General features: G+C 44.5%; 1 protein-coding gene across 1 annotated transcript; it reads right to left on the bottom strand.

The window, feature by feature from the left end:
* Positions 1-38,901: 38,901 nt before the first annotated feature.
* On the bottom strand, positions 38,902-61,954 carry ADAMTS15 (ADAM metallopeptidase with thrombospondin type 1 motif 15). The gene is made up of 8 exons (XM_033098582.1): positions 60,998-61,954; positions 49,994-50,126; positions 49,322-49,489; positions 48,804-49,087; positions 43,938-44,115; positions 42,777-42,958; positions 42,495-42,670; positions 38,902-40,639 (listed from the first exon to the last, which is right to left on the bottom strand). The coding sequence occupies exons 1-8, from the start codon at positions 61,952-61,954 to the stop codon at positions 39,865-39,867; spliced, it is 2,853 nt and encodes a 950-aa protein (XP_032954473.1). The 3' UTR covers positions 38,902-39,864.
* Between the last annotated feature and the right edge of the window lie 10,135 nt (positions 61,955-72,089).

Here is a 72,089-nt window from a genome sequence, read left to right as displayed (position 1 = left end):
ATTCAGTACATAACTCATTTAACACTGTTGTTTCCTATGTGTGCAGAAACTCCTATCTATCCCACGTCATGAACAAATGCTTCATGGTGTAGCAGAAAGGAGAACAGGAGCCTTAAGCAAAGATATCACCTTTAGGTTGTATAACCTCATAGAAAGATATGAAATTCAAATGGGTATTAAATCCATGCTAGGTGCTTTTTCGTGGTGAAAAAGACATAAGCATTCCTCCTTTTTGCCAATAATAAGGCTTGTGACAACAGAAGTTTCATCTGTGTGCTTCTTGGTGCTTCCACAGGCCCTCTCCCCACTGTTGGGTTTTCCCAGAGCAGCTCCATCTGGGTTTGTTTTATATACAAATGTATAAGTCGACTTTAGTTTGAAGAAAGAATGCCATAGCTAAAAAGTAATGTTCATGCAGTTCCCACATCTCCAACTCTACTGAGTATCCACATGAGTACATGGGTTCAACCTAAAAGAAGGTTTAGCCCCACCTTTCCCCCGCCCCTTCCACCCTCTCCACACATGTGTTAGTGTGCACACACTCACACACATTTACAAATGCCACCCCTCTCAAGCTGAGGCTTGTAGTTCTTGGCTGAGAGAGGGCCACTTTTAGTTACCAGGCTTAAATGACAAAGAAGGCCAAGGCATCCACGACTCTTTGCTTTGGGACAATATTTTGTCTTGGAAGGATGTTTTTACTTCCAGCATCAGGCTCCTCACTTAGCTGAAATGCAGCATTCTGCAGCCTCCTCCATCCCTGGGGTCACTGCATTCTTTGGATTTCTGCAACCTCAGAACTCCACATTGGGAAATGAGGGTGGAGGGTAGGACACATGCAATCTTAAAGCTATTGTTGGGAAATAGAGGAATCTGTGGAGTAAACACTTTGCTGTTCTTAAGTTTGTCTTCCCACAAAGTGCTAGAGGGGAGGATACATCTGATATTCTCTAAGCTGTCGTTGGACACCACTGCAAGCCTGACCTAGCACTTTTACTAGGAGAGGATAAATAGGAAAGACTTCCTGTCTAGAAAGATCCGACCATTTGCTGGAGGGATAAGACCATGTCTGCCCTCAGGGAGGCCCAGATCAACCCAAAGCCACATGTAATCAATGCCGAGGGAGGGAGGTACCTCGGGGGAGAGACGGAGAACTCAGGAGTCTTCACGAAGAGCTGAGACTCCACTGGGATCTTAAATCACTAGGGCAGGGATAAAAGGTGGATAGAAAGCATTTCAGAGGACAAAAAGAAACCTAGAGAAGACTAGAGGGGAAATGAGCAGGAAGTTTCTAGAGGATGCTGAGTAGGGCAGTAGAGCTACATTTTGGTTATGGTTGAGAAAAAACACTAGCATCGTCAAGAGTGACTATGAGTGATTACTTAGTATCAGACACCTTGTTGATTGATTTATATAAATAATGTCTCACTATTTCTTTTTTTTTAATTGAAGTTTATTGGGGTGACAATGGTTAGTAAAGTTACATAGATTTTAGGTGTACAATTCTGTAATACCTCATCTATATATCACATTGTGTGTTTACCACCCAGAGTCACTATTTCTAATCATCCTGGGAGGTAGGTAGTGTTGTCTCAATTTTATAGAGGAGGAAGGTGAGCTCAGTGAGCTTAAGTCACTTGCCCAAGTCCCCATCCCTATTTCCTTTCCCCAACAAAGTCTGAACTTTCTCTTCTCCAATTACCATGTTATTTGGGCCCAACCTTCACAGTATCTACAACAGCTAGAGGAATATTTTCTCCTACTAGATCTGGAAAGCTAATGAGGGCAGATTTGATACTAAGATTCTCTTAATTGTTTCACCACAGCACATATCACCTTTAATGAAACTAGTGATTTCTTCATTCATTCCATTCATTCACTCACATAGCAAACATGTGACCTGAAGGAAATAGGTGTTAAAAGTCTTGAATTTCAATTAACTACTGACATAATAAAATTCTAGTTCTCCAAGAAAGTTTTAGGTGGAGCTATGCCAGGCTCAGTACAGGTCTGCTGAACTGAAACTGACTTAAGCAGCCTCGAGCCGCAAGGAGGAGACAGTGACTGAGCACCTTCCATGGGCAGGGCACAGTGCAGGGCATTCATTTAGTTTAATCCAAATACCACCCTGCAAGGTAATTACTGTTCTCCCCATTATATGAAGAAGAGCTCCTCTGGCTCAGAGAAGTTAAGTAATTGATCTAAAATCACACAGCTGGTGAAGGATGGAGCTCAGATGCAAACCTGTATCTGCCTAGTTTCAGAGCCTTGGTAGCTGCCACTATAGAATGTTGCATTTTGCATAAGACCTACATAGCTGAGCTGCCAAAGGAGGGGAAAAAAAGGAACTGTCCAGAGAGAGAAACCACTCTCAAAATTCATTCCTCTTCAGAGAAGCCACTGGCCATGCTCTGTCTTCTCAGGGGGACCACTCCAAAACGTCTGTCAGAGCAGATGGGACCCCTCTTGGAAGAAGGCTGTTCTGCTGCACTGCACGGGTTCTTAGAGATACCTTGCCCCCTCAGTTCCCACCCTCTCTGGTCATTCCCTTCCCCCACAGCAACGTACTCCAAAAATGGTCGAGGGACAGAAGTGCAGTGTCAGACCTTGGGCAGCATAGTCTGTGAGCATAAGGAAAAGCTGAGGGTGCTGGCAGGTACCAAACTGATCAAACTCCAAACCCATACACTGGGGACTGGGGAGGTATCGCAAGAGCAGGAATACATGGCAGGTATCTTCCATAAATTCCAGGGAAGCAGAAGGGCACTGGGACAGGAGAAGTCTAATCTGTTTTTCTGGCTACAAGTCTTGATGCTGCAGCCCAGTCACTTACCCCCATGGTAACCGTGGTGTGACTGAGAGGCAGGGCTAGGAGGTAGGGGCCACTAGGGAACTCGAGCAGCCCCAGCTCCCCCATCCCCTTACCTGCAATTGCAAGCTTAATGTTGCGCTCAAGGCCAAGTGACTGTAAAATTGGTCATCCAAACCAGTGTATTCTTGAGAATGCAGAGGAGCATCATTAATAATTATGATGGGACAACAGATGTAAATTGGAACTGGGACAAACTGGGGCATTTGGTCTCCTGGTTATAGGGCTCAGGGTAAAGTCTATTGGGGCGAGCCCTGAGGACTTTTCCTTTTAAGGACAATCAGTTGATTTTAATTACAGGCAGAAAAGTTCTCCAGAAGATTTTTTTGAAACCCCTAAGGGTATTGTCTCTTTCACCAGCAGACAGGAGGGAATTAAAGACACTACCTACTAACCTAAAAACTCAAAAATATATTGTGGCAATTGACAACTTGGTTACACTGGAGCCATTTCCCAGAGTCCCCTTCCCTGGATGGTTCTGGGTTATAGTTGGCCAAAAGTGGGACTTGGCGATAGCTTTGGAGGAAGAAGTGACACAGAGGCCATCACTCCATCAAGGCTGTCACAGAGGTGCCCTGTGGGTCCCAGCTCATCTTCCACTCCTTGTCCTCTTCTTCTGAACACCAGTCCTGCCCTCCAGCAGGCACTCCAAGCCATTACCAGAGATTTGTCCCACGTTGACTTCCCCACCAGCTCCCACTTTGTGGGGCCACGTTGGCAACTTGGCTGCTCAAATAGACCACGCCCTCCACTCTGCCCAGCACTTCCCACTCCGTATAATAATCCATTTCTATAAGAGATCTCTTCTCCCATAACTTATAGTGGATCTGCTTCCCTGATTAAACCCTGACTGACACGTATATAGAGAGCAGACTCTTTAAACATCTGGACAGGTATAGGCAAATTATATGCAAAGGCACCCTGGCCTCCTGTTATCCCTACACAAATTGGTGACTCTCAGGAGGGCCTCCGAGGAGAGCTCAGATGAGGAGGGCTGGGAGTAAAGAAAATGAGTCCAGGCTCAAGGACCACAGGTTCCTGGACCCAAATCCCAATTCTGCCTACTAATAGCTACCTTGGGAAAGCGGATAACTTTCCTGAGTCTCAATTTTCTTCTCCGTACCTTCTCAATACCCAGCTACACCAAAAGGCAAACATGGAACTGGACATTACTGCTCCCCTTCTCCTGACACACCACCCCCACAATTCTCCATGCTAGCCACAAACCCCACATCCGAGGGGCGGCAACCAGGAAGGAAGAATTACCACAGCCAAACAGGCAAGGGCTGAATGGGGAGAGGAAGCATTAGAAAGAGCCAGGAAAGAGGAGGGCAGAGGGAATGTTTAAGAGGAGATGGGTGGTTTCACGTGGCCTTCCCCAAGCTGCCTGGCTGGGAAGTTATCAAGGGATGGATTTTGGAGGAGAGTGTCATTTTTCAAGATGTCCATCTCCTGTAAGGCCAGGCTTTAGTGTCTGCCATTGTGGTTTCAGTGAGCTGATTCACTGTCTGCCACCCTCACCCTGGCCTGCCCCATTCCTTCAGCACTGTTGAAAGGTGAGTGGCCCAGTTTGCCCAGATGTCACCTCCCCCATCCACACAGGCACAGACTCTTCAGATGGCTGCGTCACTTCTGCAGCCTCAGCCTGAACAACAACCTGCACTTTGCTAGATGGGAACAAAGACCATGTGGCCCCCTTGGAGTGGGTGATCGGAACTGACACACATGCAGCAGAGACTCAGCTGCCTCATCAAGCCCTGAGGCCTGCTCCAGAGTGTGCACATCAGGTTCTGAGTGGGTGTTTGGTGAGGCAGTGAAGCAGCAGAGCCTCCACTCACTCTAGGAATGAGTGGGTAGGAGGTGGGGAGAAGGTGTCCAAAGGCAGATTCCCTGATGAGTGGAGTTGATGTTCAGGTTTCTCAGTCCTCCCAGAAGACAGTCCTTCCATCAGATGTTTCAGCCTCTGCAATGTGGACCCTTCCCACGATGCTCGTTGTGCAGACCACATTCATCAACAGACAGTCAAAGAGCAACAGCAGGGGTGGCCATCCATGTGCCTACAAGCTCAGCAAGCTCGCTACCTACATTCTAATATTAAAGCAATAAGTGCAATTTGCTTGAAGCCCTGTCTGAGCCTTGAGAGATTTACACTCCAGAACAACTTGGTATTTAAAAAACAGAGTCCCTACAATTTCCGCTTAGAACTCAGCATCTCAAAGTTTTCTCACCCAAGTCTTTCACTGTCCTAACCTAAAGCCGATCAACCCTCCATCTCAGCTCTAGTACCCCTCTAACCTTCCCAGCGAGGGGCCTCATTCCAGGCTTGGGCAGGACTAGTGGTTCTCAAAGTGGAGCTCCCAGACAAACTACATCAGCATCACCTAGGAATTTGTTAGAAATGCAAGTCATTGGCCCCCACCCCAGATCTGCTGAATCAGAAATTCTGGGAGTGGGCCCAGCAGTCTGTGTTTTCGTAAGCCCTTCAACTTTAAGAAGTGCTGATCTAGACTTAGGATCTCCTCTCCCTCCAACTGAGCCAGAATAGGAGAGGACGGCAGGGCAATGGCTGACGGTAAGGAGAAGGTCTGTTTGCTCTCGGATGAGTTCATAGGAAGGCTGGCTTTCCCCAGGCAGCAGAAGTCCAGGTGTCTGTCCCTCTGTAAACCTAATCTGTCCCCAGAAGAGTCTGACCATATGTCACTGCAAATATTACAGCTTGCTCTACCGCAGAGCAGATGTTCTGAGAGCTGAGCCATTTGAAGGAAGTTAATGGGCAGCCATAAATCATCAGCTGGAGCCACGCGGAGACCGCAGGGGGGATGAGGCCACTTGGCCTGCGCCCCAGCGTGAGAACGAGGTGTGTGCTCCCTCTGAGCCAGCATGCAGGGCATCAGCCAAACATGGGAAGGACAGGCAGGGTTCCTCCCTATGCCAGCTCAGAGCTCAGCGAGCAGCCAACCCTCACTACTGGAGAGATCCTGAGCACAGTCCTGGGGGATCGCCCCAGGGGGTGTTCGTGCCTCCCCGTTAACAACTGTCTCTTTGTTTGCAATAGTCCTATGGGACAAGTGAAAACAAGCCCCATTGGCTCTCTGAGCTAGGTGATTTGGGGGCCCATCCCTGGGGTGGCAGCTTCAATAGTGGGGGGCTAGACATGTAGTACAAACCCTTCACTCCACAGGGAGAAGGTGGGAGTCGGGGGTTGCTTCCCAATTGTAAAGCACTGGGCTGGAGGTGGAGTTTATGGTGAGTGTGTCTGTTCTTCTTACCCATTTCAATTCGGGCGTTTCCTCAATAGCCTGATGTGTAGGAGTCACTCAACTAGTTTCTGGATTTCTCTCAGAAGGAATCAATCCATGTGTAGTTGTATAGTCAGTGCATCCATGGGAGGAAGAGAAGTCATGACCTTCCTATATTACTATCTTGGTGACAACAGAGGTGGTTGCATGGAAATCAGTCCACTTTCCACAAAGTTTGTCAAGGCAAAGGATACATAGTGTCTGCCAAGTACCGAGATATTAGCCTGAGAGAAGCAGAGTGGGGCTATCTTGTAAATTCTGTCAAAGGATTTCACCTAAGTGGCAGAGGGGCCCCAGCCTCAAGAGGATAGAGGTCAATGCAGGACTGCTGTGGCCTGTAGGAGAGTTGTAAGCAGCCATCCACATGGGGCCATAATTCTGGAGATACAGGTGAATAGACATGGCAAATATTACATTACAGTACCTGACGTGTTCAGTGACATCACATGATATCTTCAATCGTTGTCTCTCGTTTGCAGTGCACTGTGCAAAAATTTAGTGAGTATGATTTTCTTAACACAGCATTTTCCATTTTTATCCATTAAGTCATATTTCGCCTGAAATTATTTGTGGTTTTGATTTTCACTGAATAAACCTGTACTTTCAGCATACCCCCAAAGAAACAATCAGGATTCAATCAATGTTGGGGTTTGTCTTGTTTTTTACATGAAATAATATTGTCCAGGTTTTCTTTTTTATGGTCTCTGTAGAGAAAAAGTACAGCTGGGTAAAGGGGTCTGCAGAAGGGAGTGTGTTGGGAATGACCGAAGAACTTACCAAAGTGCCTACAAGTAGAGAGTGCTCTATGCACCTAAAGCACAAAGCCACTTTAGGACATTTCCAGTCAGGAAGGACCTTTCCTATGTCCCCCCCAACCCAACCTCACCTCACTACACCCCTCCCCCTTCCCATCCATGAAGGGAACAGAAACCAACCAGGAGGTAAGAGAGGAAGATAAGAATAAAGGGCTGAAAAATAGTGATACCAAGCACATCCCCCACTTCCCTCCCACTGCTGGCTTCAGTGGGGGCCCACCTGAGGCTCACCTGAGCCCTAGGAGGGGAGGAAATTTAATATTAAATCTAGTTCAGAATTTTGATTATTATCTTCAGCTGGATATTGAAGTTTCTGAATTGAGGCTCTTAGATTTGTGTTGGGAAGATGTATCTGTTGAAGTTTCCTTCTAGGGCAAGGGAAGATTGCACCCACTGAATAGTTTTAAAAGGATGATGAACACACAAAACTGTTTTCTGCTTTTTGATCATATCATGAGTTGTGGATGCGTATAGAGTGCTTACTATATACCAGGGATTTTCCCTGTGTCATCTAATGTAATCCTCACAGAAGCAACTCTGGGAGTCAGGTGTTGTTATCCTCACTTCACAGCTCAGGCAGTTGAAGCTCAAAGAGGTTAAGAAACCTTTCTTATGACACACAAGTACAAGTACAGAAGTGGAGATTGAACTAACATGTCTCAGATTCCAAAGCCTTTACTCATCTCAAGTTCAACGTATTCTTTCTGCTTGTGGGTTCATTATAGTTCTAAAATGTAAAGTTGGGAATTGGGGTGCATTTCACACTTTGGGGGTTTTTTTGTTTTTGTATACGGCAAAATATCCTAGGAACCTATAAATTCTGAACTCTATCTCTTTGATACTCAGTCCTCACCTTCCCCACAGCCCAAGCTGCTTCCCCAGTAGAAGCAGGCCCCACACAGGCAACAGCGTTAAAAGTGGGCTTTCAGCTCCAGCCAGGGACAGAGATGTGAAGTATGAAGTGTGCTCCTTTTTTTTCTTCACCACATACTTTGGAGTCACAACTGCACTTTAAAGAGAATGTTAGATTGGTGGAGTTGGTTAAGGTCCAAAACAAATGTTAGATGTTTGTTTTTAAACCAGGCCTCCTGAGCTAAAAATCCAGCATGCTTATGACAGGGAAAAACCTCCTTTTACAGGCATTTGTGGGCACAGCGACAGGGCTCCTTAGACTGAAGAAAGTTTTCTTTTCTAGTTTAGAGACTCAGGGTACAAACAAAGTCAAGTACTAGTGCAAATAACCTGGTCAAACTTTTAAACAAATCCAATAGCCTGTGAGGCATGCAGATAGGACAGACCCTTTATAAAGGCAAGAACTTGTTTTGGTTTGGGACTAAAACAGAGGGAGAGATGGCCCTGAGATCCTGGGTCCAACTCTTGACTTTCTAAGAATTGTCCCCAAGTACCCTCTTGGGTCAGTGGGAGTCCTGAAATGCATCAATGACCATAGCAACGAAGATTGTAGCCAAACCACATAACTCCTTCAGTCAACAACCCATCAACAAGCCAGCAGCCTGCCAGGCCTCCAAGACAGAAGAACGCGGCAGTGAACCTCTCAGTAGAATATTTAAAATCGGGTGCAGGTTCAGAGCCCAGCCCCACACTGGCCATCTGTGCAACCCTACGTAAACCGCGTACCAGGCCCCAGTTTCTTAATCTGTAAATTAAGGGTAATAGCAATGTATATGCAAAGGGTGATTGTGAAGGTTAAATGAGAGAATATTTGCAAAACAGCTTGCACAGTTCCTGGTCATTAAATCTTAATATTAAGTGATAAATATATTTTCACTAATAAAGTATAAAAAATTAAATTAAAAATCGTAAAAGTTGCCTTTCCCAGGATCCCAGTCCCCAATTCATATCATTGTAATAACTTTTGTGAGGGTTCAAAGGAAGGGCTGAATTTTCATTTCCAGGAAGATGGAGTAGACATACTTTTCCCTGTTCCTCCAACCATGTACAACTAAAAGCTCTGGACAGAATATATAAAACAAATATAATAAGACAGAAAAGCAGAGAGAAGAAGGCTGACTATCTAGGGACTTCAGGACCCAAGGACAACACAGTGGTGAGTTCCCTGGGCTAATTTTTTTGTTACATATGTACCAGACTTGGAGCTGAAGAAGGTGGCACACAGACCAGAAGGCAGACAAATTCCCAGACAAAAGCCTTCTCTCTTTGACCAAAGAACCAGAAAAGGGGAGCCTAGCAAAACAGAAAACTTGTAGAAAATCACTGTTCCACAGACTACTATACCGCAGACAAAAAGCTGTGGCCCCAAAGGGCTGAGCGGGGAGCTACGCTTCAACACTCTTATCAGGCTGTTGATGCCCTCAATGTCCCTGCATGGTGCTGTCACTGGGGGTCAAAAAGGAAGCTGGGAGTTTTATCCCCACAGGGAGGTGATAAGTCGCCTTCCCTTGGGATATAGGTGATGACCAATAGGGACCTAGATGTCAAGTCCACATGGAAATAATGAGGTGCCCCCACCCCAGCAGAGTTTGTGCCAGAAAAGAACTAGTGGAAAGTCAGGACTTACTGTTACCTAGCAGTAATAAAACCACCACATACACCCCTCCCCTGGTGTCAGTGAAGGCCATGGTGGAAAGCAGGAACAAGGCACTCCTACCCCTGCCAACCAGGAAGTTTCAGTGGAGGCCGACTAAGGAGCCAGAAATCCCACACTAGCCCAGCAATAATGAGGACACCCCTCAGGTCATTGGAGGTCAAGTGGGGGCCCAGATTTCTACTCTCATCTGGCAGTAGCGAGCTGCCCTTTCCTTGCTAGAACAGTATTTTTAAATAATACCCAAAATAACATAATACCCAAGATGTCCAAGTTTGAGTTGAAAATCACTCAATATGCCAAGAACAAGGAAAACAATTTGAATGAAAAAGACAATCAGTAAATACCAACAGCAATACAATAGAGATTTTAGAATTATCTAACAAAGATTTTAAAGCACAAGATGTGCTTTAAATAGATGATGTATTACAAAATTGTACACTTGAAACCTATGTAACTTTACTAACCATTGTCACCCCGATACATTTTAATTAAAAAATTACAGTGTGTCCTCATCCACCTTATTCACCGGATCTGGCACCATGCGACTTCTGGCTCTTCCCCAAAGTCAAAATGGTCATGAAAGGTAAATGTTTTTAATCAATTCAGGATATCGAGGCAGCAATGACAGTGTAACTAAAGACACTCACAAAAGAGGACTTCCAGAACTGCTTCAGAAAGTGGCAAGAACAATGGGATAAATGTGTCCAAAGCAAGGGGGAGTATTTTGAGGGGGATTAATGGCCACGTGTCTTACTGTAATAATTTTTTTATTTAAAAAAAGTAAAGCAGTCATCATAAAAGTGTTTCTATGAGCAGATTGTAAGCACACTTGAGACTAATGAAAAAATAAAAATTCTTAGCAAAGAAATAAAAGATATAAAAAAAGAACCAAAGGAAATTTTAGAACTGAAAAATACAATAGCTCAAATGAAAACTTAATTGGTGAGTGCAACAGCAGAATAGAGGGGACAGAGGAGAAAGAAATTCACAGCAAGATAGGAAAATAAACAACAATTTCTAAATAATCCATATGTCAAGGAGGAAGTCTCAGAGGAAATCAAAAATAGACATTAAGTTGAATAAAAATGGTAATAAAACATGTCAAAATTTGTGGAAAACAGATAAAGCAGTGTTTTTAGAAAATTTTATAGAACTAAATAATATATTAGAAAACAGTATAAGTCTCAAATCTATGACCTACTGTGTTTCCCCGAAAATAAGACTGGGTCTTATACCATATTTCCCAAAAAAATAAGACCAGGTCTTATATTAATTTTTGCTCCAAAAGATGCATTAGGGCATATTTTCAGGTGATGTCTTACTTTTTCATGTACAACAATCTACATTTATTCAAATGCAGTCATGTCATCTTCTTCTGGAACGTCGTCATAATGTACTAAATGCGTCCATCCAGCTGATGATTTTAACTGGGGCTTATTTTGGGGTAGGTCTTATTTTCAGGGAAACACAGTAAACTCTCACCTCAATAACTTAGGGAGGGAAAAAAATAACATAATAAACCCAAAATAAGTGGAAGAATGGAAATAAAATAAAGAGAAAAGCAAAAATCAATGAAAGTGAAAAGCAATAGAAAAAAATCAATGAAACGAAACTAGTTCTTTGAAAAGAGCAATAAAACTGACAAACCTCTAAAAAGACTGACAAAGAAGCAAAAAGAGGAAAATTAATAATTAATAACATTAATAATACTAGGAATGAAATAGAGGATATCATTATAGACCTCATAGACATCATGAGGATAAGGGAATACTATGAACAACTCTATACATAAATTTAGTAACTTAACTCAAATAGATCAATTTCTTTAAAAACACAAACTATCAAAACTCACCCAGTATGAAATAGATAATTTGAATAGCCCTATAACTATTAAGAAATTTGAATTTGTAATTTTAAAAATCCCCATAAGAGAAATCTCTCTGCCCAAATGGTTTCACTGAAGAATTCTACCAAACATTTAAAGAAGAGTTAGCAAGAATTCTATACAAACTCTTCCAGAAAATAGAAGAGTAGGAAACACTTCTTAATTATTTTAGTAAATTTAGGAGTATCCTAAATACTAAAAACAGCACAAAAGAGGAAAACTGCACACCAGTGTCCCTCATGACTATAATACCCAAAGCCTTAACAAAATATTAAGAAAATAGAATTTAGCAATACATAAGAGAATTAGACTTGATTAAGTATACAATTTAAAAGGATTTCTTGCAGATATGCAAGGCTAATTCAATTCACAGTCAATGTCATCTATCATATTAACAGGCTAAAGAAAAAAGGTTCACGGTTATATCAGTCAATACAGAAAAAGCATTCTATAAAATTCAACACCTATTTATGATAAAAACTCTCAGAAAACTAGGAATAGAAGGATCTACCTCAATCTGATAATGAACATCTATAAAAACCTACAGCTAACATTATACTTAATGGTAAAACAATTGATGTAACTCTCTCCAAGTTTGGGAACAAGACAAAGATGTCTGCTGTCACTACTTTTATTCAACATAGTGCTGAATGTTCTAGCCAGTGAAATAAAGCCAAAAGGGGGGGTGGGGAGGAGAGGGAATAAAACGCATACAGATCTAAAATAAAGAAATAAAACTGTCCCTATTTGCAGAGGACATTATTATATGTGTAGAAAATTTCAAGTAATTTCTTTTTTAAAACTCCTAGAATTGAGTGAGTTCAGCAAGCTTACAGGATACAAGACAAACATTTTAAAAATTAATTATATTTCTATATACTAGCGATGAACACAGACACCAAAGTATAAATACCACTTACAGTAGCTGAAGAAAGTTAAACGCTTAAGTGTAAATCTAACAAAACATACAGAATTTTTATGCTAAGAATTACAAAATGCTGATAAAAAAAAAGAAAAACTAAATAACTGGAGAGAGATAACATGCTCATGGACTGGAAGACTCGATGTAGTAAAGATGACAATTATCTTCAAATTTATATATAGATGTAACATAATTCTTATCCAAATGCCATCAGGGAGTTTTGCAGCTATGGACAAGATTTTTTTTAAATTTATGTCAAAGGCAAAGTAACTAGAATAGTTTAAAAACATTTTTTAAAAATGAAAAATAAATAAGATGAAATTATCTACCCACTTTCAAGACATTATATAGCTACAGTAATAAAGACTGTGTGTATTGGCAAAGGGAAAAATATAGATCAATGGAACAGAATAGAGAACCCAGACATAGATCCACACAAATATGCCCAACTGATCACTGACATAGGTGCAAAAGCAACATGGAGAGAAAGATCGCCTTTTCAAAATATGGTGCTAGAATAACTCGACAATCAGAGGCAACAAAATGAACCTCAATCCAAGTCACACCTTATTAAAAATATTCACTCAGAATGGACCATGGACTTAAATATAAAACATAAACCTTATTTTTAAAATAGGAGGAAATCTTTCGGATCTAAGGCTAGGCAAAGAGTTCCTAGACTTAACACCAAAATCACAATTCACAAAAGGAAAAATGATTCGACTCGACTTCACCAAAATTAAAAACATTGGCTCTGCAGAAGACTTCACCAAAATTAAAAACATTGGCTCTGCAGAAGACTTCACCAAAATTAAAAACATTGGCTCTGCAGAAGACCCTATCGAAAGGTCTACAGACTGGAAGAAGATATTTTCAAACTACCTATTTGACAAAGGACTAGTATCTACAATATATAAAGAACACCCAAAACTCAGTAGAAAAATAATCCAATTAGAAAACAGCAAAAGACATGAAGAGACATATCCAAGGGGGATATAAAGATGGCAAATGAGCACACGAAAAGACATTCAACATCATTAGCCAGTATATGGAAATGCAAATTAAAACAACACGAGATATCACTACACACCTAACAGAGTGGCTAAAATAAAAAATAGTGATGGGGAAAAAAATAGTGATGGGGAGAAACAAGATCACTTACATATTGAGGGTGGGAATACAAAATGGCACAGCCACTCTGGAAAACAATTTTGCAGTTTCTTAAAAAACTAACCATGCAACTACAATATGACCCAGCAATTGCACTCCTGGGCATTTATCCCAGAGAATGGAAGACATTTTTACAGAAAACCTATATACGAATGTTTATAGTAGCTTTTTTTATTATAGCTAAAAATTTGAAATAGCCCATATGCCCTTCCACGCATGAATAGTGGAACAAATGTGGCATATCCATATCATAGAATACTACTCAGAAATGAAGAATAACAAACTATTGATACACACAGAACCGTGGATGAATGTCCAGGGAATTATACTGAATGAAAAAAGCCAAGCCTGACTTCTGGTTTCTGGTCCAGCATGTAAGGAGCTCAGAAGTTGTCACTCTGTCCTAACAAGTAAAAATCTTAAAAACCTGAAAAGTCAACGACTCTTCTTTTTAGACCCATCAGAGAAGTGAGGTCACAGGGCTGCCCCTCAAATCGAAGGAATAGGCAGACAAAAACAGAGAATCACAACTTACCAAACCAGAAACCACAAGCAGAAAGCTCTGTGGGAACCAGCGTTGGAATAGAAAAATCTGAATTGTAGTCAACAAATTGCTGGAGACTCAGTGTGGACAAGTCCGAGTCAACAACTTCAGGGTGACTCTTTTTTTTTTTTTTTAATTTTTAAATCTTTATTTAAGGGGGCATAATATTCTAAATATTTTGGCAAACACTTAACATTTTCCAAAATATGAATATGAGTTTTACCTCCAGGTTCTCACAGTGAATACTGGAGGAAAATCCCCTTATGCTCCTAGTAGAGGGGAGGAATAAAGGAACTATTTTGAAATTCACCAGAACATTCTTCTTAAGGAGGCCTACCCTCAAGGGAAACTATTTTATCAGAGCCTAAACTATTAAAGTTTTGCTGAAGTATGACAGACCTCGGGGGGGGGGGGGGAGGCGGGGGGAATACCCAAAGCTTACGCTAGCCTTCCATGTGGGAGAAAGGAAATACTCAACCCCATCCCCTTCTAGTTATCCTACTACATAAGGGAGTAAAAGAAACTAAGAAGCATGTGTAAAGTTCACATTCCAGAGGCATACGCTCACTAAAGACTGAGATCTAATCATATGACTATAGTACACTTCCTCTTACCCGGTACATCATGTACAGCTATCAAGAAAAATTATAAGGCATATTAAAAGGCAAAAAGCACAGTATGAAGAATCAGACCAACCATTCGAATAAGATTCAGATATGGCAGGGATATTGGAAATATCAGACTAGGAACTTAAAACAATTATGATTAATACACTAAGAGCTCTAATGGATAAAGTAGACAATGTGTAATAACAGATGGGCAATGTAAGCAGAAAGATGAGAATTCTAAGGAAGAATCAAAAAGTAATGTCAAAAATAAAAAACACTGTAACAAAAATGAAGAATGCCTTTGATGGGCTCAGTAGTAGACTAGACATGGCTAATCAAAAAAATCTCTGAGCTTGAGGATATCTCAATAAAAACTTCCAAAACTGAAAAGAGAAAAATGACTGGAAAAAAATTAAAAACCAGAATATCCAAAACTTTGAGAAAACTACAAAAGGTATAACATATGAGTTCTGACAATTAAGTTCGCGAACTTTGTTGCACCGATGTTGCTAACCTTTTTTGATATCAGGGAGATTATTCATTATGAATTTGTACCAACTGGACAAAAAGTTAACCAAGTTTCCTATTTAGAAGTGCTGAAAAGGCTGCATGAAAAAGTTAGATGACCTGAACTTTTAGCCAACAGTTCATGGCTCTTGCATCACGACAATGCACCAGCTCACATGGCACTGTCTGTGAGGAAGTTTTTAGCCAATAAAAAAATAACTGTACTGGAACATCCTCCCTACTCACCTGACTTGGCGAGTCAAAGATAAAGGAAATATTGAAAGGAAGATATTTTCATGACATTCAGGACATCAAAGGTAATATGACGACAGCTCTGATAGCCATTCCAGAAAAGAGTTCCAAAATTGCTTTGAAGGGTGGACTAGGCACTAGCGTCAGTGCATAGCTTCCCAAGGGGAATACTTCAAAGGTGACCATAGTGCTATTCAGCAATGAGGTATGTAGCACTTTCTCTAGGAAGAGTTCACAAACTTAATTGTCAGAACTTCATATGTATAATGGAAATACCAAAAGGAGAAAAAAGAGAGAAAGGAACAGAAGAAACATTTGAGGCAATAATGACTGAGAATCCTGTCCCAAAAATTAATTAGACCAAACCACAGCTCCAGAAAGCTCAAGAACACCAAGGAGGATGAACACAAAAACAAACAACATATGTAGGCATATCATATTCAAATTGCAGAAAATCACAGATTTAAAAAAAAAAAAAAATTTGAGAGAAGCCAGAGTTCAAAAATATATTACCTTTGGAGAAGCAAGAAAAAGAAGAATTATGTCTGACTTCTCAGAAACCATGTAAGCAAAAAGAGAATAGAGTGAAATCTTTAAAGTAGTGAAAGAAAAAAAATCACCAACCTAGAATTCTGTACCCTGAGAAATTATCTTTCAAAAGTAAAGTAAAATAACTACTTCCTCTGACAAACAAAAATTAAGGGAATGTGTTACTAGAACTGTCTTCAAAGAAATGTTAAAAGAAGTTCTTTAGAGAGAAGGAAAATGATACATGTCAGACACTTGGATCTGTATTAAGAAAGAAAGAATACCAGGGAAGGTAATATAAAAATTTTTATTTTTCTTATTCTTAATTGCTTTAACAGATAACAGTTTGTTTAAAGAAATAATAGCAACAATGTATTCAATTATGTGTGTATGCTTGTATGTAGGCCAGACAATCAAGTTCGTGAACTCATCCTAGAAAAAGTGCTACATACCTCATTGCTGAATATCACTATGGTCACCTTTGAAGTACTCCCCTTGGGAAGCTATGCACTGATGCCAGTGCCTGGTCCACCCTTCAAAGCAATTCTGGAACTCTTTTTCTGGAATAGCCATCAGAGCTGTCGTTGTATTACACTTGATGTCCTGAATGTCATCAAAATGTCTTCCTTTCTTTTCTCTTCGGGTAAAGAAAGAAGTCGTTGGGGGACAGATCAGGTGAGTAGGGAGGGTGTTTCAATGCAGTTATTTGTTTACTGGCTGAAAACTCCCTCACAGACAGTGTTGTGTGAGCTGGTGTATTGTTGTGATGAAAGAGCCATGAATTGTTGGCGAAAAGTTCAGGTCATCTAACTTTTTCTCGCAGGCTTTTCAACACTTCCAAATAGTAAACTTGGTTAACTCTTTGTCCGTTTGTTACAAATTCATAATGAATAATCTCTCTGATATCAAAAAACGTTAACAACATTGTTGCAACAAGTTCATGAACTTAATTGTCAGACCTAATATATTTATGTATGTTTATGTATAAGTGAAATGAATGACAGCGATGATACAAGAGACAAGAGGGAGGAATTCAGATTACTTTGTTATTATAAGGTTATTTATAGAACCTGTGAAGCAGTATAGTGTTATTTGAAAGTGGACTTGGATTAGTTGTAAATGTATATTGCAAACTGTAGGGCACCCACTAAAAGACATAAAAAAAGAAATATAAATAATATGCTATAAAAGGAGAGAAAATAGAATCATAAAATGCTTAATTAAAAACACAAAAGACAGAAAAGGAGTGGAAGACAAAAATAAGAACAAAGACAAAAACAACAAATATGGTAGATAACAATCCAACTACGACAATAATCACTAAATATCAGTGGTCTAAGTATATCAATTAAAAGACAGAGATTGTCACAGTGGATCAAAAAATAAAACCCAACTAGATGTTGTCTATAAGAAACCATCTTTAAATATACATATGTAGATTAAAAGTAAATGAATAAAGAAAGATATATCATGCTAACACTAATCAAAAGAAAGTGGGAGTAGCTGTATTAATTTCAGACAGACCAGACTTCAGAGCAAGGAAAGTAATCCGGCATAAAGAGGGGCATAACATAATGATATAAGGGTCAACTTTCCAAGAAGACAGAATAATCCTTAATGTGTATGAACCTAACAACACAGCATCAAAATATGTGAGGCAAAAACTGATAGAACTGTGAGGAGAAATAGATGAACCCACTATTATAGTTGGAGATTTCGATACCACTCTATCAGAAAAGGACAGATCTAGAACACAGAAAATCAATAAGGATACAGTGAACTCAATACCACCATCAGTGAATTGAATATAAATGACAGCTATAAACTATTAGGTTGCTGCAAAAGTAACTGCAGTTTAAAAGGTTAAAAATAATTGCAAAAACTGCAATTACTTTTGCACCAACCTAATACTTCATCCAACAACAGAATATAGATTCTTCTCAAAAATACACGTTCTTCTCAAGCTCATGTGGGACATTCACCAAGATAGACCACATTCTGGGCCATAAAACAAATCTTAGCAAATTTAAAAGAATAGAAATCAAACACTATCTGCTCTCAAACCACAAAAGAGTTAAAATAGAAATGAATAACAGAAAGAACAAAATACTTAGAGATTAAACAAGACAATTCTAAATTACACATGGATCAAAAAAGAAATCTCAGGAAAAATTTTTAAATATTTTGAACTAAATGAAAATGAAAACAAAACATCAGCATTCATAGGATGCAGGGGAAATTGTGCTCACAGGGAAACTCACAGCATTGAATGAATGTATTAGAAAAGAAGAAAAATGTAAAATCAATAACATAAGATACCACTTTAGGAAACAAGAAAAAGAAAGCAAATAAATCCAAAATACGCAGAAGGAAAGCAGAAATCAATGAAATTAGAAAAGAATAGATCAATAGAGAAAATCAACAAATCCAAAAGCTGGTTCTGTGGGGGAAAATGACTCTTGTGACATGTCTGGCCTGTTTCCAGGTAAGCCTGAACCCAAGTTGGTTCTTCAACTGTTCCTTAAAATATCTGAGATACCTCAGTGGCCTCCACGAATTCCTACTTTTTACCCTAAGTTTTGTCCCTTGCAAATAAAAAAAGTACTGCCCCAAATATCAAGGCTTGGGCTCTGGCAATATAAGTACCATTAATTAAATGGTTGTCACCCAAGAACAAATTTAATCCAGACTTTCATTGTCTTAAAGCCACTGGACCAGCTTCAACAGAAGACAGATGGGCTGGTTATAGCAATAATAACTTCTAAGTGGGGGACGTGGGGAAATTCCCTCCCTCTTTCTGTATTATTTCATCCTCTGGGGTTATTAATAAGATGGAAGGTGTATTCCGTCCCTCTCCTTCAAGAATCAACTTAAATGACAACCATTTACACAAAGTCTGCTCTCATTCCTCATCTTCAAATAACTTCTTCCTCTTCTCAAATCCAATAAACTTTATCTAAAACACTCCCACCCTTCTTATCTCCTGTTATAATTGGATAAAGATGTCTAATATTCCCTATTAAACTGTAAATTCCCTAAGGACAGTGTTTGTTTTATATTTATTTGCCCACCCATAGTACCCAGTATGATATAAAGTAGGCAAAGTATTTGTTGAAAGAATAAATCAAGGACAAATTGAGAAGGTTTGCTCAAGATATGAGAAAACCCTTTTAAAAGTAAAAACTATAAACTGTGGAGTGTAAATCCACTGCCTATAAGTAGGTTTGGTTACCGCTCCCATCACTCACTGATTGTGTGGTCATGGCCTTCTAGTACTTTAACCTCTTTGGGTTTCTCACAAAGACTCTATGAATAGGGAAGGTAGAGTTGCATTCTGTTTGCTTTTGTTTTTAATTTCTACCACTCCTAATTCAAAGAAATGAAAATGAAGGTTAGGTGCAATAAAACTCCTGTAGTTGAGGCATATAAAGATAAAAGTGAGAAATTGAAAATCGTATAGAGGAAATGGGGGGAGATAAGTTAACTGTAATCATAGGTGAAAGAGTCACTGTAATTGGGCTCTAAATTAAGTGCTAAGCTTCCTGGTAGCCAAAGCAAAAAGAAAAAAAAAAATAGGCAGAAAAAAAGATCATACTGGATATCAGAAAAGATAAGATAAACCCTTCCCTGGAGCTGCCTTTTGCAGAAAACTGTCATTCCTTTAAGAAGACTGATGAATAACATTATGGACAACGTCCTTATCTGCTCTCTCCCCAAACCAGCAAGGCTACAGGAGCGCCTCTAATCCAGATAGGCTCTGCTTCTGGGGAGACTGGAAAGGCTCTCAGGAAAGAACCAGCCCCTAACCAAGCCCCAGCCAGCTGCGTAAGTTGGCCAGTCACATCATTATTTAATGTTGTCTGACTGGGTGTAGGAAAATGCTTGCCTAAAACAACTATTTTCCATTTGGCATTAGGCTGGGCTGTTCTTTATGACAATAATTTGCCATTGGATTAAGTTCTCTGTTAAAACAGATCATGTCTCCTGAGTGTAAAAAATAAGCCATGATAATAAACCACGATAATAGCATTAGTTTTCTGTTTACTGTGGCAAAGAGCAGGGGCCAAATTCATCTAAAAAGTCATCAGCTGTTTGCAAGTTAAAGAGAAGAGTATTGCAAAGAGGGAAATGAGAAGTGGGGGGCTGAAGAAACAACAGCAGCGGAAAATCAGGACCTTTTGAATCTGGGTGATGAAGTACCTGGGCTTTCATTGTTCTATTCTCTCTGCTTTCGTGTGTTTAAAAATATCTATATTTAAATTTTTTTAATACAAGAGCATTGCAATTTATATTGCAAGATTCTGGCTATGAAGAGTGATTTGAATCCTGTAAAGCCCTACCCAGGGGTGACCAACTAACTCTTCAATGTTGCTGCTGTGACTCAGCAGCCCCAGGAGGCCCAAGTGGGTTTCCAAAGTTCACATACAGTCCTTGTCCAGTCCTGGCTGAGGGCACCCAGTGACCCAGAGGACTCTCAGTGCTTCTAGAAGCATCTCAGACAATGAGCTGCTTGTTCCCATCCCAGTAGCGGGGCTTCGAGAGCTGGTCTCACTCCCTCAGGGCCTGCATTCAATGGAGGAGAACAGGAGATCTGACTTTCCCTGGAGGGAAGGAAGGAGAATGTGGTGATGGCCCTAGGGACTCATGAGTCTGGGATGGGAAGAAGGAAAGAGAAGGAGCAGGAACTGGAGGAGGGGAGGGTTAGCTTTTCTGTGGAGCCAAGGCCTCTCAGCCTGCAGGCACCAGAGTTAGCTCTATAGCTGAGCTGCAGAAACTACAGAACCTAGAGGGGTGGCCCAGCAAGGAGAAGCCTGGAATGGAGGAGGGGCTTCAGCAGTGCAAATGGTGCAGCGTTGTGACCTGGAGGGAGGAAGTCTGTAGAGGTGGGTGAACTCAGGGCAGCCTCCCCTCCCAGAGCCAAATTCAGAGAGACTGACCTTTGAGAGCCCAGAGTGTGGGTACTCTGATACAATCTAATGCCTTACAGATTAGCCCAAGGGACCAGACGGGAAGCAGCTAAGAGAGAAGCTCTGATCTGACCTCTCTGAACTCAGCAGCCCCTACTCCCAAGCAGCAGCCAGGCTGGCTCGTCCTTCCTTTGAAGAAAGCAGAAAAAGAACGTGCTTTGATTTTCCTAAAACAAACAGTGCGTTGAGTAAAGAGATAAGTCCGGCCGTGGGTTGGCTCATGCTTCCCTGTGCAAGGGAAGTCACACTTCATATTTCCAACATGAAAGCTCAAGAAGGACTGGGTGTTGAGCGGCAAAAAGCTGGAGAGGCTGCTGGCCCCACTTTCCTTCATCAGGGACAGGCCTATCGAACTAAGGGGGAGTCTGCTGTGACCCAGTAACAGTGGTACCTGAGGCACATTCTCTGCCTACTGGGCAGAGTGTCCAGAGCCAGTAGGATCCAAAGAGGAAAGATCCACGCCTTCACAAAACAAACCTTGGTGGCTGAGGTTCCAAAAGTTACTACCTCCCAACCCTGGGAGATTGAAAAAGTAACCTTGGTTTCCACTGAGAATCTGCCTGCGTGACACAAGATGTGAGAGGCAGGAAGTACACGTGGGGCTTGGGAGCAGTAGGAGGACTCCCCTCCGTGTCTTACTTCCTCACATGTCTGCATGTTCCTAACTGTTCTCTGCATTCACATCCCCGCATACCTGGGGTGATCATAAGAACAGCCAGGCACTCGGTGTTCTAATTTATCTCTCTTTGCTCAGCAAACCTACAAGGCCAGGTACTCATATCATCTCCATTTACAGATAAGGACGGAAGGAGTAACAATCGAAAGGTCACGCATAGTTCAAACGGAATAGAACCTGGATTCCTGGCTCCAGAGCCAGCTGGCTGCAGGCCTTCCCATACTCCACCTCCAGGTGTGAGTCCCGCCCTCAAGACACTCACCTGAGCTTCCCTAGCAGTTTGAAGTTACCATTGATGACTAGTACTCCATCTACAGGCAGGGCTGACAATTCCCCTCCCCTCCGCTGCTCAGCTCAGGTTCTTAGGCCTCTTTTTATAGCCCTTTGGCCATACTCCTCCCAACTCCAACGCCTCTGGCACAAAGCCAGTAAGTATATACAGTCATGCTCAGTATAAATGACATTTTGGTAAAGGAGACTGCATATGCAACTGGTGGTCCCATAAGATGATCATGGAAGTGAAAAATCCCTATCACCTAGTGACCATGGTAGCTGACATAACATCCTAACTTAAAGCGCTACTCACGTGTTTGCAGTGATGCTGGTGTAAACAAAGCTTCTGCATTGCCAGTGTATGAAAGTGTAGTACATGTAATTATGTACAGTACATAATACTGGATAATGATAATAAATGCCTGTGTTACTGGTTTGTATACTTACTACACTATTCTTTTTATCATGAGGGTATACTCTTTTTACTTGTCAAAAAACAGTTTTCTGTAAAACAGTATGCCATGTTCCACCAGCAGCAGCTGTGTCCCTTGATTGCATCATTTTCTCTTGTGCTTTATTTAATCTCACGTTGTTTTATAAATTAACGTGGCCTAAGCGTAAAGTGATTATAAAGTCTACAGTAGTATACGGTAACATTCTAGGCCTTCACATTCACTCACCGCTCGCTCACTGACTCACCCAGAACAACTTCCAGTCTGCAAGCTCCATTCATGGTAAGTGCCCTATACAGGCATACCGTTTTTTATCTTTATCATACCTTATTTTTAGTGTACCTTTTCTATGCTTAGATATGTTTAGATACAAAAATACTTACCATTCTGTTACAACCGCCTACACTATTCAGTACAGTAACATGCTGTACAGGCATGTAGCCTAAGAGCAACAGGCTATACCTTCTAGGTTTGTGTAAGTGCCCTCCAATGTTCACCCAAGGAGGAAATGGCCTAAAGACACATTTCTCAGAACATATCCCCATCATCAAGCGGCACATGCCTGTATTCTTCTCTCTCACTAAAAAAGCCAATTCCACATGACTTCTCTCAAAGGAAAGGATAAGGGAAAAAAAGAAATGAATGACCCCCCCGCTTTCTAGCCCAAATACTCTTTTATTTTTTTGTCAAGTTGGCCTCGATAAGCCAGTCTGTTATAATTAAATGGAGGAGTCCTTCGGCAGCAGGCTCTGGTGTGCACACAGTAAGCAGATGGGATCAGGATGAACACGCACCCCAGACGCAAAGATGAAGAATCTGGGGCCAGAGAGCAGAGCCCTAGTGCCAGAAGATCACTATCACTACTGACTGATAATACAGTGCACTTGACCAAGGACTGGATAAGAGAACCACAAACAAAATGTATTCCAAGACACAGAGACAAGGGAAAAGAACCTACAGGAACCTTTCAGAAATAATCCTACTGGAGGAAGTGCCACAAAGAAGCCAATCTCTTAGGTTGGAACAATGATCTGAGAAGCTCTAACTTGTCTCTGTGGTATACCTATATTTAAAGAAGCTCCTGGTGACCAACAAGGAATATTGAAGAGGAAATTTGTCAGATTCCACCCCCTCAACAGCCACACTGTTGAGGAAATGACACCCTGACCAGCCACCATTGGTATTCCTATCTGCGTCTAAAGATTTCTGGAATGAGCTGAAATGTGCAGGGCTTAGTGACATTTCCCTTAAGTAATTTTCCCTGAATCTATCCTTCCTGAGCTGCCTTCTAAATTTTATTTTCCAAGTAGATTTTGCTACAAAAGCAAGGACAATAACAACAACAGCCGTCATAATTTGAATTCTAACTAACTGTATTTCCTCCTTAGACAGTCTTGTGACTTATTTTGTAAAGAAAGCCCTACCTGCCTATTGTTAGGTTACTTAAAAGCAGGGAATGACCTGACTACCTTTGTTTCTCTACAGATTTTAACACGGTGCATTAAATACATGGGAGACTCTCAATTATTTATTCAATAGAATTAGATTCAATTATCAATTCTCTGGGATTAAGAACACACCTCCTTACCCCAAGATTCAAGTGAGAGCAGACTAGATTGGGCAAAGGACCAAACCAGCAATGTGCAAGACAAGGTAGCAGAAAATACACAATCAGAACAGCACAAGAAAAAAGAATCCAAAGAAAATGAAGATAGTTTAAGAGACCTCTGGGACAACATAAAGTGTAATAACGTTCACATCATAGGGGTACCAGAAGGCTAAGAGAGAAAACAAGGGATTGAGAATGTATTTGAGGAAATAATGACTGAAAACTTTCCTAACCTGGTGAAGGAAAAAGATCCACAAGTCCAGGAAGCACAGAGTCCAAATAGGATGAACCCAAACAGGCCCACACCAAGACACATTATAATTAAAATGGCAAAAGTTAAAGGCAAAGAAAAAATCCTAAAAGGAGCAAGCGAAAAGCAACTAGTGACTTATAAAGAGGGATCACTTCTTAAAATTATATAATGGCTAACCACTATGCTGTACACCTGAAATTAGTATAAAATAATGCTGAATGTCAACTGTAATTGGAAAAGTTAAAAGGGGGGGAAAGGTGAAGGGGAATAAGTGGTTCAAATTTCCAGGCATAAAACAAAGAAGTCATGGGGATGTAACGTACACCGCAGGGAATATAGTAAATATTATTGTGATTACATAGTATTATGTCAGATGGTTGCTGGACTCATCATGGGGATCACTTCTTTAGGTCTATAAATGTTGAATAACTATGGTGTACCCCTGAAACTCATATAATGTTGTATGTCAGCTATATTTTTAGTAAAAATCTTTCTAAAAAAATAATAAAACATATTGAAATGTAATTAATACAATAAATAAATGGAAAACAATCCCCATAATCCATTCCTACACAGCGACATCCCCTTCACTACGATGTCCACCTCTCTCTCATGAATTTTCACTGTTAAATAAAGGTTTGACATATATCCTTCCACATACTTTTTGGTATACATATATGCGTATACGTTACTTATATGCTATTTGTTTTCAAAATGGTATAATACTTATTATACAGATCTTCGATTTATTTATTTTTTAACAATTCTAGACACCTTTCCATATGAGTATGTGTAGCTTTTTATGGGCTGAATTGTGTCCCCCCAAATTCATATATCGAGGTCCTAACCACCAGTACCTCAGAATATAACTGTATTTAGAGATAGGAGCTTTAAAGAGGTAATTAATTTAAAATAAGCCCATCAGGGTCCCTAGTCCAATATGACTGGTATCTTTATAAGAAGAAAAGAACAGGTCACAGACATGTGCAGAGGAAAGATCCTGTGAAGACACAGGAAGAAGACAGCTGCTAGCCAAGGAGAAATGTCTCAGAAGAAATCAAACCTGCTGACACCTTGATCTTGGACTTCTAGCCTCCAAAATTGTGAGAAAATTGCTTACGGCATCCAGTTTATGGTACTAGCTATGGTAGCCCTAGAAAACCAATACATAGCTTTACTACATTTCTTTTTCTTTCTTTTTTTTTTTTAAAGATTTTATTGGGGAAGGGGAACAGGACTTTATTGGGGAACAGTGTGTAATTCCAGGCCTGTTTTCCAAGTCAAGTTGTTGTCCTTTCAGTCTTAGTTGTGTCGGGCACAGCTCAGCTCCAGGTCCAGTTGCCCGTTGCTACTTGCAGGGGGCACAGCCCACCGTCCCTTGCGGGAGCTGAACCGGCAACCTTGTAGTTGAGAGGATGCACTCCAACCAACTGAGCCATCCTGGAGCTCAGCGGCAGCTCAGCTCAAGGTGCCGTGTTCAATCTTAGTTGCAGGGGGCGGAGCCCACCATCCCTTGTGCGACTTGAGGAATTGAACTGGCAACCTTGTGGTTGAGAGCCCCCTGGCCCATGTGGGAATCGAACCGGCAGCCTTCGAAGTTAGGAACATGGAGCTCTAACCGCCTGAGCCACCGGGCCGGCCCCTACTACATTTCTTTTTAATTGCCACGTAGAATTCCATTTTATAAATGAACCATAATTGATTTAAATGTTCCCTTTTTGATAATAATCTAAGGCCTGCCTGCTTGCTTGCTTTCTTCTTTCTTCCTTTTCAATTGCAAATAATGCTATAATAAACATTCCTAGGTATAATCCTGCACATTTATGAGTGAGTTTTTCTATAGATTAGATTCATCAAAGAGTTCTCATGTCAAAGAAGAAGCATTTTTTATAAGTCAGTACATACTGCTTGGGAGCTTTGAGTTTTGCATGCATGTAATCTGTTAAATAATTTATCACCTTTCTTCTTCTGCAGTAAATTGGCTTCCTGCTCTACATTCTGTGTTGCCTGTTTCATTTTTTTGGATTGCATTTGAGTTTTTTTCATAGAGAGGAAGCTAAAGAGAAAAACACAAAGAGTCACTCACATGTTTAACTCCGGAAAATGACAAAACCCCTCAACTTCAGAGAAGTCAGGGAGCCTGTTCCGTCTTCAGCTTCAGTTTGGGGCTCTTCATCTCTTGAGTTCCCTAAGCAATTTTAAACTTACAGAGACCATAGTAAACGACCTAGGAAGTGATGTGACCCTGGCAGTCAATGCAGTGGTCATTGATAAGTCCCTCCAGGTATAGCTGTGAGTAGAGAAGGTCAGCAGTGTTGGAGAATCCTCCATAATTGGTTTCGGAATTCAACACATTAACACAGAGACTCATTTTTGGCACAAAGCATATAAGTCTATATTCTTCTCTCCTCTCCTCATTTCTCTTACTTAAAAAGAAGTCAATACTATGTGATTTCAGAATGCTAGTCCCCTGTTTAGAAACCATACGCCCCATTGGTATGTCTCAGCATGAAGCCCCAACTTTCTGGGCAGGAATTCAAGCCCTTCACAGTCTGGTTCTTACCCACCACACCTTTCCAGCACAGTGCCTCTGCCTTAAGCCAGCTTTTGCGTCACTCCACAAAGAGGCCTCGCTTATCCCTGCCTGGTGCCTTTGCTCAGGTTAATCGTACAGTCTCCCCATTAGATGGTGAACTCTCTGATTGCACATCCTTTCTCTCACATTCCATATTCCTGGATTCCAATAAAAAAATAATAAGTATTTAAAAGGGGGAAGGATGAGAAAAGGAAAAGGGAAGGACACAGGGCCTGCCTCAAGGAGCTCACCTTCCAATCCATCCATACTCTGGCCTTCTCCCATGTATCTCCTCCAGCCTCCAAATTCCGTCTGTGCTTTCCTCATCCATCTCAACTCCTCCTCCTCTATGAAACTTTCGGGACTACTCTGCACTATTTATTTTCTAAGGGTATGCACAACCCCCTGAGCTGGACTTTGTAGGCCCTTTCAGGGTAAGGATCAGTTCTTGGGCTTTTATCTTATGCTCCAAAGCTCCAAGCACACACTGCAATAGATAGTTGTTGGACTGAACTGAAAACACTGTCCAACAATAAATCCATTGTCTTCTGATGTTGAGACAGCAATAGAACAGACACTTGGCTGTGGAGAATTTCTGTGAGATCAGAGGTCCAGGAGGAGCCATTCTCACTGTATCTCAACCTAGAGCCTACCAAGCTCGTTGTCACTTACCAATGGCAGTTTTCTGATCTGCAAAATGGGACTAATAAGAAAACCTACCTCATCGAGCCACTATGAGAATAGACAACATGTAACATATACATATTTATAACGTGCAAAACCATATAACATATACAACACATAAAGACTTAGCATTACCTGTGTGGAATGTAGAAAACCCTCCATTATTAGCACCAGCAGGTTTATTATTATCCCACCTTCCAAAAGGTATCCAGGTTTCTTTCCCCAGGGCCCAGGACAAAGAGAATGCAGTAATGAGAGCTACCCACTGGGCGGCAGTACAGAGTTCGAAACCAATTTGGTATCCAAGTATGGGCCTGATGAGTGCAGGGAAGAAACAGAAATATTTAAGTATCACTTTCTTGCTCCCTGACATCCGAAACTACTTTAAAAGTCATTAATAACTAAGGAAACCCCAGAAGCAGTAGCAAACCTATGTACTGAGATTTCTCAAGTATTTATTCTCCTTCTGAGGTCTGTCTAAATATAGAAGAGCAGGTAGGAGTGCTTTGGGTGGGAAACTTCCAAAAGGAGTGGAGAAGCATGGAAATTTCAAAAGTATAGAGCCAAAAGATACACCTACTTTTGTTTCAAAAAAAAAGTGACAGACTGATGCTTTTGAAAATCACCTTAAAGCTGAGATTTTCAATTTATGGGATTGTCTTAGAGCTTGGAAGGGACCATGTAATCCAGCGCCTCATCTAACAAATCAGGGAACGGGACACAGAGAAGACAAGTCATTTGCAGGTCACTGGACCCAGGAGTAGCAGAGCCTAGACAGAAGGTTGGATATCCTACCTCCCAGAGCCATGGCTGTCCAGGCGACTGGAGCCATGTATAAATCAGTGGCTCTTGGAGAAATAAAAGCAAAGTGACTTATGAAGACATAATGCCCTAAACAAATGGGAACTAGGAGACTCTCCCTTTAAGCAATGGGGTATTTAACAAATTATCTCAAAAAGCAATCCATATGTGTCAAACTTCCCAGAAGGCAAGCAGGAAATAACAGTTGCCAAAACCATCAGAATCTCCATTTCGGATAGAGACTGGGCAGCAAGGAGATTTACCCAGGTTGATTTAGAAAGGTTTTCTTGCCCAGGTACAGTACATAAACCTTCTCATTCAGAAGATGCTCATTTTTCTCAGCCTGACTTCAATCCATTTGCCAATCCAAAACAGAGTGTGTTCCATATTAAAGCCACAGGATTCTTTATGGGTAACATATGGAGTCATAATATATCGTAACCCAGTGGTATTGTCCCTAGAGTTAATATAACTCTGTTAACATATGTTTCTGTTATTCCCATTCTCAGATATATGTATTAAAATATACTATGTGCAATGTATGGTTAATTGAAAGATACAGGGGGTATATTAAAAAATAAATCTGTTTATATGACCTATGCTGAAATGCCATACAGTTGCTTTCACACTAATCTTTCCCTCTGATTGCTCTATCCTTTTCTTTTCAATCTCCCATATCCCTTTGTGTGTTTTCTTGGTGCCAAGCTAACCACAGAATAGTAAAATTAGAGGTAGGGGGGTGTAATGCCAGGAACTAAGGCAGTCAGTAAGGAGGTGTGGTAGGAGGCAAGGAGCAACAGGAGAAAAGAAAAGTATCAGTCACCCCTTCCCTTGAATCCTGGCAGTATTATATTTTAGAACGTAATCCAGAGAGATCAAGAATATCCACTTTCCTCTCCTCTTCTTTCGTGGTCATATTCATGTGTCAAGTAATGGCCTAATTTTACACTTCCTTTGTAAAACAAGGAAGTCATTGAGAGGGAAAACATTAATCTGTAGTTTCCTCTGACACTTCTTTCGTTGTCATACTCTGTACACAGTTATCAAGACCAGCTCACATTTCACCCTATGTATTTCTAGAATTTGTCATCTTTCTACAATTTGCCACCACTTACACTGCCCTAGTTCAGGCTTTCATGGTCTTAAGTTTGGATTATTTCAGGAACGTCTTACTTGGTCTGTATGCCAACAGTCTTTTCCTATCCTAATCATGCTTACTACAAGCTCACTAGGGTTGTGAGCTGATTAAAATCTGACCTGATTTAAAAATCTGATTTAAAATTCCATGGCTCCCTTTTGCCCACCACACAAAGCACAAACTCCTTAATGTGGCATAGAAGGCCCTTCGTTATGAGACCCTCACCCAACTTTCAAGCCTCGTCTCCCACCACTTTGTCTTGTGCATTCTGTGGTCCAACCATACCAAGCTATTTCCATTTCTAAAGCTCCCATGCCATTGTACATGCTGCCCTCACTATGAGGATGCTTTCCCTCCTTATCTACTGACAAATGCTATTCATTCTTCGAGATCCAGCTCCAGCATCATTTCCTCTGTAAGGTCTTCCCAGATCCACTGATAGTCACTACTGAAATTACTTCTTCAATAATCCCATCGATCTGTATACATATCTCTATTATAGACCTTCTCATGATGCATTGCAATCATTTGCTTATGCCTGTCTCCCCAGTAAAATGTGAGCCTCTTGAGAACCAGAACAAGTGGTTTCATTCTAAAATTCATTCAATAAATATGGAGTTTAGAGTCCCGACTCTGCCACTTTCAAGTTGGGAAAACACATAGTAGGTCTGTAACATCTTTGGCCCTCAGCTTCCTCAGATGCAAAAGGGTCCAATAATTTAATATAATTCATAATGTTGTTATGAAGAATAAACACAATAATACAAGCAAAGCCCTTAATGTAATTCTCATACGCGGTTAATGCTAAGTGACGGCTATTATCATTTTATTACTGTGTCAAGCACTTACTAAGTTCAAGTTCAACTAAGGCATACTCTCAAGGTCTTTAGAGTATAATTGAAGAGACAAATAATTAACGCAATAACAGAAGGACACAGAGGGTGCCAGGAGAGCAAAAAAGGGGGCATCTTCTGTCAGACTGAAAGTCATTCCTGGAAGAACTGAAAGGGGATGCATCTGAAACCAGAGAGGATGGGGATAGGCTATTAATGTAGTCCAGGTGAGACATGATGCTTGTCTACAGTAAGGCAGCAACAGCAGAAAAGAACAGAGGGGACCAATTTCAAAGACATTTGGGGGTTGGAACCAGGTCGTGTGACTATATGACTGATGAGATGTGGGAGTCTCTTCCAGGGAGGAATCTGGGTGAGCACAGGTCAGGGAGAGGTTTAGACATGCAGATTCATGAACTATTGATATGTCGGTTTCAACGGAAGCAATGAGAGAGCATGTAATCTCCAGAGAAAGTGTATGAAATAAACCAAGCAGAAGGCTACAAGGAGCACCAGATTTTAAGGCCTCAGGAGGAAGAGGAGCTCAAGAGGGAAACTGAGAGGGAACAACCAGAGGGAGAAGAGAAACCCAGCGCACACGCAGTGAAGGGAGCAGAGAGATTCTCAGTGCCTGATACCTTGTAGATATACAGATACTTGTGGAATAAATTAATGAATTACTGAATTTAAATGACCCGTTAGAACTGAAGACATATGAAAGCTCTTTCATAGAAATAGGAGCATACCTATTATTTTACCCTAATAGAATCTTTGGGGTATTTAAGATCAAAGAGAAAGGGAACTTGGAGTGCAGTAAAAGAGCAGGAAAATCTGAAGAGAGAAGGTTGGCTGAACTCTATTCCATGAATGAAAGAGAGCATAAATTTCCTCACGACCATCTGAAAAAGAGTCAGGGAAATTGAGTAATCCAACAGCTTCACTAATAGTGGAACACCTGCCATCCTGAGCCTGAAGACGTGATACAACGAAAGCCACACAAGAAATACAGGGGAAAATGGGACAAGGCAGAAGGCACCCTGAAGAAATAATCAGAGAATGAAATTCAATATAAGAACTTTGATTGAATCCTATCAATGACATTTTTGGAATAACTGGGGAAACTTAAATATGGACTAGATATCTGATGCTATCAGGGAACTGTCAGTTTTCTTAGATATGATAATGGTATTGTGCTTGTGTAGAAGACTATCCTGACACTTAGGAAATGTACACTGAAGTATTTAGGAGTAAAATGTCAGGATGCCACTTCCAAGTGATTTGATTAAAAAAAAAAAAGTCTATGAAAGAGATGAAGGTAATACAGTAAAATAAGAATTACAGACTCTAAACGGTATATAATTGTCCATTACTCCGTTCCTCCCAGTTTTGTATGTGTGATATTTTTCATAATAAAAATTTGGAAAAAGAATGAGAAATGTAGTCTCTAGGAACTTGGAGATTCATCTCCTAAAAGTAGTTCTGCAACATCCAGAAAGCAGGAACCATATTGACATCTGAGGAACTAGATAAAAGGCTAGAGTCCCAGAAAAGTACAAAAACTTGGGATGCCACATTTGCTATTTTTTTAAATGTCAGGGAACCAACTATGAGAATAACTTTAACCCACTTATATTTCAACACAGATTGGGACATAACAACTATGAAAATTCTTTGAGAATTTTTGAGCCTATGTAACATACTCCTGGTTTACAGTAATAATTATCTGACATTTATTGGGCACTTACTTCGTGCCAGGCCTGTGCTAAACACATCAGCCCATTGAATTCACACAATTGCTGTATGAGGTGAGTACTGTTATTTCCCCTTTTATAGATAAAGCAACTGAAGGTGTGTCCCCCCCAGTCAAAACTTTCAGCACCTGTCTGACCACCCTGTCTCTATAGACCTCTCTAACTCTGGTCCTCATAACCTTTCTCCCCTTACCTTTCAGAGCAAGGTGGAAACTGAGCCCAACAGTTCCCAATATGGGGTGCTGCACTAGTTCTTGGGGTTAACCTAACCCCTGCTCATACCTTTGCAAACTGTTCTTTATTCAACTCTCTCCTCAAATTATCCTAATTTGAGTGAGCTTTCTACTTCCTGCTGGAATCTTGGCTGATAGTGAGAGACAGGGGGAGGAGGAGAGGGACAGGAAAAGAGAAAGAGAGAAACTGAAGAAATGTGAATCCTCCCTAACAGTGGACCAGAAAGCAACCCTGACTGGTGGAGAAGGCAGCCCTTGAAAAAACTAAGGCAAACTGGCAAAACTCTGGGCGTAATAAAAGCACTTTGGAGGACAATTTGGAAATAGCTCACAATAAAGTTGAACGTGTACACACCCTATGGCCCAGAAATTTCACCCCTAAAATCTCTCATATAATACATGTACAAGAATTTTCACAGCACAGTTGTTTGTATTAGCAAAATTCTGGAAACAACCTAATGTCCATCATTCATATCCAAATAATGAAATAATATACCAGACTGAAAAACAAGTGAACTAGAACTACATGTATTCACCGGAATGACTCCACCAGATGTAACATTAAACAAAAAGCAAATAACGTGTGCTGCAGAAAAACTCGGGGAATATGCAGGTATACACAGGAGCTACCCTGCATATACAGGTGAAATGCATGCAAAGCAAACGGTGCATTGTTTAGGGATACAAATATATGTTGTGAAAGAATAAAGGAATGGCTAGGGACGATAAGCAGAAAATTCAAGACGATAGTTACCCAAGGAAGGAAGGGCATGGGTTGGGAGGCTTCCACAGGGGCTTCAACTCTCCTGCAATGTTTTATGTCTTACACTGGGTGACTAGTAAAATAAAGCACCTAAGCTTTATTTTATTATTCCTTGTTCCTCCTGTATGTATTAAATATTTAATAATTATTTTAAGGAAAGGAAAATATCTTCTGGAGGTTTCCAGGGAAAATAAAGAGCCAAGGGGGTTGCTGGACTCTATTGCCAGAGTCTTACTCACTTCTCATCATTTCTGCTCCTTTGACACTCAAAGTAGCTCAAACCATTTGAGGTTTACAGGGCCTCTGAACTCCAGGTTCACTTAGTGGCAAATGGTGGTTCCAAAGCCAAATGCAAGCCCTAAAAACCTCAGAAGAAGCTCCACTGGGTAACATACAAGAAAGCAATCGAGTAAATAGATTTCCTATTAGGAGAGATTATAGGAATCATGGCCAGTTTGGATTGTCTTAATAGGTCCTTTGGAAATCACAAAACATTGCCTTAAGGAAACGCTCCTACGTCATTCCAAGGAATCTTTCAGGGAAAAAGAAAGGACCAGGTAATTGTCTCCCTGCCTTACCAAGAAGCTGAGAAGGCCTCCTAAAGTACAGTGTAGTAGTGAAGAGCCTAGTTCTGGCAGGAAGCAAACTTGAGCTTGAATCCTGGCCCTGTCACTTGCCAGGGTAACTTTGCGCAAGTTACTTCACATTTTGAAACCCTGGTTTCAGCATCTGTAAGGCTGGATTGATCAATCCTCAGAGGGTGGTTGTGAAGACCAAATGGGATCATGTTTGTACATTAGAACAGTGCTCAGACAGAGAAGTGTCTCCAAAGAAGATGGGCTTCGTCATCCCTCAGGGTTTGATGCACGACCCCAGGGAAGCCTCCATCTTGGAAATACTTACTAACAGGTGACTGTGCCCCAGACCCCACACTAGGTGCTGTGTGTAACTGCTGCCTGGGTCATTGCAGACTCAGTCCAAAGAGGGCTCTTCAGGAGGTCATGTCATTCTCCTGACATCTCTCATTTCCTTACGCCTCCCAAAGGCTCTTTTCTCAAAATCCTCAATGCCAACACCACTACATCAGGAGTACTGCTAGATCACCTATAATAGAAGTGATGGATTCTCCCTGTTGAGACTAGAAGCCCAGTCCCATGAGATCATCTGGACAGCTTATCAGAAGTCTGAAAAAGCAGTGGCCTATACCCCTGTGTATACTGTTGGGACTATGGTCCCAAGAAGGGACAGGGGAGAGTGGGTGGGACCAAAGTAAGGATGTGGCTAAAATCTCATCAACCTCCAACCATTCGCCATGACAATGTTTTCACCATGTTCCCAAATCCGATATTTCAGGAGGAGATTCCCTTCTCTTGTGCTCTCCATCTTGCCCTTTCTGCCAAAATCACTCTCCTTTGGAAACAAATAGTTCTGTTTCTTCCTTGGAATGCCTCTGAAAGCCAGGAACTCTTATCTCCCTCAACAACATTCTGGCCAGTGCTTGGAATGTGATTTACGTTACTTACCAAACACAGGAGAACAAAACATGCAAGGGCTTCCCAGCTGAGCACCAAGGGGCTGAGTGCCTGGCATAGCATAGCCCATGATTGGAAGCAGTGACCATGTCATTGCAATCCTCTCGAGACTGCCGTGGGCTGGGGGTGATTTGGTGGTGTCCGGAGCGCTTGAAGGGAGACATTCGGCTCTTCTGGGATTTGTTGCTAGGATTGCAGGCTTCAGGGCTGACTCACCCAATAGGGCTGGGTGCAAGCCAAGGAGCCATGGAAAGACTCTCTGGATCACACATGCTGCCATTGGCCCTGCCAGCTCAGCCTGCTGGGGACCAGCCAGGGCTCGCTGGGCAGGGGGAGCATGGCCCAGGGAGTCAAGACCTTTTGACAATTATTGAGGCTTTTTCTCTACTGGGACAAAAATGCATTTCTCTCCTGAGGATGAATTACAAAGCAAATTGTTCCTGCCTCTCTTCAAAGGCCAATGAGGTTAGGAAACTGCTCCTTCTCCAAAGCTTAAAAAGGTTTGTCTGCCCCAGACGGCTTCAGTGTAAGTTGCTACCCCCTTCCTTATCTGGAGCTCTCCTGAGGTGGGACCCAGCCTCCTCTCCTTCCTCTCTTATTTGCTGCGACATAATAAGACATATATGTATTGATTTCTGCTCCCCTCCTTCCTGACACAGAGCTCTTAAAACCCTTGGAATTTCCTGGGTGATGGACATGTCTTTTGCTCTAATGAGGTGATTCTTGGTGAGCTCTTGGATGGGAGCTAATCACCAGAAAGACCAAGCCATGATTAGAAGTTTGGAACTTTCAGCTCCACCTCCCAACCCTCATCCTCTGGGGAGTAGAAAGAGTTGAAGATTGAGTTAACAATCCATCATGCCTACTAAGGAAGCCTCCATAAAAATCCCTAAACTACAAGATTCGGAGAGCTTCCTGGTTGGTGAACACATCCATTCCAACTCCACGGGGACAGAAGCTCCTGCACTCAGAACCCTTCTGGTCCTCATCCTATATATCTCTTTATGTGGCTGTTCACCCACGTCCTTTATCATATCCTTTATAATAAACCAGTAAGCATAAGTAAATGTTTTCCTGAGTTTTGTGAGCCATTCCAGCAAATTATCAACCATGATGAGGGATTTTGGGAACCCTCAACTTTGTAGCTAAGTTGATCAGCAGCGTAGGTATCCCAGGAACCCATTACTAGTGAATGATGTCTGAAGTGCGGGCAGCCTTGTGGGACCCTTAAACCTGTGGAATCTGATGCTAATTCCAGCTACTTAGTGGCAGAAAGGAATTAAATTATAGGACATCCAGTTGGTATCCAGAAAGCTGGAAAATTAGTTGGCGTGGGGAAAAAACACTACACATTTGATGTCAAGAGTGCTGTAAGTAGAGAAAGTTTTCCTTTACACCTAAACCAACCCATGGGAACTTTTCCTTAGAAAGGTTTTACTGGCAATTGCTATAATGGAAAACAGAAGGGATAACCAGAATAACAAGTCCAGGAATGTGACAGCATTTTGTGTAATTTTACAAAGATCTTACAATTGCTGACTTCTAGCTTAGACATCAACCTGAACCTCTCCAGATCCCTTCCAGACCTCCATCTAGCTCATCATGTTAAGTGGGCTCTTCTGGCTAGCTCTTCCTTCAACCAGAACTTTCTATCAAGTGCTGAAGTTGTGTCCAAGCCCCCACTCTGGACCCTGCACCCTGGACCCCTGTCAGTCTATAATCGCCTCCTGAAGAAGTCATTCTCCTCATTGCTTCTCCCTGCAGGAAAGGCATAAGGAGAAGCCCTTTCATCTCTGAACCACAGCTGACACCAAATAATCCTCTACCGAAGTTTAAACCATAACAAATGCCTAGAAACCCAGACCGTTAAATCTAGAAGCACCCTAAAGGAACATTAAATATTAAATCTGTCTTTCTCACTTCACAGATAGGAATGGGATTCCAAGAGAGGATCTAAGATCTGAGACCAACACAAGTTTCTGGACTCCCAGTTGGATGTTCTTTAAACTGTGTCCTGCCCCTCTTCTGCCTACTTTCATCAGATCAAAACAGAACTAGGAAGAGAGAAACATTCTACAAACAGAATGCAACTTTGTCTCAGAAAACTTGGGGTTTCCTCCTAAGGCAGGTGCCCAGGAGCCCCTGTATGATGGACCTTCTGACCTTTCCTGTGCTTCAACCCCTCACCACGGTCCTGACCCAGAGGCCTTCTCTCGGGCCCCCCTGCACACCCATCCATCTGGCCCCCAAGCCCCAGCCTGCTGCTCCTCTGCGAAAAGGCTCCTGTGCCCCTTCTACAGGGCTGTGTCCCATCTTCTACCAGTTTTCCCTAGTCACTATATCCAACGCACCCCACACACACCCAGACCCCAGTTCTTCTTAGTGTTAGTTCATCTCTTCTTGGCACTTACCACATTTGCCACTATCCTGTCTCTTTGCCTATTGACTTGTTTGCTCTGCCTCCTCAGCAAGCTGCATGGAACAGGACTGTACTTGTCTTAATCGCTGCTGTATTATAGCCCTTAGCACCATGGCTGGCACACGGTGCGTGTTCAGTAGATATGGGGAAAGTATTTGTAGATGAGATAAAGTCACAGAGGCAGGACATGGATTTTAAATACTTACAACTTTATTAGGAGTAGGCTGTTGTCCCCGCAGCAGCCAGCTCCCATGTATACATAGTATACACAGCCCAGCCAGTACCCAGGTCCTTTCATCCTTCTGCAGTACATGGAATGCAAAAGAACAAACACAAAAGGCGGCGAGGGGGCTCTAAAAATGACAGTGTCTGGTGCCTTCCAGAGCCAACTCCCAGGCTGGGAACACTCAAGCCCCTTTACCTGTCCTCAGCTCCCCCCAAACCCCCACTCCAGTATGGCAAGGCCCATAGGTTAGACTTCTCCAATCAGTGCACACGACGGGCACAGGAGACAGGGGGCTCCTGAGCCCAGGTCCTTTCTGGTCCACACGCCACAGAAGAAGTTGCTGGAGTCCCCAGAATGTTCCTCTTCTTCCATAGACATGAGATATGACCTTAACTTTTTATTCCATCACCAGAAATCTTTGCCTTAAGGCTTGTCTCTGCTCAGCCTTGGAGAGTATTGTTGGATTAGTAAAATGGTCAAAGACAGGACAAACCTCCCAAGTTGTCTTGGTCATATTTCTTTTTAAAAAGGTAAAAAAGATAAAAGGAAAATAGCACAACAGAAAAGAACATTGAGACCCAGCTTGTGTCAGGAACAACATTGGTTGTCCCTCCTTGAAATGATTTGTAAAGCTGCTCTGCTAGGGGGCCAGGCATGCCCACTGATGCAGTTCCCTCCCCACCCGCCCCTTTTCCCTGCCCATTCTGCACAGACCCTGTGCCACCCTCTCCTCGCCGAGGAAGGGTTCACCAAACACAGGGCGCAGTGCTGTCGTCAGCTAGCGGGATCCGCATCTGGCCTGGCACCCTGGGTTCCTTTTGGCCCTGTTGCCCCACAGTATTCACTCCTACATGGAAGAGGAGTCCTCCTCACTCCATTCTCCCAGGGAGACTGCAGCCCTGCCTCTAAGATCTGCATGCCCTCTGCCCGACTGCAGGAGCTCTGCTGAAGGGCCCAGCCAGGGTTAGATTTGATGTAGACTTGGATTAAAACACCATCCCAGAGGCCTGCATGGCTGGCTGGCTGGTTTGTGGATTCTGACTATTAGGGGAAACCAAATAAAAGACACTTGACCTGATGTCACCTCATCAAAATCCAGGACTAATTACCTATCCTCAGAAGCAGAATCTCCCACGTATACCCTGGGGCAGCAGCACCCTCAAGAAACCCTGCTTGGCCAAAGAAACTCTAGCCCCAAAACGTCTTCCCACTTGGAGCTATAAGCAATGTCCTGGTTTCTACTCCCCCAACATGTCTTCAAGATAGACAGGTTTCCTACTGGTGGCTGTCAGGTAATTGATTCTTGGTGTCTCCTGAAACCTGTCCCCAGGACACCTGAAGAAAGAGACCCCGTCTTTGTATTTGGACCCACACTGAGTGGCCAGACTGTGGAGAGCAAAAAACCATGCACCGAAGCTCATCTTTGCGTCTGGGCAGCTCAGTCTACAGAGGATGACAGCCGGGTCTTCTGGAAGCACCAGGTCACCACTGCCCCAGAGGAGGGACAAGGGTGGGTTTCCAGAGAGCACAGCCTGAGGTAGCAAATAGTGAACCCCATTTTGCAACTGCAGAAACCACAGCCTGGGATAAAACGTGACATGCCCAAGGCCAGACCGCATGGCGCTGTCTGCATGAAGACCAACCTGTAGGCATGTGGATGTTCAGCACCCAGCCCCCGTGGGCATATCGCACGTCCTCTGAATGGGCACAGGACCATGGCCACTTTGAAGGTTCTCTGAGGCAATGCATCAGCCTGATTTATGCCTGACTCTCCGGAGGAAGAAGCCCTCAGAACTGGGGCCTCCTTCTCCCCATCTCAGGGTGCCATTCCCCCAAAGCTCAGACCCAGCCCTAGTGACAACAGAACCCTCCAGATTTCTCTTCAAACTCCCCTGCTTTAGCCACAGAATCCTTCTCCTCTTATAAGTTTCAGCATCTTTTTTAATGTTCGGATCCCTCTTGAAGAAGACAATACTCTCCCTATTGATTTCCAACTCTACCTGCAAAGCCTCAGAGGACACCTATGTGAAAGCCCTCTCACTCGTCTGGCGTCCTGGATGACATAGGGAGAAGATGTGGCTCTTTAAGGGAGGGCCAAGAATAGAAGATGAGGAACTTCAGGACTCCCCTCTATATCCACCTCTTCCCAAACAGAGTGGCCCAGGCTGCAGGTATACCTCACCTCACTCTCCCCTTAGCTCCTGCTCACCCCCAGCCCATTTTTATTACTCAGTCCATGTCAGTCAGAAAAGGAAAGTAGGCTGAAAGCACCTTATTCAGAGATGGCTCGGAGCCCCTGGGGCCACCTGAGGGTGCCAAGCTGCTGGGTCATGGCTCTTCCAGCAGCCTGTGGCCTCCCTTACGGGGGCCACGGTCCCTGAAGTTCTGCCTGGGAGGTGCCCATCCTCCAGGTCCCTTGGAAACTGGGCCCAAGCGCCTTCTTGCCCAGCACCCGCACCTCTCAGTCTCTCCCCGAGACTGGGCCCCAGAGGAACTGAGCGTGAGGTAGACTGTGCATTAGTTACTTAGGTCCCCGACCAGGCCAGGGAGGAGGAGGGAACCGCTCACCCCCACCCATGATCCTTGTCCCTGGATGTGGTGACATCGTGGCATGGGGCCCTGGACACTGCCCTCTGCCCACGGCTCCAGCTGGCCAGAACACTGGCAGCACCAATGAGTGGACAGTGAGGCGGAGAAAGGGACGGTCCTATTCAGCATGGCCTTAACATACAGAAGTCCAGTTCTTGGGGCTTCCGGCGTAGGTTGCACTGCTCCCGGGCCAGTAGCCGCCCTCCATGGCCCAAACACTTCAGTGGACGTCTCTTAAATCCCCGGCCACAGCTCTTGGAGCAGGGTGACCAGGCACCAAGCTCCCAGGTCGGGCAGGGGTCCCCACAGACTCGTGTCTCCACCGGCCGATGGGTTGTGTCACAGGCGGATGCTGTGCGCTGCCCCGGGGAGCCACGACAGACCACTGCCCGCTTTTGCAGGCCACTGCCACAGCTCGTGGAGCAAGGACCCCAGCTGCCTGCCACCCAGCGCGCAGGCGGCCTGTCATCCGGCTGCTCCACTTGATTGGAGAGGCTGAGGACGCTGTTGTGGAGCACAGAGGGGGGCCGGGGGGCCTTGGGGTGGGAGGACTTGTCCTCCCAAGGCTCTTTGGGCAGATAGAAGGAGTAGCGGACCCGCGGTGGCGTCATCTTCCCCACAGAGAGGACCTCCACGGTCAGTGGCTCCAGGATGGGCCGGGAGGCCTGCAGGCTCTCCACTGCCGTCCCCGTGCCACTGTAGCGCAGCAGGCTGCCCTTCACCACCAGGTCCCGCTCCATAGGTGACACCACGAAGTGCCCGTTGAGCAGGTACTTGCCTTGGCTGTTCTTCAGGGCCAGGTAGTTGTCGTCTCCAATGAGCCCCTTGTAGCCACGCTGACGGATGTCTATGCTCGAGGCGCCTGCAGGGATGGCCACCACGAAGTTGTAGCCATGCCTGTGGTAGGAAGGCAGTTATGCATTAGACAGATACCTGCACATAAGGATCTCATTCCCTCTCAAGTCACAACGGATTGCCGTTTCACAAGGCCTGGCGTAGGTCCTGAACATGGCAGAAAACCAAGAGTAACCAGGCTGCCTCACCCATGGGGGCACACAAGCTGAAAAAGGCAGAAGGAGATGGTCATCCGGTCATCCGGAACTAAACATACTGGCTGTATTGCCGCATGATCTTTTCTCTTCAATACATTTATATTTTGGCGAATTCTAGCATGGGAGGAGAAGCAGAACTATTGGAGTCAGACGGATCCCTACCACACACGTAGCTGTTGGCCTTAGATAAGTTACTTAGCTTCTCAGTTTCCCCACCTATAAATAGAGATCATAACAACACATACCTTGTTGAATTGTAATTAGGATTAAATAAGCTACAGCACCTGGCGTACAGTAAGCCCTCAGTAGATATTCTCTAAGAGGAGGAGAAGGAAGATGAGGGGGAAGGTAGGGAGAAGAGGAGATGAGTCTATAGTCCCCAAGTCCAAGGCTGGGGCCTCGATGCAGACAGATACACTGGCCCTGGAGTTGGGGACCCAGATCAAGCCTTGGTAGGGACACTAATTCCCTGGTGGCTTTAAGAAAGTCAGTCTCTCTGGGTTCTGGTGTCCTCATCTATACAATGAGTGGGTTAAATGAGATGATTTCAAAAGTTCCTTCCAGCTTCAATAGTCTATGAGAGGAACACTTGCCGTTGAACCAGTGAAGCAAGTCTGGAGGTATTGACCTTTAGTTCCTCACTTGGCCTCCCCACTGCAGATCCCTGAAAAGGATGGCCTAGGACACCATCTGTTTGCAGTGCCCGAGCTACCAGAGAAGTTTTCCACTTAGGGGCTCAGCAGAGGGCTCTCTGCCCGGGTGGGGGCAGCCAAGGCTCCTGGCCAGCCATCCTCAGCACCTGGACTCCCAAGTTTTTAGAGTCAGCCACACCTGCCTCTGAAATGAAACCTCAGGGGCTCTGCCTGCCCCAGCTGCTCCCAGAACAGGGTCAGGGCTTTCAAAGGAGCACATTCCTCTGGAAAATAAAAAGGAATGTGCTGGACCTCAGAAAGCTCAAACTAGAGGGAGCCCCAGGCTTTGGAGTTGGGAATAGAAGAGGCCTAGAGACATTTCTTCAGCTGATCCCTGCACAGATCTCCCAGGAACGGGGGATTCCTTTAGTCCCAGCCTCTCACTCTGCCTCTTTCTATAGTTTAGCACCATTCTCACCTCAATCTGGTCCCCAAGGCCAGGGCCTCAGGCTCAGAGAGAGGGGGAGGCTGTCACATTTTGCCTCCAGTATAGTTATGTTTTGTTACCATCGTCGTGAACGTTTATTATGTACCAGGTACTATGCTCAGCATTTTACTTGGCTGAATCCCCTTAGTCCTCACAACAGCACTACATGAAATATATTAGTGACATGACCACTTTAGAAGTGAAGAAATCTATTATTGTAGAGACTGTGTCACTTGCCCAAAATCATCCAGAAAATGGGGAACTGAGATTTGAACCTGGGTCATTCTTATGGTAGGACTCTAGACAGACCCTAACAACTCTCTGCCAGCTCCCTGAATAGCATCTCCTGTTAAGTAATTTCTTCTTCAAGCATTGGTCTTTCCGTTCACCTTTGTTTGCTGAATGAACGAACGAATGAATGAATGAATGAATGAATATCAGAGAAGACTGTGAGTGGCTTCCACAGCAAGGGTACTGACATTTACCCCAATGTAACCCTAGCTTCCCATGCCTGGACGCAATGCCACTCACTCTTCCTCCCCACTGCACCCTGACCATACCTGCCAAGGCCTAGAACTCACATGGGCTTGGTGAAGAGTCCTGTCACCTTCTTACAGCTCTTATTGTCTCCCCCACACACTCCACATTTGTCGAACTTCTTCTTGGAGCCCAGGTTCCCATCACAGCCAGCCTTGATGCACTTGCCCTGGACGCAGACTGAGGTTGAGTCAGGGGTACACAACGTACCATCCACCACCTGCGGCACCCCCAGGAGGGGGAGAATAGGAGAGAGGGGCAGCTCAACTGGATGCTCACCGAAAGATGTGGAGCCTGGTCTGATCTCCTGCCCCAGGATCACTCACCTTGGGTGCCAGCACGTAGAAGTAGCCGGTGCCGTTGGCTCGGCAGATGAGCTTGCACTTGTCCTGGGGGGACACGCCTGAGTACTTGGGCACCCACGCCACGGCAAGGGTGACCCGGTTGGTGCTGTGGTTGTAGCCATTGAAAGCCTCACACTGCTCCTCCCGGAAGCTCTTGCCAGAGGCTGGGGAGGGAGAAAGTACGTGCAAGAAGCTAAAGGAGGGGCTGAGGTGGGAGCAAAGGAAAGAGCCCTCCTGGGGGTGCTCAGTCTCCTGGTGCCCTCCCAGGCCCTGTGCCACCTTCTCCAGGAATCTGGCCTTAAACCCCCGCTGTAACAGGTATCCTAATCCTCTGTGCCATAGGACCCTTCAGTAGTCTACTGAAACTATTTTTAGAATGTTATTAAACGCATAAAATAAATTACATATATGACAAAGAATATCAATTATATCAATATACAACTATCAATATAGTTTGAAACATATTTGTGATACATGTTTTCTTGTTAACACATTAAATAACAAGACAATAATGAGTCTATAACCACTGCAATTTTGCAGTAATGACAAGCATAAATGGAATTTTGAAAAATCTGCAACAACTAAAATGTCATACGAAATATCCATGGTTTTTTTGGTGACAAGGTCACAGGTACTGCTACTACAATACTACTAATATTGTAATTTGTTGCCTAATTAAAAGAACTCCTAAAGTTTAGATAGAAAGGTTAGTTAAAAAAATAAATAAAAATAAATAAATAAATAAATACTAAATTTCTAACTGCAAAAAATTCTAACTTTTAAATAAAAAAGGTTAGTAAAAATAGAGATGCAATTTTCTTCCCAGCTAAGGTCATGGGGCCGGATAAAGAAGTCTTCCTTACGAAGACGGGCTTGAGGGTACTTACAAAGGGGACTTCTAATGTCTCATTTCCTTGGGCCATTTAGCCTCCCACTGTAAGCGGCCTGAAGAAAGCACCTTTGCCAAGAGAATGGACAGAGAAATAATCCCAAAAGGAATGTGCACCTGTGCACCTACAGGCTCTGCCCTAAGGCATAGACTCTTAATTGCAGTAACTTTGGGGCCATGAATTATCCAGAGTGGGGGTTGTAACCTCCAGCCTCTCTTTTCCCACGCCCAGGCCACCCCTGCTCTCTCCTCACCTGAGCTGGGGCAGGGCTCCAGGTTGCAAGATCGGTATTTCACCCTCACTCCCTCGCAGTACTTGCCCCCGTTGGCAGGGGTGGGGTTGCTGCACTGCCTGCGGGCCAGCTGCACTCCCCCACCACAGGTGCGAGAGCAAGGGCCGTAGGGCTCCCATTTGGCCCAGGAGCCATCCACCTGTGAGAAAGAGTCTGTTATACTCCAGCAGAGGTTGGGGTGCCATACTCACACCCTGAGCCCGCAAAAGAACAACACTGGTACAGCCTCCACGGTCCCATCCCACCAGAATGAAATCCACTTTGTATCATCAGGGGAAAAGTGACAAGCAAATATCAGTGTGCACAGGGCTGACACAACACTACAGCCTATTAACTAGCAAACGCCAACTGCTCACAGGTATAAATGAAGCCGCTCAGAAGAGAGGCTCATTGGGTTGTGGAGTCAGGCAGCCAAGTTCTACAACCTCCTCTGCCCTCACCACATGGGTGGTCTTGAGCAAGTAAGGAAACCTCCTTAAGTTTCAGGTCCTTCATTTGGAAAAATGGGGCCCATGATACTCAGGTGTGTGGTCAGACAGAAGATGTACATGATGCAATGTGTACGAAAATTCTTAGCACTGTGCTTGCCATCGCTCAGGAGTTCAAATTGTCTCCTTATTTATTGTTAGTGTATTTACAAGAGTCTCCAAATCTAAGGCATGGCCAGCCCCCAGCCTTGCCAGTAAACCTTGTCACCACAGGTATCAGAATATTTTTATATGTAAATGCTCTATAATTCAGAGTTTTCCCCAAACCAGGCTGAACCTTAATCAGGGACTGAATTTGAAAAAGTTTCACTATAAGCAGTCCTAATGTTTGTGCTAAGAAGAGATAGACACAAGAGCCTATTAAGCCACCCTAAAACTCTATTTGGCTTTGGGGTGAATTATGCAGTGTTGCCTTATTTTTTAAGAGGGTGAAGAGGGGATAGAAAATTTATAGTCTTCGTTATGTTTCCCTTACGATGACAGTAAAGTGAGTTTTTATCCCCCTAAACACACATAAGTTGGGCAATAGAGGAAACAGCCCCATTGTACAAGCCTGGGATTAAAATGCTGTCCCAGATCATCCAAAGCCATTAACCCAGATGGAGCTAATTAGAAACTGGCTGCATGCAACATAAATACTTTAACTTATGTATATATTCAACATATTTTTTTTTCTCTCTGTCCTTCTGTCAGATAGTTCTTATTTCATTGTGTCAACATGTCTCTTTCATCCTTTAAAAAAACATTCCCTTCGCCCTGCTTCCTCCTCAAACTGGTGCCCCACCTCATTCCATCCTTTCACTTCTAAGAGACTCTTCTACATTTGCTCTTTCTACCTCCTCCCCACTCAGTGCCTGGCAATATGGGTTTCATCCCCATCATACGATGGAAACCGCTCGCAGTCAGCAATGATCTACTAAAGACCGAAAGAGTCTATGCCTAGGCCTTGTCATCTCCAGTTTTGCTGCAGTACTTAACATTGTTTCTGTGGCTTCTGAGATGATGCTATGTTTTTTTACCAGTCAGAGGGCAATAGCCCAAAGGAGAGGTGATGGTAGCTTGGACCAGGGTGACAGCAGATGAGGTGGTGAGAAATGGTTAGACCCTGGTTCTATGTTGAAGATAGAGTCAAAAGGCATCGCTGAGATATTGGATGTGAATTGTGTGAGAGAAAAGGGGTGTTGGTATGAACAACTGGAAGACTGAGTCACCCAAGCAGGTTTAGAGGAGATGATCCGGAGCTCAGTTTCCCAGATAGTAAGCTTACGATGCTTACCAGTTATCCAAATGGAGAGATCAAGATTCAGTGGGACATTCAGGTCTGTAGTTCAGGATAGAGGTCTGGGCTGAAGGTACAAATTTGGGAGTCTTCAACATAGAAATATAAATAGTATTTAAAGCCAACTGTCTAAATGAATCACGTAAGAAGTTAGTGTGAATAGTGAGAAAGGGTAAGGACTGAGCCCTGGAGCTCTCCAACACTGGGAAAACAAGAGTGTGAAGAAAAACTGGTAATGGAGACTGAGAAGGGGCAGCCTGTAAGGGAGGAGGGAACCAAGAGACAGTGACAACTTTATTCCCAGCGGAGAGAGTGGTCGATGTACAAATGCTGCTAACAGGTCAAGAAACATGAGAAATGATAACCAGTCGTTGCTTTTAGCACTGTAGAGACCAATTGGCCTCCTTAATAAGAATCATTTTGAAGAAATGGTGTGAGTGAAAACCTGATTGGAATGAGCACCAAAGAAAAATGTCAAGACAGGACTTGGAAAGAGCAAGTTTATACAGCTCTTTCAAGAATCTTTGCTATAAATGGAGACAAAAAGATTAGACTGAGACATATGGAGAATTAGCATCATGAGAAGTTTTGTTTTAGACAGGAAAAATTGCAACAAGTTTGTATCCTGATAGGAATGATTCAACTCAAGAGAGGGGAAAGTCTCATATGATGGGAGAAAGAGGAAAGAATTGTTAGAGCATTTTCCCCAAATATTAGGTTGGTACAAAAGTAATCGTGGTTTAAAAGGTTAATAATTGCAAAAACCGCAAGAACTTTTGCACCAACCTGATAGAAGAGAGGGGACACTGTTCCAGTGCAAAGCACAAAGACTGACCTCGGATAAGAGCATGGACAGCTGATCCATTGTCAAGGAGGAAAGGTAGAGTATCTGGGCACAGAAGCAGGTCAGTGGATGTAGTGGCAGAAGTTGGTAAAAATTCTCTTCTGATTACTTTATCGCTTCTTTTTTCTTAGTGAAATAGGAAAAACGGTCACTGGGAAAGTGAAAATGAGGAAGAAAGGGTTAGTGATGGGAAGAGAGAGGTGGTGAAGATGTGAAATAATAGTTTAGGAGGTTAGGAGAGTGAAACAAAATATGATATGACTCCTGAGCAGCATTATGGGCCCACCTAAGTTTCCAGGTCATGAATTTAAATTGAGACCAGTGAGTACGAGTGCATGTCTTTCTTCAGCCTTATGCATCTATACTGGCGCAAGTAAGTAGGTGAGAAAATCAGACTCCACCAGGGTGGTCGCTTATCCACAGAAGTATTACGAAGAAAGACAGGGGTATGGGAGTCAAAGTACATGTGAAGGAGTGATTTTAACAATGGACCACGAAATCCCAGCTCAGTAAAGATGTTGGTGAGGGCATGAGCCAAGTGAAGGACAATGGAACAACGGTTGGATCAATAGACTGTAGGTCTAGATAGGATTGAAAAATTGTTGGAGCCCAAACACTAGAGGGAGTGACCTGGGAAAAAAGGACCTTGGTAGTCAGAGTGGTATTCTTGCAACTGAGATCACTGGGGGGCTGTGGTGATTAGCAAGATAAGCTTTGTGTTTGACCTTGGCTGACTAGGACAGTGTCCTATGGGAAGGGCTATGTTTCAGTTAAAACAGGGTAGTGAAGAGACTGTTCAGAAAAGAAGTTGAGAATATAGTGGATTTTGCTGCTGATGGACGTGGAAAGATTGTGCTTCTCAGATCACATTTTCCTGTATCCAATGTCCTCCTGATCATCTCTTTATCCTCCTGACTCATCTTCTCAAGAGCAGGAGCTGGCTGTGACTAGCCTGCTCTCAGGACCTTCCAGTCTAAATACATCAGACTGGTGATCAAGGCAACTACAATCCAGCCCCAAATCATCTTCCCAAAGGTGATGCTCATCCACCCAACCCTCTAGCTTGCCCCACCTCCCTGACTTTGCTCCATTTCTGCTTCATCCTGCCCTACTCATCCCTCAAGGCTCTCTTCAAACCTGACCCCCTCATCAAAAGTTTTTCTGACCTTTAATGATCATTAATCTCTTATCCCCTATACTCCCATGATACATTTTCATACTTCTATCTTAACACAGAACACGTACCTCTCTATTCTTGCATTACAGTTTCATTTCTAGCTTCCGCACTAGCCTGTAAGCCCTCGGAGACATGGCTCATGTTACATTTATTCTGACCACCACTGTTTCTTACACAGTTCCCTGAACACAGTGGGTTTAATTAAGTATATATTCCCAGAACACAGAAAAAGATTTTACGTAATTCTGTGCCACAACCATCTCAGGACAATTGCTAAAGAGCTTGGAGAATGCTTTTTATTATCCTGCCTTTGTGTACATAAAACCCCGAGCCAAGCCCTCCCGCAGCCAGTCCAGGATGGAGAAGGGATAATCCCCACTAGCATCAAGGTAGAGGAGGGACTTCCTATTCCTGCCGGGAAAAGTACAAATCCCTTTACTAACCCAACCCAGGACCTGAAAAATAGAAAGTTTTTGTTATATTCAGAGAATATTTGAGGTTTTGAATTTATTCTGGTTTGACTGCTATTCCTACTTATTAGGAAAAAATAACTTTTGTTCAATTATGTTTCAGCTTCAAAAACCAACAATCAAAACAGAAACTGAAGCTTGGTTCAGGATGTAGTAAATTACTGAAGCTTCCTTTCAGTTCTGAGCCTTGTTCATCGCTGGCCTACAGGTCCCTGGAAATGGAACACACTCAGAAAGATGTGATGAGGGAAGGAAAAAAAGGAAGCAACAAGTGATCAACTCTGAATATAAATGTTCCGCTTTGGTCCAGAGCTCCTCCCCAAGTTGGCAGAGGTGTGGAGCTCAGCTCTGGGACCCTCACTCTGGTTGAAGGGCTTTCCCCACCTGCCTAAGGCTTCACGAAGTTCTCTGACCTACTGTAACTTTTCTCTCCAGTCTTAGAGTCAAGGAGGGGATAGAACAACAGGCAGAGCACAGCAATGCGATACAGTATGATCACATAGCACATCTGGGATCGGACAGGTTCCCTGTAGAGGCCTCCAGAGTCCACTCCCCTCCAGTACACTCACCCTGTACTTATTGAGGTTGTGTCTCTCCACACAGGCCCCCTTGAGACAGAACTTGCCCTCGCCACAGCTGGTGCCATCTGCCCAAGGGAAGTGGCGTGTCTGGCACACCATCTGCCCCTTTGCCTTGCCAGTGCACCAGAGTTTGGTGCAGTACTGCATGTAGGGACAGGGCTTAGAGCCTACACCAAAGGCCAGCTCACACTGCTGGCTCAGGGTATAGCTGGCACCTGGCAGGTCCTCCGGCAAGACGATGGGCTTGCTGGGTTGGTCCAGGAGACAGTCACCTGCAGAGAGCCAAGGGTGTTCATTAGAGATGAACTGGGACTGGTGAGGTTTGGCTAGCCCAATATCTAAATAGTAAGGAGAGAATGAAGCAAGGGGCAATGGAATAGACTCACTTCAGAGCCCCACTCTTTGGGGTCATGCACACCTTAGGTAAAAGAGAACAGGTCCAGAGAGGTGGTGAGCACTGCCAACAGTGACAGCACTGATGCTCGTCCTCTGTCACCCTGGCTTACCGTGCCCACTGTCCAGGAAGTCAGTGATGATGGCAGCACTGCAAGCTGACCAGGGATTGGCACGGTCAATCTGGATGAGTGTTGGGGACATCATGTGGTTGGCTTGGAGTTTCCCAAACACCTCCTCACACACTTTCACATTGTCATGGGGCATGTTGAACACATGGCCTGTGGGGTGAAACAAGAGGACTCAGTGGGCTATGTAGTTTAGAAGGCATGGGAGCTGATTGCGGGGAGGATCCGTTGGGAAAGCTAGAGAGCTCATGTCAGTGGGTTTCAGGCGGGTCATTTCTACCTATTAATAGATTGCTTTGCAAATGTCCCCAAGGTCATGTTCTTGAGTTCTCTATCCCATCCATCAGTCTGTGGACTCAGTGAGGATAGCGATGTGTGTAACATACTTTCCCCTTAGTGCCCAATTGATGAGAAATTCTGACTGCTAACATTCTCAGACAATATCACTGGCCAACTGGGCTGGAGCGATCGGAGAAAATTAAACAAAGTCATGACTAAAGAAGACTCTGATCCTGAGAAAAGATCCCTAAGCCTTCGGGACATGAGGGAACAAAAACATGTCCATGTGTCTACCACCCACCCAAGTACCCGGTGAATCCCAAAATGATCCCACAGGGGAACTCTCTTACCCCACCCAAGAGCCACCTCCAGGCTTACCTAGCTCGTGAGCCGTGGTAAAGGCTGATGGGAGCCCATCATCCTCAATCACAGAACAACTTCTCTTGGGGTCACACATGGTGCCTACATCAGCCATGCCCAGCGTGTCACAGGTGGTGGCTCCACACAAGTCCTGCCAGGGCAAGGAAGAAGCAAAAGCCAGCCAGAAGTTAGAGGCAGTAACAGAAAAGACTTGAAAGGAAGAAAGAGCATTCCAGCTCATCCCCATTCCAAGCCTAACCAGGCGCAGCACCTTTTCAGCCAGGCTCTTTATCCCAGCGTGCTCTGGGGCTATTCGTGGAATCAACCCACGCTGAGGGAGGAGGCCTCAGGAAGAAAGCTCTGTGGTTCACAAATTCTATCCAGGTAGGTTCTGTGGGAGGAAATTAGGAGGTACAAAATTAAACTTCAAGGCCCATTGCTTTATATAGAGTTGGCCTTCCAGACCAGAAAATGGTGACTCCCACAGCTGGGTGAGGCTCTGGCCATGACTAACTGAGGCAGGTGGGGGTGGAAGGCAAGCACACTCTCCATTCAGTCAGTTCTGTGCAGCCTCGGTCGTGGCTGATGGCTACCTTTGGACAATCATGAATTAAGCTCAGACTCTCAGCCAAAATGTCACTGGCCAAAGACCCACGTATGCCTGAGATCTGGATTCCTTGGGTTGGGAGGAGGCAGAGAAATGTAGACACAAGCAAGCCCCTATTCAGACACAGTTCAATTGCTACAGAAGTTCAAGGGGACCATGAGCTCAATGGCTGTTAGGAAGAAAAAAACAAACTAAATGGATTGTGACCTGAGCAGAAAGGCCCCTCTTCTTGTACTGAGGTAGGGCTTCCGGCAGCAACCCTGACAGGAAGCACTTCTGGGGAATGTGGAAGGCAAAATGGGGTTCTTGGGGTGGATATCGCAAATAACTTATTAAGCGTTATGGGCCAGCAATGCATCTAGATACCTAAGAGCCCAGGAATTGGAAATAGAATAAGATACTTGCACACATTCTGCTCCTCTTGAGAAGACCCTGTTGAATCGGTGATGCTGGCGTTCTCATTATATCCTTGCCTTTAACGTGTAGGGCATTTTACAATTGACAAGAAACTATTACATGTATCACCTCATATAATCCCCACAACAGTCTTAGGAGGACGATATATTATTATACCTACTTGTCAAAGGTGGACACTGAGACTCATGAGCATACTTAATGATGGCCATGATAGATTAAAGGCTGACACCGTGCACACACATAACCCTGCTGAACGGTCACAGCGTCCCACTGGTATAATGACTATTATTATCTTCTACAGACAAGGAAGCTGAAGCTCTGAGAGGTTCAAGTCTCTGGCAGAAATTTGGCCTCGAGGTCTGTACGATGAGGCACGCCGTGCTCTTTCCACCATGTCACAGCTGTGTGCCCAGCAACTGCTGAGCTAACACTCTAGAGAAAGAGCTGTGCGTGTTCTCCCCTGGGAGCCAAGGTATTTACGTAAACACACACACGCACACACACACACAGAGAGCTGTTCTCAATTTCATTCTCTTTAGGGCTTTGAGTGTGTGCAGGTGTGTGTGTGCAGGTATATGCTGACATGGGGAAAAGGTGGGCAGCTGTCGTGGGGTCGGGGGCAAAGGAGGAAAATTGTCCATAGTGCAGAAAGTCAGCAAAATGTAATCCAAAGCACTCAGAAGTTTACCACCTGAGCAGTCAAATTTGGCTTCCCATTGTCAGCTGATAGTCACACCTCCTAATGAGTTCACAGTTATTCTGGCCAGAGAACAGCCAGGGTGATCAGATTGAACCCAGAGTCAGCCCACGGGCGAAACACGTGCCTAGCCTTGATCTGCTGTCCTGTGCTTACACATGGCCCTCCTCCCACTTCTGGGAGCCCCCTGGGGTGAAACTCAAATTCCCTTCCCTTCCAACTACCTTTCCTTCTCTGGAGGTTCACTCTCCCTGAAAGTTCTCCTTCCCCGGAATTCTGAAATCTAAAGACAACTGCTGTCAAAACTTGGGAGGGGAAGTTCATGACTGCTGAGGCGCAGAATTGAGTCGTATGGACCAGCTTATGAATACAACAGAAAGAGGCCCAAGACGAGGAAGGCAAAATGACGGCTCATGCAGGGGCACAATGAAGGAGAATGGGCAGTGGGGCGATCCCCACTAAGGTGGTAGCATCTGGAAACTCTCGCCTCGTGGCCACAGCCTATAGGACAAGCATATTACACTGGCCCGGGGCCACCAGGTACACTCACTGCTGGTTTAGGTGAGAGAGGGCACAGGAATAAAAACCAAGAAGCCTAGATTCCGGTCCTGGTCCCATCACTAAGCAGATGTGTGACTTTAGGCAGGTCACTTCTCTCCTCAGGGCCTCAGTTTCCTCCTCTGGGGAAGGGCTAATTCTCACCTAGAACCCAGACTGTCCGAGTGCCTTAAGCCCCTGCTCCTTCCCCAATCCCAGGGTGCTCAGCCCCTTCTGGCCCTCTGGGTTGGAAAACGAACACAGAGACCGATATACTTTTAGAATGGAAAACCCCTGCGGATGATCTTGTCTACTGATACGTGCTGCATAGGCTAAAACTAACTCACAGAGAGTGAAGGTCACCCATACGAAAGTTCAGAATCCTATCCCTCTCTGCTCATCAGAAATGACTAGAGCAGATGGAGAGCTCAGACCTCGGTCTAGGCTGCCGCTGAAATTCGGCTGCCCAGCAGCCAGCCGCCTCTGCGGCTGGGAGGTCCTTAAAGCCTCCTTCCTCTTAGGGCGGGTGGACTCTCGCTGGAGCAAAGACAAGCAGCTGCAGGCCCTTCCTAGCCAGGAGCAACCTGTTCTTTCCATCAAGAAATCCGAGTTTCCTTGGATCAAACAAGAGGAACAGGGAAAGAGCCGGCAAATTTCCTGAGGGTCAGGGTGTAGCTGGGAGCAACCCTCCTACAGTAACCCGTGTCTTCATTGTGGGAAGGTGCAGCTGCTTGGGGTCAGAGGCTGGGCCTGTCCCTCTTCCCCCAGTCAGCCTGGCTGGGCCTTAGTACTGTGAATGCCTGCAGGCAGTGTGCAGGGCCCCGTGGTGCCTCATCTGTGGCACTGAATGTCTCCACCCTTCTGGAATGAACTCAGATGCACTCAGACTGCTTTAACCTCTTCAGTTCAGGCTCTTGTCTCCAGAAATAGAAACTGTTCTGGTTCTTTGCGCCTGGAGGATGTAGGCACTTCCCAGCCCAGCCCCTACCTGCCTCACTATTTCTGATCATTTGTCATTTCTCCGTGTAGCTGCAGCTGTTTTTCCAGATGACCCAAGAACCATTCTGGACAACAACCTAATCCTCCTGGATTATTCTTTTTTTAAAAAGCTGTCCCTTTTTATAAAATAATTTCGGCTTGGATCCACGATTTGTAAATAAATAAAGAAGGATAACACCTTGCAGTGGCCTGATCCAATTTACCAAGGTTGCCCGCTATGGACCCGTCACAACTCCCACCGACTACCTTCCCTACAGACTGCCATCCTACCTCCTCTCCTTTCCCCAGCTATGCACAGAGATGTTCAGTATTTTCCAACAAAAATCAAGCACGTTAACTTTTTTCCTGTGGCAGAAGATACATGTGTGCTCAGGTAGCCAACGTCCTGCTCACACAGAACTCCTGGCAGGTGAGCATCACATCGTAGCATCAGTATTATCCTCACAGAACTTCAGAGCCGTCCCGTCTTTCTACAGATGGGGACACTGAGGTTCAGGGAAGTCAGATACTCACTCAAGGCCGTACAGCTACTAAGTGAAGAATGGAAGCCTAAATCCATGCCTTTTGACACCAATGCCTTGGTTTGCATCGTACCACATTAGTTAGGAATGTCATACTCACTGGTGAGAACCACCTACATAAGTAATAATACTGCCCCTTTAACTTGTTTCCCATCTGAATCTCTTGTCATGCATCACTGTATTTCCTCCTATAACCCAAAATCCACTTGCCTGTAATCCCCAAGGACAGGAGGACCCTGCTTTGCTAGAAGAAAAAGAAATGCCTAGCAGTTCAGTGCCAGGGCAACCTGACTAAGGATGCCTGGTGAAGAAGATAACATGCCCTATAGCTTCTATCTGCAGGTTCAGTTTCACTGGAATATAAACCCCTCGAGGTGTACAAATGGTATTATAGCAAGAGACGGAACAACAAGAATTACCTCAGTGTGGAAGAAGAGGAACCCAAAGCTTACAGGAAGAACAAACTTTCTCTAGATATCATCAGTTCACGAGGGGGTACATACTAATATAATGAGAGTAGCTATCATTTATTGAGATGTTACTACGTGCTGTCCACTGTTACACTGCGTAAGAGCTTACACTGTGTAAGAGTGAGATGTTACACTGTTCTAAGAGCTTTACCTGTTACTAGTTCATGGAATCCTCACAACAGCTTTAGGAGGGAAATGCCATTTTATAAGGTCCCATTTTACAGATGAGACCCAGAGAAGATAAGTAACTAGGCCAGGATCAAACAGTGAGCCCAGGATTAAGCAAAACAGTGAGCCCAGGGTTAAGCAGGGAAGGAGGGGCAGAAGGAGGGTTGAAATCCAGGCAGTGCGGCCTCAGAGCTGAGCTCTTCCCACAAGTCCACAGTTTCCAGTGCACATGCACCCCAAGAATGAATGGGCTGGGGAATCTCAAGGAAAGATTGCCCACCCCATACGCTCAGCCCCCAGAGCACAGACTGGACTCTGAGTGAGGAGAAGGCAGGGAAGAGCGGAACAGCAGAGTTCCACTCAGAGTTCCCCAGAGTGCTCTTAGAGCAGCGTCTGCACCGCCTCCCTGGGTGAGCAAGCCCCTGGCTCCGTTCCCCACACCTGCATTGACACACTGACCCGATCCCTGCTGTGTGCCCTGCCTACTGGCTCCTCATTGGGGCCCCTCCTTCCTCCAGGGAAAAACCTGATGGCAAGGAGCCAAGATGAAATGACAGAAGAACCTAAGACTCCCTCTCCCAACCCTGCTGCCTGACAGCCTAAAACAACGTTGGATTAATGATTCCCAGAGGGGAGGTAAACTACCTCAGCACCCATAGCTCCATGCAGTCCTTCCATGAACGCATACTGAACAACGGCAGTGTGCAGGGGCCCATCAGAAGGCTACAAAGATGTAAAGAGATCCTGCCTTAAAGGAGTTCACAGATCAGTGGGCTTGGCAAATGCTGGAGTGCATAGTTTCGCCACAGAAACAGAAATATGTCATCAGACAAGTGTTAAGTAACCTTGCAAGGGCAATGGGACAGGGCTATCCCAAATGTAAATTCTGGCAAAGGACCTATAGGTAATCATTCAACAACAACAAACATATACAGTAGTCCCCCTCTCCACAGGGGATACGTTCCAAGACCCCGAGTGGATGTCTGAAATGGAAGATAGTACCAAACCTTGGATATACTATGTGTTTTCCTATCCATACATACCTATGAGAAAGTTTAATTTATAAATTAGAGTAAAAGATTAATAAGTAATAATAAAATAGAACAACTAGAAGAATATACTGTAATACAAGTTCTGTGACTGCGGTCGCTGTCTGTCTCCTCTCTCTCGCTCTCTCCCTCTCTCTTTCTCTTTCTCTCAAAATATCTTATTGTTCTGTACTCACCTTCTCACATAAAGGAAGCACTTCACAGCTTCTCGCTGGCATACCTGAATTGCCAATATCACTACACCTGCGCTTTGGGGCCATTATTAAGTGACATAAGGGTTGCTTGCACACAAGCACTGGAATACTGTAACAGTCAATCTGATAAACCAGGCTGGGTGTGTGTACAGCATGGAGACGCTGGACAAAGGGATGATTCACATCCTGGGCAGACAGACCAGGAGATTTTATCACGCTACTCAGAATGGCGCACAATTTAAAACTTATGAATTATTTATGTCTGGAAGTTTCCATTTAATATTTTCAGACCCGGTTGACCTCGGATGACTAAAACTGCGGGTAAGGGGGAACTACGGTACTGAGCGAGTACTAAGGTAGTGATGATAACAGCTGCCATTAATTGGGTGCCTCTTCTGGAATACTTGATAACTTATCCTCCCAATGGTCGGCTGTGTAAGTTAGGTACCATCATTGTCATTATCCTCATTCTATGGGTCAAACAGCTGATTCATTCAATGTCTGTTGCTAAAAGTGCAAGTGTCAGGATTCAAATTCAAGTCTGCCTGACTCCAAGCCTGTGTTCCTCCTATTATGCCAAGTGATCAAAACCAGGAGTCAAGGCAAGGTAAGAGTATGTACGTGCTGAGAGTGATACAACTATAGAGAGGTTCAAAGGAAGAAGAGCAAGACCTAAGGAGGGAGAAAACCCCATTTGCCTTCCTGAGTAAACCAGTATTTAAAGAAAGGAATGAAAAAGATTCCAGTGCACATTATCATTGGCTGATTTACTTGGTGTAAGTAAGAAAAAGAGAGAGAAGAGGAATCACCCTACAAGTCAGGGAACAACCCCGTTCCACGCCTTCTTCTCCCCCCACCCACCCTCCTCCTTCACAGAAGGAGTGGTGTTAAGTTTCTATTTAGTGATATTTATCAATTATTAAACGCCAAATCTACAGATGCCCTTCTCTGTTAACATCTCCCAAGGACTGACTTCAAAAAAGATCCTGGCAAAACTATGATTCTTTTTACTGTATTGGGAAATATGTGTAAAAGGCATGTTCTCATTTTATTTTTTTAACATTTTTTTATCTGAACATTAAATTTCACTGCCATATTGCAATTAGTTTATTATAGAAAGAACGAGCTTCTATTTTAAATAAAGTTCCAGAATTCTGTTCCATTCTGCCTAGTATAGAAGATGTATACATCCCCCCCACAAGACTCACGCACAAGAAGCACCAAGCTTGGGCTTGTGAGAGGCAGAAAGGTGAGAGTATGAATGAAGAAAATAGGAAAGAAATATGACAAAATCCTGTCTCTATAATTCCAAAAGAGGAAGAGGAGAAGATGGAAGAAAACAGAGAGAAAAGAGGACGAGGGAACATCATAAAGTAGTACTAAGTGCAACAGGAAAAAAATAAAGTAAATGAAGGAATCACAGGCAGAAAACAGATTACAAATCCTAAAAAAAAAAAAAAAAAAAATCAGTCCAAAGGAGGAAATGTCACAATAGCAAAACACAGAGGGTGCCAAAAAGATGTACACACATTTTAAAAAAGAAAAAAACTATATTAAAATTGTAATACTCAATATACACCAATAACAAAAGATGAAGACAAGTCACGTTTAATGTCTGCAATTACAAGAGGTGCTCAAAGTGGTTACCATCAGCGTCCAGACACCTGATTACAACAAACTACTGCTTGAGCAATGCTGACCAAAGTGTCCACTTGTATACATTTTTTTTGGCACACCCGGCAGATGGTCGAATGGAGGAAAGGGCTCCTACAAGATAGACAAGCTTCCTTCCCCATCACCACCAGTTCCCAACCCTTTTTTTGATTCCTGTCCCTCTGAGGTCTTCCCGGGTTCCAGCTGAGGAAGAATGAGGGTCCAAGCCTCCCCCAGGGCACTTAACACACTATATTTTAATGAGCTGTTTCTTTATCAGACTCCCTGCCTGAGCAGCAGTGAATTCCTTGGAGCTAAAGGCCACATCTTACTAATATCAGTATCTCCAAAGCCCAGGACAGTTCCTGGAAATAATAAATGCTCAATAAGTATTGAAAGAATGTATGAATAAATGAATGAAAGCCAGTCTATCACAAAGTTACCCAAATAGCAGAGGCATTGGACCTGAAGAGAGAAGATGGGGAAATGCAGTCCTACTGAGTCTCAGCATGAAATACCTAGTCCCTGCAGCCCAATGCAACAAGAAGCCACAGAAACATTTCTCCTCGTAGAAATAAATGTCCACCCAGAAAGACTGGCTCTGCTTCTGCACAACTCTGGTTCCAATCCTGTGCTGACCTCACCCTGCAGTTATGAGGCTGGAAGCCGATCGCTTTGCAAAATCAGATGTGCACTCTTTCTCCAGGAACATGAACTTTTTCTGAATCTTTAAGTCAACTCCTCAAATTGTCAAAATACTTGTCATATGATCAATTTTTTTCTCCTTTGTGCACAGTAAAGGATACTCCCTGGGTCTTGTCTTCCCAGTGTTTTGATTTCAACACCCCACACCCCTCCCTCTGCCTGCCAAGAGAGGACATCAGCGACTCCCCATAGCCTGGCCCAGACTTGTTTTCATGCATAGCAACTCCAACTGTGGGTCCAATAGGGGCTCCAGTGCCTGCCAGTCATGTCGCTCTTACTGCTCTCTTCTCCCGTACCCCTAGCACCTGGAGCTCTAAAGTAACAAGACTGACCCTTCCTCACTGCTTCCTCCCTGCGGAAACCACAAGTAGAGTGTGATCAGCCAGAAAGAATCACTCACCATTTTTCAGATTTCTCTGGGGGAACCAAGAAATAGGTGATTCTAAAGGTGTCTATCAGTTCCACATCCCTTATAGACAAAAGGCAATTTATAAAACAAGCACATTTCTAAAAACTTTTTATCCAAACAAACTATGTATATATTATATATGTGTGTGTAATATATATAATGTATATTCCAATTTTAGTTGGAAATGCATTGATTATACCAACATTATAATAAACAGGATTTAAGCAAAGTAGCTCATACCTCTGACTTAAAGGATTCCTGCTGACTTTCACAAAGCAAAAAAAAAAAAAAAGAAAGTGCCTCTTGTGTTGGAGTGTAGCAGGAGACTCCTCCAGGTTCCCGGACACTACATCTAACCTAGTCTAGAAAGAGCAGCTGTGCGCTCATGTTCTCATCGCATACTGTACCTTCCCGGGGGAGTTCAGGAATGAGTGGTTCCTAAGACTCTGAGAATGCAGCAGGCCCCGAAATCTGTGCTGGCAAGGAGGCGAGGGAACGATGTTTACTCTAAAGCATAAAGCACATACGTAGAGTATGACCTGCCAACACAGCCTCCCCACTTACTGGCTTTGCCCTCTAGACGCCGAAGAGACACCTAAGAGAAAGACAGCTTCTAAAAGTCACATCTTGCACATCACTGCTTCTGACCCAAGTGGTCATACATCTTGTAACAATTATGCATGGTCAACATAGCCCCCTGGGAGTCTAGCACACACCACTGACAAACAGAAGCTGTCACACTGTTTGATGGCTTCTTCAAACGGCGGATTCTTCTGATGGCATGGCCCATATTCCCAGCAGGATTGCTCTTCCTAGGGCTGGTTCCTAAAGTCAGCCTAGCCACTAGGCAGCAGGGACTGCGGTCTGGTACTTCAGAGCCAGCGAGTGGCCTCCACAGGGGCATCCCAGGTAGATGGACAACAGCTGCTTTGTCCATTAAGATACCCTTTAAGATTCTCGGCCTTTGCTTTTCTTCCCCCAGCAATCTGACTGCTGCGTTGCTCTGTGTGCAGAGATGGAAGCCACCTCCTTTGCAGTTTCCCCAGGACTCAGGCCGTGCTGGTAGAGGCTGGGCAGTGGCAGCTCTACAGAACTCAACTGGAAGAATAAACGCAAGGAAACAGACTCAGGCCAAAGACCTCCCTAGAGAAACCAGGTGGTGGGAGGAGAAGGCTGGGAAAAGAGGAAGTTCAACTCCAGGAAGGGACTAGCTGTGCCAAATGGGTTAGTGTGGAAGACTCCAGCTCCAGCCCCATGTGCATCCGTCCAGCTTTGAGGGGCTATTTGGAAGCGGTGGAGATGCACAGCCCCCACAGGTAACCATGGATTCTGTGCCATCCCAGAATGCTGTGGTTAGAATAACAAAACAAGAGCAGGGCACACATTCAAGTTGCAGCCTCCAAAATTAGAGGAAGCAGGTCGTGTGGATGCCCCTTTTCCTTCCAGTCTCCTTCATCTGAGTAATTTCAAGAATCCAAAAATTCACAGTACCCAATCACTCCAACATCTACAAATCTAAACTTACACAGATCCATAGCAAAAAACAGAACTGCTTTTCTGATCTGACCATTTTTCTAATGCCAATATTCAGTATCTTTCAACCCTGCCGGTTGGGTTTCTAAATGCTCTTTACTGACCTCACATCCCTTCCACACTGCCAGGGGCAGAAGCTGGTGCGGGGCCGTCAAGGGGGGTCATAAGAAGTTTCAGTGAATCAGAGACACGAGCAACATTGCCTGCTCTGCTCTGTAGCATACATCAGGACGAATGGGTCACCCTTCGCCAACGGGACATGGGAAAATTGAAAGCCATCTTCCCAACTCAGCGCCAAGTGAAACTCCACTTGAAACTCCAAGCTCTGAACAGGTGACCTAACTAGATCGCCTGCTCTGAATGGTCTGGAAGCCCCTCAAATAGGAGACAGGCCCAGCACCGAAGGGTATAAAAGAGGAAGCAATGAAGGGGGAACAGTCCAGGTATTTGAGTCTGTCCTTTCACAGCAACCCACAAAATATCCCAAATGATTCCCTCCATCCCGATTCAGGTTTTCCAGGCCCAGAACAGAGAAAGGATAACTGCACATGTTACCCACGAGAAATGTAGCCAGGCGCTGAAATGGGCCATTTGGATCACCTTCCAGTTCTACAGCAAAGGGAGAAAACCTGGGAGGAAGTGTCTGAAAGGACTTAGATGCCCCCATAGAAATGGGCGGACCTTTCCCGCCCTCTCCAACGCCATCCTCAGAGCGCCTCCTATCGACCTTAGAGACAAACTGCGGCTCCTGGGCCGCAATTTCCTGGGTTCCAGCCCCTCAGTGCAGGATCTAGGAGGCGCTGATTGGCCACACCAAGCCAACACCTTCCGAACCCGCAGGCTCTCCTCCGACAGCCCACGTGCATCCTGACACACGTGAGCTAGAGCTCTGCTGAGCCTACAAGCGGGCGCTCTTTGGAATATCCAGAGTGAGAGTCGGAAGAGATCAACGAAATTTAAACTCGGGGACACTGCGCTGCACAAAGGGCATTTGGAGAACTGAGGACAGTGACCCTAAGAAAATGAAGCTATCTGGGTCCAGAGAAGTGACAGATCAACTCACCTGCCTAGTGAAGAGGATGGCGGTGTCCCAGTACTCAGGGTGCTTGTCACTCACTTTATTCAACTTCTTCTGCCAGGCACAGAAGTTGCGCAGCGTCAAGGCCGCGTTGCCGGTGACCTTTGGCCCTGCGTCGCGGTCTCCGAGGAGCAGCACCTTGACCACGACGATGCTGATGGGGTTGAGGATGCTGGGATGGCGGTAGAGTTGCGCCGCCGTGGCCAGCAGCGTCAGGAGATAATGCTCCAAGTCCGCGCCGTGGAATTTGACCATTGACTCGTCCGCCACCACCAGTGTCTCCACGTACCGCGGGATAGACACGAAGCGCTTGGCGCGCCCAGACCTGCGCCGGTTGCGACTCTCCCCTAAACCGGTCCGCCGAGGCTTGTAAGGGTCCAAGGCCCGCAGGATGGCGGGGTTCCAGCCTGAGGCCACCCCGCAGCGAGACGTGGGATCTCCCGGAGGCCCGCCGGGGGCTCCCCGGCGCTGGAGGAGGTGTGCACCCTGGCTGTTGCGCTGCGCCGCCTGAGCGCTGGCGTTAGGCAACGGGCTAATGACATACTCGGCGCCTCGATAGCCGAAGGCTCCTCGTAGCCCCTCGCACAGGCTCAGAGCGGCGAACGAATCCGGCTCGGCGTTCACGTCCCCAGAGTAAAAGCAATGTCTCAGGTCTGGAGTGCTCCGGGGGTGCCCCTGGAGGGGGCCACTCAGATGCTCGGTGGCGAAGGCGGACGCCAGGAACTGAGCATCCGGCGTCAGGTGTAGGTAAAAGTCCTCCTGAAACGCTGTGATCTGAAAAATGAGCCCCTGATCCCCGGGGTCCTCGGGACCCGGCCGGTAGTAGTAGCGGCCGTTGATGTCCGGGTCCAGTAGGATGGGCACCACCACCTCCCGCTCTGGCTCTGAGCCGCCAGCGGGTCCCCCTGCGAGAGTCAGGGTTAAGATGCCCAGCAGAAGCATGGCGCCGGGCAGCGCACAGCCGCGCTCTTGGAGCGGCAGCCGGCACGATCTCCGTGCAGCCAGCGCACGGGAACCACCAACTCTCCCGGCGGTCCGCAGCTCCCGAAAGGAGAGCAAAGGCAGGGCGACTCCTCACAGATCGGTGAGCTTGCGCGGCGCAGCCCGCGCCTCCTACCTGTGCCTTTCCAAGCAAAGCGCGCCCCTGGAGCTTAAGTGCAATCGCTGTCAAGTGCAAGGACGAAGATTTGCAGCCGAGAACCAGAGGGAGGTGCCGGGCCGCTTCTCCGAACTGCAGCTACTCGTAGCGCCACAAAACCGGCGCTGGGCGAGCGTCTTAAAGGCCCCCTCCTCTTTGGACTGCCCCGTCAGAGCCCCTCCCTCTCTCCCCTCCCAGCTTCCCGAAGCTTGCAGCTTCGAGCCTCCAGGGACAACCGAAGAACTCGGTCCCGCCTCCAGAGCCGAGAGCCACTTGGCGGGGAGGGAGTGGCGTTGAGCTGAGGCAGGAGGCGTGGGCTGGCCGGAGAAACCGACGCTGGAATCTAGGTTCGCGTTTTGCCCTCACGTTATGCCCCAGTGCCCGACACATCCGTTACTTCTGTCCCCGCGGACATCTGTCGGCTGCCTGGGTGTCAGCCTTTGTCTCAAGGAAGTTCCGGTGAGGAGTTGGGAATGAAGACCCACCACTGACCCCGTCTCCCGGCCCCTCCCGTTGCAACATCCCTGCTGTTTCTTCATCACAATATCTCCTAAAAGACCCAGAACCAAGAATTATCCCTGTAAATGTCCTATTGCCAGAAAAGCAACTTCCCAGGAACAGAGAGCGCTACTAAACCCAGGGCCACCTAGGCCCACAGTCTGCCCAGGGGACCATGGTGTGCTGGATGGACTGGTGCAGACTATTAAATTTTCAGGAATTTTGCCAGTCAGCTGTTATACACAGCCATTATTAAAAGTTAAATTATATAAACTTACAATTCTGAATTATGTTTAAAAACAAACGCCAGCACTTCCTAATTGACTATTAACCATGTTTCTGAGCCTCCAAACCACCAACCCTGCAGGACAGCTCCCAGCTCCCAGAAGAGAGCAGAGGGAGGTGGAAGTAGGATGGAAATGCTAACTGGTATGCTACTCTCCACCTCTCCACTCAGTGACATCATCATAGGAGCTTAGAACATAAAACTCCTGGTGGGAGTTTTATGCCACCTTATTTATGAAGGGCTTGGGGAGTAGAGGAAAGCCCTTGATCAACACTGACCAGGACACCAGTGCCTAGAGAGGATGTAGAGAAAGAGGTTATCTTCCTACCAGGGAGGGGTTTGGGGACTGGTAAACAGTAGAAAAATCAGAAGGTACTTCCATGAGTTTATCTCATTCAATCCTTGACCAAGTATCACGCAGGGCGCCGGAGGCTGAGTATGGGTGGTGGGGACAGATCATCAAGCCATGACTGCCCATCTAGTTTGAAGGGGAGTCTAAGGACCCCTGTTCCAGACTCTGGTTTCTCAAGAACATCCTTATCTCTCCGTAAAATCAACTTCTTTCCTCTAGCAAGAAAGAAAGGCAAGTAGAGTAAGGAAGTCTTTCCTCATTAGTCCTGATTCCTGAAAATCTTCCCAGAACCAGTTGAGTAGAGTTTAGAAGAGGAGAGGACAGGAAAGCGGGAATGCAGTGACTTGAAGCATAAAAAGGAGGTGGAACTGACTCTGGGTGGTGAACACACAATGGGATTTATAGATGATGTGATACAGAATTGTACACCTGAAATCCGTGTAATTTTACTAACAATTGTCACCCCAATAAATTAAAAAAAAAAAAGGAGTTGGTGTGGAAAATTTTTGAAATTTTCTTTGGAAAGTGTCTGCTCAAGTAAGCAACTCTATTGTTGAAGGGAAGAGAACCCTGGGACTGGTCCATCAGTGAAGAGCACTGTTTGCCCATTATCTTCTCCCCATAAAGGATCCACTCTTCAAAGAACCCCCTGGGACCTTGGACCAGGAAGACAGCCCACATGCCCGTAGTTCTCCTGGGACCCCTCTTCAATTGAGATGCATGGGGCCGAAATTCATTATGTGAATGAGTAAGACATGGGTGTTTATGCTCTGAAAATGAAAGGGAGAGTGTGCATATGGGAGGATTGGGTGTGAGAGAGAGGGAGTTCAAGTGTACAAAGGACTTGTGTGTTTGAGTGTTTAAAGAGAGCTTATAATTAAAGGGAAATTCAGACAACCAAGGGCAATCATAAGCCACTTATATGGGGCAAGCAATTGTTTTCCTACACCCAGCAGTGTTAATGGTGGATTACAAGTTTCCAAAGACATTTTACTTTCACTGTGATCGATGGGGTTTGGCAAGGGTTGCTGCATGTCAATCAAGCTTTCCCCTCTTCCCCAGTCATAGCCCACTGTCTTGTCCCTAAGTCCAAAAACCCAAGCCATGTGGACTTGTTCAAAGGCACTAGCACACATTGAGCACTTACTCTGTGCTAAGCACTGCTTCCTCTTGGGAAGCTGCAGTTCTGTGCGGTCACTTTGCCAGGTGTTCCTAACCAGGAATTGAGGGTCTGGGGATCTACTGAAGTGGATGGAGTACATAGAGCACTGGAGTAGAAGTTAGGAGAACTCAGCGTCGATACTCCATCTGCATCACTGGTCTGATTCTCCGACTCTTAATTTTCTCACCTGTCAAAAGAGGAGGGATTATCCTAGGTCCACGGTCTTCAGTCACAAGACTGCATTAGAAATCTCTGATCTAAATAAAATCTAAGATCACTTTCAGATCAAATATTACATGACTGTTTCAGGCCTGTGGAAGCATGATGATGAAGAGCCCAGGCTCAGAGGACCCAGATGGGCATCCTGGCGCCGCCGATCTTAGTTGTGCAAACGTGAATAAGTTACTCTACCCCCTAAGCCTCAGCTTCTTCCTTATTAAAATTAGCATAGTAATACTACCCATCTCTATAGTTATTATGAGGATTAAATAAGTTAATACTTAAAAAGTGCTCAGAAGTGCTTAATACATTAAAAAAAAAATTCTTATATGTTATCTAACAGTACTGTTGTTGTTGTTGTTGTTGTTGTTGTTGTTGTTGTTGTTGTTACCACCAAGCCCTACTTGGCCCTTCAAGATGACTGCCATCGTCACCTTCTGAAATTTTCTGGTATTCCTAACAGGGGAGGGACTTCCAATGTCACTTCAGCAGCCCTACTTCCATAATATGACTCTGTAATTGCCATCCTTTTGTTTCCCTCTGTCCTCCGTGATCTTTGCGAAATAGAAAGCAACTCCTTCCCCAAAACAAAGATTGGGGGCCTAGCCCATGCTGTCCAATCTAAATACCTCAGGTTGGCCTTTGATGCCCTTTGACAATTAGGCTGATGTCTTCCTATCCTTCAGGTCTCAGCCCAAGTGCCACTGCTTCAGATCCTTCCTCGGCCACCCAACCGAAGAAGCCCCAAATCATGGTCATGATGCCATGTTTCACTTTCTCCTTACCATTTACTTCTATTTAAACCTATTTTGTTCACTTGGATCTTTACTTTTTTATTGACTGTCTTCCCCCTCTCCCCTAGCTGAAATGAGAGTGGGACCTTATGTGTCTCTTTCACTATTATATCCCCCAGGGGCTGGTGCAGTTCTTGCCAAATAGGAGCTCTTTATTGATACCAAATGAACAAATAGACTGGATTTTAATCTCAGCTTCGTCACTCAGTCTGTGAAACTTTGGATAAGATACTTCATCTCTAAAATGGGGATAAGGCTATCTCCTAGGAGAGTTGGGAGTGCCTAACACAATGTTCCCATAATGATTAACTTTTTGCACTTCTGTGATGGAAACCTTAGCCAAGTACCCTCATTTCATAGCTAAGGAAGCTGAGGTCCAGAGAGATAAAATTACTTGTTCTAAGGCGACCCAGCCAGCTGCTTTGCTCATTTCATAAACTCGTTTCTCTTTACCCTTTACAGGACAACCTGGCTCTAGCTAAATTAATTTGCTTGGCCTCTTCTGCTCAGAAGCTGTTACTTCAGTATGCAGAACTTTGTGTAAGCCATTTCTCCCATAGAGGATACCCTCTCAACCTCATCTCTGCCTGCCTATATAACTCACACCTCCTATAGGAACCTACTTAATTGATCTCACAGAGCTTTGACTGCTCCTTTTTTTTTTTCTCTGTACCTTCAGCATATGTATACTCCATTTCTAGCACAGGCATATTCAGTTTGAACTTGCTTGCCCTTTGCTAATTAAATGTGAAACCCTTTTCCTCAGACTGGTCTACAGCCACCCTGGACTCGAAACTCACCTAAACCAGGGCTTCCTTGTCTTTATTATCACTCTCCGTGACAGCCCCCAAAACAGGTAGAGACTACTTGGCTGAGCCAGGTGAGTGGAGGAGGTTCCAGGTAGAAGATGATGAGCCCAAAAGGATGATGCACTGAGGCCAGAGGAGGCAGCCGCAAGAATTCAGTCTGGAGATTAGAGTTTGCTTCTCTCAGGTCCTCATGATTAGGAACAAGGATGGCTTCTGCCTACCTGTAAAATCAAGCATCCTGGAGTATCTTCCCCAAATGGGAGAAAAGAATTAAGGAGAAAAGAGTGGAGTAAGAAACCAGAAATAAGCTCTATGGTCTCAGCAAGATTTGAATGGGGAGGGAAGTAGCTGAAAGAAACCTCCCAATTCTTCAGACCAGTTATTAAATTGTCGGTTTGCTATGTGAGGGTTTAGATCACGTTCTACACAGAAAACAAATTTAAGAACTTACCATTTTTTTGTGCTTTATGTCTCCACCATTCTTTGTCAAAGATCCCTAAAAATCCCAGATGTGTTTAATCTGCTCTTCGTGGAAACTGTGCCATAGAGATGGGCAAAGCAAATGACATCTAGACAGGCACAGGCTTTGGGAAGCTTCTTGGAAGGCTCAGGGAGTTAGCTGCATCATCCACTGGCTTCCACAAGTGCTGGTCCCCTTGGCCAATCCTCTCCCAGATGTGGAGACAGCTGAAGCAGCTGGAGATTCATCTAAGGCCCCATGAATTATAGCTCTGGGCTTGGGTCCATTGTTCTTTGCTCAGAGGAAATACTTAACTCTATTTTTTCCTTCTCAGCCACCCACTCTGTTTTTTCTCTGGGACTAAGTATTTAATAGAAGCCCTTTACGTCCTGTATTTGTTCTCTTGGAACTACAAGGCTCCAACAAAGGGTCCCGGATTGGGGAAATTCACCAAATATTAGTTCCAGGCTGCCTCCTCACAACCTGAACCCTCCCTTATAGTCTTAAATAACAGCCACCACTCTCATATTTCAGGCCCTCCAATGTAGAGCCCCACCTTCCTGTGTTAGATTATTTGGGGTGCTAATTAAATGACCCAGTCTCCTGGAGCTTTGAACTCCTTATTCATGAAAGAGGAAGCATATTCTTATAAGCCCGCAGAGTGAAGAGCATGACTTGGGACGCTTGTAATTAGAAAGCATGATACAGTTCTCACTTCAGGAGTTTGCAATTTATTTGATTCATTCTGCCCAGAAAAGCGGAGGAGAGCTGCAGGCTCTTGCTATCTTCACATAGGTAAAATTAGGGTGAAACACTGGGCTTCTCCCTTCTCACTTCCTAATGTGCCCCTCTCCCCTCCACCTCTACATTCTCATCTTACCCCCCCACCACCATGCTTTCTGTACCTCTCTCTAATTTTTCTCATGCACCTTCACTTTGCTTCTCAAAATTTGCTGCTGTCAGCATCTTCATTTACACTAGGGTGAAAATAGCTGACAACAGCTTTACGGTGTTTCCCATTCATATATATTTACACCTTAAAAGGATCAAAGCCTTTTTCAAAACAAAGTTCTGATAGTAGAATTTCAGACAGTGACGGGAAGAACAGTTCTTGAAGAGGAGAGGAGGGAGAAAGGGGTGACCAAAAGACCTCCCCAGGGAGGGCCACTATTGAGGTTGGGCACCGCCCAGCACTAGGGGGCACAATTCTCAAAAATGAGAAACAAACCACCTGTGCAAACAACTGATTCCATCTATCCACCTTGCTGTCATTCATCACAACCTGTTGAGCCCAACCAGTTGGGAGGATTCTTACTGAATCTCCCAAAATGGAAGGGTTCCACTATAGTAAGCTGTTGCCCTCATTTTTTTCCTCTGGCATCTCATTTAGAAATGCTTTGTGGAATAGCTGCCTCCCCTGTCCCTAACTCTTACTAACCTCCTCAGTGTACATTGCCTCACTCCAGCGTTCATGCCTCTCCATTGCATTCTGGAAGTGGAGAGGTGAGTGGGCAATGGGAATGAGAATCATGGATAGTTTAGGGGAGAGTGGAGAGCCCAGAGTGGGAGAGAAAATCTCCAACTGAGTGTCCACAACTCAATATGCATGAGGCTTATAAGTGTGAGTTTTTTCTGACCCTCAAGAACAGTAGAAATTAAAGAGCAGAAAACTCTGGTATTTAACTGAAGAAGAACATCAAACTAGCCGTTGACCCAGACTGGTGGTAGTAGAAAAGCTGCTTTGTGACTCTCCTGGCTCAGGCCCACCTCCCACCTGAGTGTGAGTCCCAGAGCAGAGCCCGAGGTGTCCAGTAGAGCCCACTTTTCTCCGACCTTGGGTTCCCCAATGCTTTGCTGAGAGACTAGATGTTATCTCCTTTAATAAAAGACTGTCCATGCTTTGCCTGCCCTCGCTTCCTCCTCCCTGAACCTCTGTGCAGCCTCCCTTGTCACCGTTGAGAGCCAAGAGGTGATGGGATCCAGTAATGTCACTTCTTAGCCAACCTGGCAGGAGCAGCCCAGCAAGTTGTCCAATACTTTCAAGCTGTGGCTGGTGAGACTCCAAACATCAAGTCACTCCAAGTAAAGATTTCTCCCTTCCTCCCCTTTTTCTCTCCAAGCTAGCCAGGAATCTCCTCTTTCACATCAGGACAACCCACCCTGACATTTTGAATCAGCCAACAGACCAACTGGAAGACACTTGTAGACCACAGAGTCCAATTGGGTGAAAATCACTACATTTCATAAAGAAAAAAACAAGGTGGTTACAGCTTCTGGAAAGGCCTCAGATATAGAGGATAGGAAACAGCAAGAATGGTGATTGGACAGGCAGATTTCATGTGTGCTCCTGAAGGTGTGAAAAGAAAGAAAGGTGGAGGAATAGGGTAAGCTGAAAGGATGAGTAGAAATTTAAAAGGAAACAAAGAGAATCCCTAATTTCACATTTATTCATAGAGCGGAATGCTATCTCATTCTCAACTTCAAAGACCCCATCTCTGTGTCTGGCTCCCAAATCCACATTCCTAGTCCCCATCATTGCCCGAGCTTCACTGATATGTATCCATCTTCACCTAGCTGCCCAGAGGGTCCTTCACAGATCTAAAACCAAACTCCCTCCGGTGCACGTCCCCAAAACAGCATACAAGGCCAGACAATTAAGTTCATGAACTCATCCTAGAGAAAGTGTTACATACCTCGTTGCTGAATATCACTATAGTCACCTTTGAAATACTCCCCTTGGGAAGCTATGCACCAACACCAGCACCTAGTCCACCCTTCCAAGCAACTTTGGAACTCTTTTTCTGGAATGGCCATCAGAGCTGTCATCGTATTACCCTTGATGTCCTGAATGTCATCAAAATATCTTCCTTTCAATATTTCCTTTATCCTTGGGCAAAAAAAGAAGTCATTAGGGGCCAGATCAGGTGAGTAGGCAGGGTGTTCCAATGGAGTTATTTGTTTACTGGCTAAAAACTCCCTCACAGGCAGTGCTGTGTGAGCTGGTGCATTGTCATGATGCAGGAGCCATGAATTGTTGGCGAAAAGTTCATGCTGTCTAACTTTCTCATGGAGCCTTTTCAGCATTTCCAAGTAGTAAACTTGGTTAACTGTCTAGTTGGTATGAATTCATAATGAATAATCCCTCTGATATATATATATATATATATATAAAGATTAGCAACAGATTCACGAACTTGATTGTCAGGCCTCATACGTGGACACATATACCGTCTTCCTCCTGTTTCCCTCAGCTCAGCCAATGGCATCGTTATTCACCTCATCACTCAACAAGGCCACCTCATCTCCTCCTTCCCTTGGCCCCCTGTACTCAGCACCAGTCCCGAAGCGCTAACTCAAAGAGGCTCCAGTACATTTCTCTCCATCCGCACGGCCCCTTCCTTAACTCAGGCCACTCCATCCCTGGAGAGCTTGTCCTAAGAAGCCTCCATTACCCCAGCCTCTCCCTTCATGCAGGACTTATTCTGCATAATTGTGAGAATTGTCTTTCTAAAGACAAACGCAGTCATGTCCCTGCCCTGCGCAAGAGTCTTTAACGTGTTGCATCACCCTCTGGAAGACAGCGCACAGCACCCAGGTAGCCAGTACACCCCTTCACACACGGGCCCCAGCCAACTGCTGTAACTTCACGGCCTGCCACTTCGTGGCAGCACCTGACACTCTAGACCTGCAAGACTCCCTGACCTCCATCCTTTTCCCAACTGCAAAAGGTTTTCTAATGTCTTTGTGTGCACACGTGTATCTCCACCTTTCTGAGCTAGTTGTTCCCGCTCCAGTGCCTGGTGAACTCTTACTTACTCATTAAAGTGCAATAACAACAACACTCAAATGGAATCTTTTTCAGCCTGGTCTCTGCCCGTTAAAACACAGCTACCACTATCTTCTCTGGGCTCTCATAACTTATTAATCAATTCACTCAATACATGTTTCCTGAATTCCTACTCTGTATGCCAGGCTTCTTGCATATAGCTTTATTATTGTACTTGTAACATTACATTATCATTATTTGGCTGCTTAACTTTCTTTTTCACCAGGCCAGCTTAATAAAATAGATGATCAAAACACAGTAATTATCTTTTGCATTTCTTTGCCCGTGTTGCCTAGGACCGTTTCTGGCAGGGCTGTGAAATTATTTATTAAAAGTGAAAATACAGGGAATGGGAAGCTGAGAAAGGAAAAGAGGAAAGAAGAAAATTCAGAAAGAGGAGAAAATTGAGTAAATTCTGAGGAGAAGAGAGAAGACTAGGTCAGGAGCTACAAACATGAGGGCACAAGAAAAAGTGAAAAAGAGGAGAACTGAAAAGGTGTACCACTTCTCGTATCACCACCACCAGTGTGTGCATGAGGGAGCGTGTCAGAGAGAGAATGGGCATGAATGGGTGTGCATATAGGTCCGACAACTACGTTTGAAAATTCATCCTAGAAAAAATGCTACATACATCATTGCTGATTATCACCACAGTCACCTTCCAATTATTCCCGTTGGGAAGTTATGTACTGACACCAGCGCCTGGTCCACCCTTCAATTTTGGAACTCTTTCTCGAATGGTCATCAGAGCTGTCGTCATATTACCCTTGATGTCCTGAATGTCATCAAAATGTCTTCCTTTCAATATTTCCTGTATCTTTGGGTAAAGAAAGAAGTCACTGGGGGCCAGATCAGGTGAGTAGGGAGGGTGTCCCAATACAGTAATTTGTTCACTGGCTAAAATCTCCCTCATAGACAGTGCCATGGGAGCTGGTGCATGGTCGTGATGCAAGAGCCATGAATTGTTGGTGAAAAGTTCAGTTGTCTAACTTTTACGTGCAGCCTTTTCAGCACTTCCAAACAGTAAACTTGGTTAACTGTCCAGTTGATACAAATTCATAATGAATAATCCCTCTGATATCAAAAAAGTTAGCAACATCGTTGCAACAAGCTCGTGAACTTAATTGTCAGACCTCATGTGTGTACACACACACACACACACACACACACACACACACACAACAAGATATAAAAGAAGCCTTCAACGTTGAGGCTATCTCTATACCTCTCTCCTTCCCCTTCCTCCCCTGCCCTAAATCCCACACTCTTCCTAAATCCTCAGGCCTGTCGTATTTCTCCATTGCCTTTTTGAGACATTCAGAAGATACTTCCACTTTGTCTGATAGTTTCACATGGGTGAAACACTTCTTGGTAAGTCACTAAATATAGCTAAATTCTAGGTACTTTGACGTCTTCCATAATGGAAGTTTCTTTTGCTGAAGAAAAAACAAACACAGGAAAGAAAGAATTCTGGATGAAGACAACATGGTCAGTTGGATGATGATGAATGATGAAATAGAACAACATGTCCCA

Source organism: Rhinolophus ferrumequinum, chromosome 25 (assembly GCF_004115265.2).
Source record: "Rhinolophus ferrumequinum isolate MPI-CBG mRhiFer1 chromosome 25, mRhiFer1_v1.p, whole genome shotgun sequence".
NCBI lineage: Eukaryota > Metazoa > Chordata > Mammalia > Chiroptera > Rhinolophidae > Rhinolophus > Rhinolophus ferrumequinum.
Note: the sequence above shows the minus strand (reverse complement) of the source record. Positions and strands in the feature narration are given on the sequence as shown.

Excerpts from the sequence above, each read along its gene's own strand:
- ADAMTS15 (XM_033098582.1), bottom strand. The coding sequence starts at position 61,954 with ATGCTTCTGCTGGGCATCTTAACCCTGACTCTCGCAGGGGGACCCGCT. Across the intron at positions 49,490-49,993 it reads TACCACGGCTCACGAGCTAG|GCCATGTGTTCAACATGCCC; the intron begins GTAAGCCTGGAG and ends TTCACCCCACAG. Across the intron at positions 44,116-48,803 it reads ACAACCTCAATAAGTACAGG|GTGGATGGCTCCTGGGCCAA; the intron begins GTGAGTGTACTG and ends TCTTTCTCACAG.